General features: G+C 34.7%; 2 protein-coding genes across 3 annotated transcripts; both read right to left on the reverse strand.

Moving 5' to 3' along the window:
- Nucleotides 1-24,982: 24,982 nt before the first annotated feature.
- Nucleotides 24,983-32,140, reverse strand: LOC128558969 (long-chain fatty acid transport protein 2-like). Of its 2 annotated transcripts, none has more exons than XM_053549519.1 (6): nucleotides 30,967-31,147; nucleotides 30,629-30,820; nucleotides 29,861-29,960; nucleotides 28,495-28,696; nucleotides 26,726-26,823; nucleotides 24,983-26,450 (listed from the first exon to the last, which is right to left on the reverse strand). In XM_053549519.1, the coding sequence occupies exons 1-6, from the start codon at nucleotides 31,003-31,005 to the stop codon at nucleotides 26,137-26,139; spliced, it is 945 nt and encodes a 314-aa protein (XP_053405494.1). In that variant the 5' UTR covers nucleotides 31,006-31,147; the 3' UTR covers nucleotides 24,983-26,136. The 2 variants fall into 2 exon arrangements, with proteins under 2 accessions (XP_053405494.1, XP_053405493.1); XM_053549518.1 differs by lacking the exon at nucleotides 30,967-31,147 and adding an exon at nucleotides 31,745-32,140 and having other exon boundaries at nucleotides 24,991-26,450.
- A 6,817-nt stretch (nucleotides 32,141-38,957) lies between these two features.
- On the reverse strand, nucleotides 38,958-57,702 carry LOC128558970 (uncharacterized). The gene is made up of 2 exons (XM_053549520.1): nucleotides 57,098-57,702; nucleotides 38,958-39,137 (listed from the first exon to the last, which is right to left on the reverse strand). The coding sequence occupies exons 1-2, from the start codon at nucleotides 57,689-57,691 to the stop codon at nucleotides 39,099-39,101; spliced, it is 633 nt and encodes a 210-aa protein (XP_053405495.1). The 5' UTR covers nucleotides 57,692-57,702; the 3' UTR covers nucleotides 38,958-39,098.
- Nucleotides 57,703-72,089: the final 14,387 nt, after the last annotated feature.

Below are 72,089 nucleotides of genomic sequence, written 5' to 3' on the forward strand. Positions count from 1 at the left end.
TTCATTTTAAATAATTTGATAGTCACATATTTGCACCTGTCTGTAACTCAAATAACAAAGAAAGCATTAGTATACATTGGTATGTTATACTTGTAAAGTAATAAGAGAAGCAAATACTGTGTTATTATTATAATTCGTAGGGTTGAAGTTTCATTGTATTTGACTTATCTTGGCTCTTTGTTTCAGTAGGTAGGCAAATGGGTGCTGTAAAATACTAGCAACACCATAGACAATCTACCGCATGTTATCCATGCTGCGCGCTCGCCACTACCATTGAGGTAGTTTTTTGTTTTCCAGTTTTTTATAAGTTGCGGGTTTACTAAACTTTACTTCGCTACCAAAGTTACAAGTGTATTCTGACAATCATATAGCATCTTTGTTTTATTCCTCATCACACCAAAAAGATGTCCATGTGCTACACCAAATAGTACCATTCATGAACAATGCGGATTAATTATAAATGAACAAGCAGTTCTAATGTAACCTGTATCCATTCACACTGGCTATTTAGATTGTGTGAGATCTATCAATGATAAGGTATTCTAGCCCATAGTTTCATTACTGATTTCCAGCAGGCAGTTTAGATAAGTTTATGTAAGGTCAGGCAGGGTTCATCTTAGATATGAGGCACATATGTATTTGTTTCTTATGCATGTATATTTATAGATAGGCATTTGCTTTGTTACCAATCAAGTGTAATCAACAGATCATGTATACTATCGTACAATTTCTTGTCCGAAAAAAAATCAAAGCAACCACTGCCTGGAATTCCTTGACACTTCACTCCCAATAGGAAATGCATATATTATCTATGGTGGCTGATTTCTGCCATCTCGTTCTGGCGTGTTGGCGCGTTTGCAGGGCGCCAGATCGCCAGGACGACAATTATACGCGCCAAGACGACAAACAAGGCATTTGTCGTTCTGGCGGGGGCGCCAACACGCTAAATTGGGAAGTTGTCGTCATGGCGTTCTGGCGTCTTGGCGCGTTTGCAGGGCGCCAAGACGCCAACACGCCAGGACGACAAGTGAACGCGCCAAAACGACAAATATGGATTTTGTCGTCTTGGCGCGTATAATTGTCGTCCTGGCGTGTTGGCGTCTTGGCGCCCTGCAAACGCGCCAAGACGCCAGAACGCCATGACGACCACTTCCCAATTTAGCGTGTTGGCGCCCCCGCCAGAACGACAAATGCCTTGTTTGTCGTCTTGGCGCGTATAATTGTCGTCCTGGCGTTCTGGCGCCCTGCAAACGCGCCAACACGCCAGAACGAGATGGCAGAAATCAGCCACCATAGTTATCTGCATGTTTCTTTCATATGAGTTACTGTAACTGCATGCCCCTTGATTACTCAACTTGAGTAAACTATAGCGCCATTATCATCAGTTAATTCCACTTTTGTTCTTTTAATATGTAATAATGCATATTTTGAAGAGCATCCATCGGTTTTACTGATATTTTCTTGTTTCATAAAGTTACATTGTATACAAGTAACATGACATGACATTTTAATAGGCAAAATATAAATTCAGATGCTCTCTGCTTTATCCTAACTGTAAACGAAAGGCATTGAGGTACACAACAGTTAAAACAGAAAATAAATCTACCAAAACCGGCAACCACCAGATGTTTCAAGGCTTTGATAATTTACTTTTAGTTGTTGTTTTTTTTTTTATATATATATATTTTTTATTTTTCAGCTTTTTCTGTGTGTTAATATTCATTTCTTTTAAACACATAATAAATGTCACATGCATTCATCACTTCCTTTCTGAAAATTGAACTGAAGGTTGTTCTTTGTGACAGACTAGGCCTAAAAATAAGAGCAAAGAAGCAATACCGGTGTGTGCATAGCAATTATCTGATCCTGACTATAGTCTATCCAACAGAAGTAACGCTTGGCATTGATATGTCTGTAATGCATATGTCAAAAACAGTAGCTTCTTGGCAGGTCATGTCAGTGACGGTTTCACATTCATGGCAATGACATGAAAGTGATGTTCAAGTCGTTTTCCATGCAGATGGCATATACAAATACGGCTAGACTCGAAAACGAACTATAAAAGGTCCAGCCGAGCTTCAGGTGGATTTTTTATGCAGCGACCTGCTTCTTCTTTAGCCTTACAAACGACACATTTCGAGTGTGCTTTGCCTGAAAGCCCGGCTTTGCACAACATTATATTTAGCGGGGTTGCAGTCCGACTCATCTTGTATTAACTTTTGCAAACACCGCTTCCTTAGGCAAGCCCTACGAAGAACTGTCATTTCAGATACATTATGACCAGTGTATAGAAAAGAAAGTAAAGTGTAAACAAGTCGAAAGATTTCCTGTGGCCAGAAGTTATACAGACCAGAAATAGAAATTGTTATCGATATTTGTGTGACTACAGTCTAAAAAGTAACTTATGGGTGAATAGCGAGCTTGTTTTTTTTTTTTTTCATACCATTACGCTTTAATGTAGAAAATATTACTGCATTCTACATGTTTTACAAGTAGATCTATGAAATATGTATTTCCAAAGATGCTTGAAATACACAGAATCGCAACAGGAGATAATCTATTTTTAATCTAATCTAAATTTATTTTTATAGCTCTTTGGTATTTCTTAATTCTGAAAGTCATTGTTTTTAGCAAAAATAACTATATTTCCCTTTCATGTATAACATAGCTTTTAGCTCAACTGGTCACATTCCTTGACTATTGAAACACTTTACTAGAGCTATCACAAATGTGATTCATGCCTTCACCTGGACGACGTTGACATATAGGCCTAGAGCAAAACAAAAGAACCATAATCCAGGAAATTAATAAGCATTTAAAAAGTCTCTTATGCACAATTAAGTATCGATATTGATCATTGCTGAAAGTTTAAATAAACTATATAAAATAATGAATGTAGAATTCAGATCACAAGCATTTCTCTATATATCATATAGCTTGCCAGCTATATTGCGAAAACGGCGTTCCATAAATGCGAAAAACCAATCACATATCGGAAAAAATCACGTGATATCACCCATTCCCCATGTGCTACACTACTTGTTGCATTCCAATATACCTGCGGCCTTCAGGCCGCAGGTAATAAAGAACAGGTTGTTTGCAAAAAAATATTGCTCTTTCTTTTATTTATTTATAGGATTTTAATCTCAAAATTGTTATTTTGTCTTATATAAACAGATTCTGCCACTTTTTTCAATTAGAATTAATATTTTTGAAACTTCAATAAAGTGATGACATAATGCTTTTACAGAAATTAAACATTTTTTTTTCAAATAAAAATATACCCTTGCCTAGATTAAATTAAAAAAAAACATCTTGAGAAAAACTGATACAAACCAGTATCTGCTGTAATATGTTAACTATCACAATGGTTAATATTTTGTTCGAGACGATTTGGGTATTGTTTAAATACTTTATGAGAATTTTGCATTCAAAATGTAGGTCACAAGTATATGATAGTGTCCAAAGTCCTTTACTGATAACATTATATAAATGTAAAGATTGAGAGTATTAAAACTGTGGAAATCACAGTTTTCTTAAATTTAATGTATTTACTTATGGCATGCATAATTAATGCTATTTCAGACATTTCTGATGATTGAATTTCCTGAAAAAAATATAAGTCAACAAAAATGGCTGAAACTCACAATTGAGCTTTATTCAAATAAATCAATTAGATTCAAACTGGGATAATTTTGAGGACACATGTAAATATATATATATTGAAAAATCTGTAAATTTATAGGTTAGATTCTAAATGTAAATTTACAGTTAATAATTAAGTACACGCTTATATCACTTTTTTAACGTACTGAAGGAATTTCCGGTAAAAGTCCGTGAGAGGTCCTTGTTTCGATTTCAGAAAGATATAAAATCATAATTTAGCAGGTTTATGTGTCAAATATTCAAGATTCTATAAGTTGTTTGTATAGCTATTGATATCAGATGAACATTTGTATTATAAACAGTAAAGGTAATCAGTACTTACCTGAATATACTGCCTTATTTCCTTATTCCAGGGCTCATTTCAGCCATGTTCGTCTTAGCCTTGGGGAAAATACACATTCAGTGTTTCATTGCGCATGTCAATATCATTTAAAATCAACGTAAACTGTGTCAAGTGCGATAAAACAAAGTTTAGATAAATCTAGTTGTTTATCGTAATCGCTGTTTGCGAAGTCGCAAAAAAGTAAGACGAGTGGCCTGTGGCGAATTGTTTGTAAATTGCATTTCTAAATTTACTGAAGTTGTATTTCTCAGAAAGTTCAAACATCCAGACCTTCAAAATCAATTGGTAGCATTCTTATCATGGCTATCGTGATTTCAAATGGCCGCCTCAAATTATGTTTTTTATTTTCGTATCGGTTAAATTTATGGTATGTTGAATACGTTCAAATGGATCATGAAAATAAATTTATTTTGTGTATTTAAAACGTAGTAATTTGTGCTTAAAGAGAGATAAATCTTTTGTAATTTTACAAATTAAAATAGCTATGTTACTTCTTCAAAACACCGACATGTCAAGAACAAAGTAAATTCTATCAAACAGAATACATGTATATCGACCACATAATATACTTTATAAGGTAATATTTACCGTTTAAAGCAAATCTATAGAGACCCTATGATAAAGACAAAGTAAAGGGAGGTAAATATAGAATATGATTTTGCTGCCTGATGGCTGATCACTACCAAATAGAATGTAAGCCTCCGCTGGTCAAGTCACAAGTAGTCCAAATATAAATAGTACTAAATTATAAATCTTTTTTCCTTTCCTAGTGCATTTTCTCGACAGCATGTGCTTACTTTTACCCTACCGCGTTTCAGTATGTATCATTTTGCATTCAACTGAAATCGGCATGTTTCTATCGCATGGTAGGTAAAAATAGCGGCATAAGAATTTAATGTCTCGAAAAGAGAAACTGAAAAAAGCGAAAAGTAGTAAATTCAGCGGGTTGTATTTAACGAATTGTAGTTTTCTTAGATAAAAGTTAACACCCCCTTTTCTTTTTGTTTTTGTAAAGAAGCGATCTAGTTCTATATGGGAATATAAATCTCTGAAAATCTGATATGCTAGAAAATGTCGAAAACCGTTATGAAGTAAGTGGATTTTATATGAAATAAAGAACAGCTGTATTTAGTGGTGTTCAGCCTGATGTCATAGTATTTAAATTGTTCAGTCATCAGTGAAATAATTGCATTTAGAGATAAGTCAGTGCGAAATTTGTTTGGTATTATTTGAAATATTTATCTTTGGGTTTGATAAAAAGGGAGATAATTACAAAATGCGAGGGATATGTACAGTTATTTTAGAATGAATATTCACTTTGCATTTTTCCCCATTGTTTAGCTAAATAAATAAACTGCATTTGTGATATAAGCAATGCTTGATTTACACTAGTTCCTAGACTATGATATATCTTTTTACACTTTTATGACTGAATGTAGTGAACTGAGCCAGTCTATATCCTATGTCCAATATCATATATGAATGATAATTTTAACATCATTCCCCTGTGAAATTCTCTAAAAAATAGACTGGCTTTTGTCCCTATTGAATTGAATTCAACAAAAAGGGAAAATGTAGAAATATATTTATCATTAGTAGTGGCAAGTCTATGCTTGATTCTAAAACTTAAACTTAAATAAGAAAAATAGGAAATAAAGATGTTATCATTATCAAAGAATTGTGCATTTTGTAGTGTTACACAATTATTCAATGGCGGCAATCTCAGAGCATGCCCGGGGCTGGATGGGCAACTGAGGCCTTCTTTTACAATTCAAAGTTTCAAAATTGCCATATTCCCAAATTGCTTTGGTTTGACAAAAGATCAAACAAAACAGAACTTCACTGCAAAATTCTTCAAGACAATATTGTGTTTTACTTGTTTAAAGTTTTGCATAACATCAACATGACGGCTTCTATAGCTTTAATTGTCGAGGAAGACTGAATGTGCCACTCAAGGCATAATTTCAGGCATAGGTGGCAAACTGATAGAACCACTGACCATCGGCAATACGGCTGGATGGCTTACATGACGAAATGAACAAGGCCAGAATCCACAGAAACTACAGACATGTGATTTGATACCAACAATCTTAATAACTTGGTCACGGAGGTACCTTGCCGAGTGTACTAGATGACCAGTTAGATTGTTAAAAATAAAAATCACAGAAAAATCGATTGAAAATGTTTTTACAGTTCTGATATATGTAATATAATATTTAATGAATATATTATTACAAACTTATTTCAAAAATAAGGTTCTATTTATACTGGGAGTAGAACGATATTTCCCCTTCCTTTAATTATTACCAATACCTAACATGTAGGTAATTATTTAAATACAATCGGGCATTCATTCATTATGAAAGCCACATCCTTTCAAAATTAATACAAGAGGACCATGGTGGTCCTGAATCGCTCACCTCTTCCCACATGACCCAGTTTTGAGCATGACGTCGTTTTTTCTATTATTTTTTGACATAGTGACCTAGTTTTAGAGCTCATGTGACCCAGTTTTGAACTTGACCTAGATATTATCAAGATAAAATTTCTAACCAATTTTCATGAAGATCCATTGAAAAATATGGTCTCTAGAGACGTCTAAAGGTTTTTCTATTATTTGACCTATTGACCTAGTTTTCGAAGGTACGTGACCCTGTTTTGAAATATACCTAGATATCATCAAAGTTGAAGGTGAACATTCTCACTAATTTTCATGAAGAACGCATGAAAAATATGGCCTCTAGAGAGGTCACAAGGTTTTTCTATTTTTATACCTACTGGCCTAGTTTTTGACCGCACGTGACCCAGTTTCGAAACTGACCTAGATATCATCAAGGTGAACATTCAGGTCAATTTTCATGAAGTTCGATTGAAAAATATGGCCTCTAGTGAGGTCAAAAGATTTTTCTAATTTTAGACATACTGTCCTAGTTTAACCGCAGTTGACCCAGTTTCAGATTTGACCTAGATATCATTAAGATGAACATTCAGACCAACTTTCATACAGATCCCATGAAAAGTATGGCCTCTAGAGAGGTCACAAGGTTTTTTTTATTATTTGACCTACTGACCTAGTTTTTAAGGCATGTGACCCAGTTTCAAACTTGACCTACATATCATCAAGATGAACATTCTGACCAATTTTCATGAAGATCACTTCAAGGGTATAGCCTCTAGAGAGGTCACAAGGTTTTTCTATTTCAAGACCTACTGAGTCAAACCAAATTTTTCATCGCAGTTGACCCAGTTTCACACTTGACCTATATATCATCAAGATAAACATTCAGACCAACTTTCATACAGATCCCATGAAAAATATGGCCTCTAGAGAGGTCACAACGTTTTTGCATTATTTGATCTACTGACCTACTTTTTGATGGCACGTGACCCACTTTCGAACTTGACCTAGATATCATCAAGATGAACATTCTGACCAATTTTTATGGAGATCCATTCACAAGTATGGCCTCTAGAGAGGTCACAAGGTTTTTCTATTATTTGACCTAATGACCTAGTTTTGAACCGCACGTAACCCAGTTCCAAATTTGACTTAGATATCACCCAGGTGAACATTCTGACCAATTTTCATGAAGATCCATTGAAAAATATGGCCTCTAGGGAGGTCACAAGGATTTTCTATTTTTAGACCTACTGACCTAGTTTTAAATTGCAGTTGACCCAGTTTCGAACTTGACCTAGATATCATCAAGATGAACATTCTGACTAATTTTCACCCAGATCCCATTTAAAATATGGCCTCTACAGAGGTCACAAGGTTTTTCTATTATTTGACCTACTGACCTAGTTTTTAAGGGCACTTGACCCACTTTCGAACTTGGTCTAGATATTATCAAGATGAACATTCTGACCAATTATCATGAAGATCTCATGAAATATATGGCCTCTAGAGAGGGCACAATGTTTTTCTATTTTTAGACCTACTGACCTAGTTTTTAACCGCATGTAACCCAGTTTCCAATTTGACCTAGATATCATCAAGATAAACATTCAGACCAATTTTCATACAGATCCCATGAAAAATATGGCCTTTAGAGAGGTCACAAGGTTTTTCTATTATTTGACCTACTGACCTAGTTTTTGACAGCTCGTGACCCAGTTTCGAACTTGACCTAGATATTATCAAGTTAAACACTCTGACCGATTTTCATGAAGATCTTTTGAAATATATGGCGTCTAGAGAGGTCATAGGTTTTTTCTATTTTTAGACCTACTGACTTAGTTTTTGACCGCACATGACCCAGTTTCGAAGTTGACCTAGATATCATCAAGATAAACATATTGACCAACTTTCATAAAGATCCCATGAAAATGTGACCTCTAGAGAGGTCACTAGGAAAAGTTTACGGACGCACGCACGGACGGACGGACGGACGACGGACGCCGCGCGATCACAAAAGCTCACCTTGTCACTTTGTGACAGGTGAGCTAAAAAAGTTCAACATGAACTGGGTGAAGATACGGTGGTATGTTTAGGACATATGTTATTTTTTTTTAAGATTAAATTATCTCGTGCGCACGACATCTTATCTTGAGCGATCAACATCTTATTTCTGCGCACGACATCTTATCTCGAGCGATCAACATATTATCTCGTGCGCACAACATCTTATCTTGAACAATCAACATCTTATCCCGGGCGATCAACATATTATCTTGAGCGATCAACATCTTATCTCGAGCGATCAACATCTTATTTCGTGCGCACGACATCTTATCTTGAGCGATCAACATCTTATCTCGAGCGATCAACATATTATCTTGAGAGATCAACATATTATCTTGAGCGATCAACATCTTATATCGAGCGATCAACATCTTATCTTGAGCGATCAACATATTTGCTTGAGCGATCAACATATTATCTTTAGCGATCAACATCTTATCTCGAGCGATCAACATCTTATTTCGTGCGCACGACATCTTATCTTGAGCGATCAACATCTTATTTCGTGCGCACGACATCTTATCTTGAGCGATCAACATCTTATCTCGAGCGATCAACATCTTATTTCGTGCGCACGACATCTTATCTCGAGCGATCAACATCTTATTTCGTGCGCACGACATCTTATCTTGAGCGATCAACATCTTATCTCGAGCGATCAACATCTTATTTCATGCGCACGACATCTTATCTCGAGCGATCAACATCTTATTTCGTGCGCACGACATCTTATCTTGAGCGATCAACATCTTATCTCGAGCGATCAACATATTATCTTGAGAGATCAACATATTATCTTGAGCGATCAACATCTTATATCGAGCGATCAACATCTTATCTTGAGCGATCAACATATTTGCTTGAGCGATCAACATATTATCTTTAGCGATCAACATCTTATCTCGAGCGATCAACATCTTACTTCGTGCGCACGACATCTTATCTTGAGCGATCAACATATTATCTCGAGCGATCAACATCTTATCTCGAGCGATCAACATCTTATCTCGAGCTATCAACATATTATCTGGAGCGATCAACATATTATCTTGAGCGATCAACATCTTATCTCGAGCGATCAACATATTATCTTGAGCGATCAACATCTTATCTCGTTCGCACGACATCTTATTTATATATATTAAGGCCCTTTGTGTGTGCATTTAGGTCATCAGTAAAGCATACGGACAAGTTGTTAATTAGGGTCCCGCCTATTCCGCTGTTATTAAAACTTCCCACAAGTACATGTACAAGTTTATCACATCAATTGGGAGAGCAATCCATATAATTGGTCATCCTATCTTCAAAATGAAATGAACATAACCAATGATGCATACTGCATGTTAGAACAGTAACACATTTTAGTTCGACTGATTAATTCGCGCAGAAAATTTGCATGTATGAATTTAGGGAAAACAAGGAAAATCGTTTAATATATGGGTGAAGTATGGAAGCCCTGGAGGGACAATTGATTTCCGTACTTCCCACTTCTGACTTCTAACTTTTGCACTTCTCACTTCCAATTTCTTGACTTCCTACTTCCTACTTCTAACTTCCACACTTCTGACTTCTAACTTTCACACTTCTGACTTCCAACTTCCTGACTTTCGACTTCTGATTTCCAACTTCCACACTTCTTACTTACGACTTCTTGACTTCTTACTTCTTTCTTCTAACTCCCGCACTTCTGACTTCTAACTTCCGCACTTCTAACTTCCAGACTTTCGACTTCTGAATTCCAACTTCCACACTTCTTACTTCCGACTTTTTGACTTCTTACTTCCCTCTCTAACTTCCGCACTTCTGACTTCTAACTTCCTGCCTTTCGAGTTCTGATTTCCAACTTCCACACTTCTTAATTCCGACTTTTTGACTTCTTACTTTCACCTTCTAACTATCGCACTTCTGACATCTAACTTCTACACTTCTGACTTCTAGCTTCCTGACTTCCGACTTCAAACTTCCGCACTTCTGACTGCCAACTTTCCTTTTTTTGGAAGTCAGAAGTGTGGAAGTTGGAAGTCGGAAGTATGAAGTCAGGAAGTTGGAGGTCAGAAGTGCGGAAGTTAGAAGTCAAAAGTGCGAAAGTTAGAAGAAGGAAGTAAGAAGTCAAGATGTCGGAAGTAAGAAGTGTGGAAGTTGGGAATCAGAAGTCGAAAGTCGGGAAGTTGGAAGTCAGAAGTGCGGAAGTTAGAAGTCAGAAGTGTGGAAGTTAGAAGTAGGAAGTAGTCAAGAAGTTGGAAGTGAGAAGTGCAAAAGTTAGAAGTCAGAAGTGGGAGGTACGGAAATCAATTGTCCCTCCAGGACTTCCATAGCGAAGCCTACAGACTATTTTTTGTCAAGGACTTAAACTTATTTCTTTGCATCATCACTGATTTTTTGCTGCCTTTTTTATCAGTTTCCGTATTTAAATGTCTAACCCTGCAAACATGTGAAACGGTTCTAAGTATAATCTAAACAAAAACAAAAACGGTGGCAGCCGTATGTTTTTACTTTTGATCTGAATTCACACAAAGGTCCTTAATAGATATTGATAAGATGACCGAGAAAAGATGTTGATCGCTCGAGATATTATGTTGATCGCTCAAGATAATATGTTGATCGCTCGAAATAAGATGTTGATCGCTCGAGATGATATGTTGATCGCTCAAGATAATATGTTGATCGCTCGAGATAAGATGTTGATCGCTCAAGATAAGATGTCGTGCGCACGAGATAAGATGTTGATCGCTCAAGATAATATGTTGATCACTCGAGATAAGATGTTGATCGCTCGAGATAATATGTTGATCGCTCAAGATAATATGTTGATCGCTCGAGATAAGATGCTGATCGCTCAAGATAAGATGTCGTGCGCACGAAATAAGATGTTGATCGCTCAAAATAATATGTCGTGCGCACGAGATAAGATGTTGATCGCTCGAGTTAATATGTTGATCGCTCAAGATAATATGTTGATCGCTCGAGATAAGATGTTGATCGCTCAAGATAATATGTTGATCGCTCGAGATAAGATGTTGATCGCTCGAGATAAGATGTCGTGCGCACGAAATAAGATGTTGTTCGCTCAAGATGATATGTTGATCGCTCGAGATAATATGTTGATCGCTCAAGATAATATGTTGATCGCTCAAGATAATATGTTGATCGCTCGAGATAAGATGTTGATCGCTCAAGATAAGATGTCGTGCGCACGAGATAAGATGTTGATCGCTCAAGATATTATGTTGATCGCTCAAGATAAGATGTTGATCGCTCAAGATAATATGTTGATCGCTCGAAATAAGATGTTGATCGCTTTAGATAAGATGTCGTTCGCACGAGATAAGATGTTGATCGCTCAAGATATTATGTTGATCGCTCGAAATAAGATGTTGATCGCTCAAGATACGATGTCGTGCGCACGAGATAAGATGTTGATCGCTCAAAATAATTTAATCCCAAAAAAATAATTGCATGTCCTAAACATACCACCGTAGAATTCACACAAAGGTCCTTAATATATATTTATAAGATGACCGAGAAAAGATGTTGATCGCTCGAGATAATATGTTGATCGCTCAAGATAAGATGTCGTGCGCACGAAATAAGATGTTGATCGTTCGAGATAAGATGTTGATCGCTCAAGATAATATGTTGATCGCTCGAGATAAGATGTTGATCGCTCAAGATAATATGTTGATAGCTCAAGATAATATGTTGATCACTCAAGATAATATGTTGATCGCTCAAGATGATATGTTGATCGCTCGAGATAAGATGTCGTGCGCACGAGATAAGATGTTGATCGCTCGAGATAAGATGTTGATCGCTCAAGATAATATGTTGATCGCTCAAGATGATATGTTGATCGCTCGAGATAAGATGCCGTGCGCACGAGATAAGATATTGATCGCTCAAGATAATATGTTGATCGCTCGAGATAAGATGTTGATCGCTCAAGATAAGATGTCGTGCGCACGAGATAAGATATTGATCGTTCGAGATAAGATGTTGATCACTCGATATAATATGTTGATCGCTCAAGATAATATGTTGATCGCTCGAGATAAGATGTTGATCGCTCAAGATAGGATGTCGTGCGCACGAGATAAGATGTTGATCGCTCAAGATAATTTAATCCTAAAAAGATAATTGCATGTCCTAAACATACCACCGTAAATATATGCCAATATTTCACTAAAATATTTTAAGTTTTATAGAGAGGTGGGTATGGGACGTAACCTTGGCTCGCTCGAAAAAATGGTCGGTTAGAGTAGCCTCCCCTTAATTTTGCAAATGCCGTCGAGGTGGTTAGCCTTTGCCACAGGCACCTGGTTGCACTGATGGTAGTTTTAAATAAATGAGCAAGTACCGAACTGTTGGTGCTTTAAACCTCTGAAGTAGCGCTCTCTGAGTATAAAGATATCAACAATATGTCGAAAATTCGCTTTTTAAAGAATCTGAAAAATTGATCTGAGGATAGATATAAATAGAAGGCATTGCACTCCGCCATTATAGGCCATTATCGGCAACGGAACTACGGTCGACTGGTTTTGCAAACGGTAGTAAGCCACTAATTTATCGTGGCGTGGTAACTAGAACTACCTAACCTATTCCATTCGTTAATATTACATATTAACTCTGTATTACTAAGACAGATCAATGGTACTGTAAAACGAACTAGAGTACATGTCGCTTTTTGCCTACAGAGCCAGAACCATAACACAAGACACGTTGACAAAGATTGTACAAGAATTATCATTACAATTTTTCACAGAATTCATGATGGACCTCCAGAAATTCATAATTTTAACATGACATCACCGTACGTTAGGGGTTCTAACTGGCCAATCAGAGAGCTGCATTTTCGAGTACCTGCCAGTTTCCACTTGGGTATAACGAAGTATATTTACAATGAGCATAAAGTGACTAGAAATAAATATCACACTATTTTAGATATCAAATTAAGATTTCTCACTGCACATGCTTCAGATGATGCTACAAACAACAAAACTTTGAAGTTTCGTTCAAATATTATATGGATTTAATATCTTTATTTTAGTTTAAAGTTTGAGATTTTACAAAGGGGTCTACGATAAAGTCCGAATAAAATGTAATAATTACCAACGTGGAAATAAGTATCATTGCGCAATGTTTTGGACATGATAAAATTATGAATGGTAATAACTGATTTGGTCTATTGCTGTACAATTATTTTTTCTTGTCTCTTGACATGGTATTTTTCAAACATCTGATGTTGTTGGAGGAATACATAAGGTGTGCCAGCAGATATAATTTCATTAGACACCTGGGTAGAACCACCAACCTTCAAAGTACCAGGATAAATTCTTCAAGCGAAATATTTCTACACCAAAGCAGGACTTATAATCCACACCGGTGAAGAGCATGTAAATGTAACCCCTCAGTTATGATGATAGTCTGTAAATTTTTACTTACCAGCACTATGTAGTGTTATGGAATAACCTTTTTGACATTTCACTGGTTTATAAGACCACAAACGCTATAATAATCTATTTCATTTTAAAACTTATAATTATCAATCCGTATTTAAACAAATCACCACTTTATCATAGACAAAACTGACTTCAAAAACTTAAAATTCTATAGCCTTCTGAACATTGCCCCCATAATATCTGAAATTTCCATCGATAAAATAGATATTCTCAAATTGCTAGCTAACCTAAAACCAGACAATGCTGCAGGACCAGACCTTTTTTGTCCAGTGGTCCTCCAGGAACTTAATGATGAAATTGTTGATGTTCTATTGGTAATCTTCCAATAATCTATCTCCTCAGGCACTGTTCCCACAAAATGGAGATAAGATTTTGTTTGCCCTCTATTCAAGAAGAGGGACCCGCGTGACTTGGCAAATTATCTGTTATATCATTCACTGTGTAAAACACTAGAACACATCTATGCCTCCAGTGTCTCTGTCCACCTTTCTAAATTCTTTATGACCTCCAACATGGCGTTTCTGAAGGAGATATTGTGAAACTCAACTAACTGAGTTAATAGATGATCTGATTAACAGCATTTCCAGTCGTAAACAAACTGACTTAATTGTACTCGACTTCAGTAAGACTTTTGTTAAGATCATGGTGTCTGTCCACAAGTCTTCAAGTGGTATTATGCATTTCTACTTGATAGAAAGTCAATTTGTAGTTTTTGAGGGCTAAATTCCAAAGAAGTACCAATGACATCTGGGTTTCCACAAGGTTCCATCCTTAGACCTCAGTATTTTCTATTTTATATTAGCGATCTCCCATTTTCAATCAAGTCTCAAATCGGTCACTTTGCCGACGATAATGTAGTATACATGTACCTTATTATGATATCAATTCTGTCGATGGGAACAAAATCCTCCAGGAAAATCTTAAGAAGCTAGAACAATGGGAAAATGAGTGGGACATGGAGTTTAATCCTTCTGAATTAGGCACTACATGTCACAAAAATCAAAGCTGTCATCAAAACCAAGTATTTACTCCATGGCTATATTTTAGAGTTAATTGCCAGTGCAAAATAGTGTGACAGATCTAAACTGTCACTAACATATCTTTAAATGCTAATAAATTCTTAATTTCATAATCTTAAAAGGAAACATCACAACAACCAACGAAAACGTCAACACATAAGCATACAAATACTTGTCCGTCAACAGTTAGAATATGCATATACCATCTTGCACCCAAGTAATACTATAGAATAACCTTGACCTTGTAGAATAACCTGACCACAAAGTTTCAGATGTACTGTGGAATAATCTTGACCACCCTGACCTTGAAGCTTTCAAAGTGGCTGTAGCAACCATAAAGTATATGTACTAGACCAGAGTGCTATGGTTTTTTTTTATCTTTTAATGCCTGTTCTTTTTAATCACACTTACCATGCTAACATTCCGTTAGCCTTTTCATTTTAGCTGATGTTGGACCCATCAGTCTTTTAGAACTCTTTTTCACCTTAACTAGCAAGTCGACGTGTATCCCATGTCTCTATCAGTCGAGAGATGAGTTGACATTATGAGAGAGAGAGTGTGAGTAAGATAGAGAGAGAGAGAGAGAGAGGGAGAGGGAGAGGGAGAGAGAGAGAGAGAGAGATTATCTGCCTGCAGCCCCTTATGAAGTATATACCTACCTTTCATACAGAAATACATTTTCAATTTTTATAAATTAAATATCTGACAAGTACATTGTGAATAAGTTCTTTTTCTATATTTTAATGTAGTGAGCTTGTTTTTGACCTTGTGTAACCAATTTATTTTTATCACATAGTTAAAAAAAAAGACAACAGTCATGCTCAACGCTCAAAAGTCGGAAATAATTTAGTGGTTCAAAACCTTTTGAAAAACCAATCATTACCCGTCATACACTGGTCATACACTTCTGTTGCCTTACTTCAGACCTATCTTATATGTGAACAATACACTAGTACCTAAAATTTTAACTTTATTTATAAAAGGGATTCGCTTACAGTAAATCAACTTTTTGAATACAGGGAGTACTGGTGCACGTATTAAAACCAACAAACAGTATGTACTGGCCAATATAGGAGAAATACTATCAGTGCAACCGAGTGCCTGTGGCCTTTGCTCATAAAAAAGCCTCCCTTTAATCTTGCAAATGGCGTCGAGAGGTTAGGGAAGGTAACCTTGGATAAAAAAAGGTCGCTTAGCCTCCCTTTAATTTTGCAAATGGCATCGAGTGGGTTAGAGGAAGTAACCTTGGATCGAAGAAAAAGGTCGGTTAGCATAGCCTCTCTTAATTTTGCAAATGTTGTCGAGGTGGGTATTGGAGGTAACCTTGACTCGAGAAAAGTCGGTTAGAGTAGCCTCCCCTTAATTTTGCGTCGAGGGGGGAAAGAGAAGTAATTCTGGCGCTAAAAAAGAAAATGGGGTCGAGGTGGTTAGAGGAGGTCACCTTGGTCGAAAAATAGGTCGGTTAGCCTCCTCTTAATTTGGCAAATGGCGTCTAGTGGGTTAGAGTAGCATTCCCTTTATTTTGTAAATGGCGTCGAAGGCGGTAGCCTTGACACGAAACATAGTTCGGTTAGAGTAGCCTCCCCTTTATAATGCAAATGGCGTCGAAGGGGATAGTGGAGGTAATCTTGGCTCGGAAAAAGGTCGGTTAGAGTAGCCTCCCTTTTATTTTGCAATTGGCGTCGATGGGGTATGGAGGTATCTTTGGCTGGAAATGAAAAGGCCGGTTAGAGTAGCCTTCCCTTAATTTTGTAAATGGTGTCGAGGGGGAAGGGGAGGTAACCTTTGCTCGAATAAAGGTCGGTTAGTAGCCTCCTCTTAATTTTTCAAATGGCGTCGATGGGGTAAGGGAGGTAACCTCGGCTCGAAAAAATATGCCGGTTAGAGTGGCCTCTCCTTAATTTTAAGTAAAAGTGTATTCTTAAAATTATATACTAAGTATTTTAAATACAGTAAAGCTAAATTTCCCTTTACTTTGTCTAAGAAGGGGGAATAACTTTGGATGTTGAACTATGAGTTGGTTATGGCAACTTATCTAGTACTTTATGAATGGCGTTAAAGAAGAAAGGGAAGCCGGAAATGTTGACTAAATTGAAGATGGCTATCATAATGGTAATCTCCCCTCAGTTTAGAAATGATACCAAGGAGGGAAGGAAAAGTAACTGCATGACAAAAGACGAATCGAAGTAGCATCAATGCATTTTGCAAATGGCATCAAGATAAAGTAACATCGGATGACAAAATGTAATTGAGTATGGGTAAAACTCCCACGTATTTTGCAAATAGCGTCAATGAAAGGAGTGTGACTACTGATGACAAAGTGTAAGCTGGAAAGGCTACTCTTCTCAGTATTTTGCAAGTTACAAGGAATTATGACCAGCTGAACACCACTGCATTTTGGAAATGGTATTAAGGAAGTAAATTTACTATAGGAAAGATTAATTAGATTTCTGAAACATCCGAACTGAATAATCAAAGGAATTGTACGACCATCTATTTTAAAAGAAATAATCAACAAATCTCTATAGCGTTTTATTCAATTTTCAAGCAGTAATAAATAGCAGAGATAGTCACAAGTGACAGTGTAAAGTATAATTATAATTTTTATATAGTTCTAAAAAATATCTTTAAAATTTAACACATGTACAAAAATTCATTGAAATGAACTATGCGCTCATCTTAACAGCAAAACGTCTTGAGATAAAATGGTATGCTAACAAATATATCTTAAGTTCTGACTGTCAGTAACAAACAACCAGCGAACAGATAAAAATATATACATTATATACATGTAATATATAATACAAAGAATAATTCGTATATGATATTAATTTGTATATATAATTATTAGATCTGTAAGACAGACATGATTGATATGTAAGACAATTATTAGGGAAACAGTTAATTTTTAAATGTGAAAATGTACCTAATATTATCAACCAAAAAACAACAATCAAACAGCAGTTGTCATTTTAAGGGATCATTTATGTCCTAGGTTGGGTCACCTTATTTAAAGCCGTTTTTCTCCTCAAGATATTGACACCTGTTGCCTACTACTGCTGGAAAAAGATATAGAAAGAGGACAGTTTCTCTCCGTTAGAAAAAAAAATGAATTATCGTGTTATAACCTAACGTTATGTTCCAATAATCCTTTAAAACACGGACTAAAAGTCTAAAAGTTTGCCCGCAATTATACTAAATATTTGATCAGCGCATCCTTTTACCCATCATTCTTAAAGACATACCAGTCTAAAGTTTAACATTGTTTTCCCTATAAAAGGCAAAATTGCTTTAAAAGTCATTTCAGTCCAAAGGGTTAATGTTAATGCTCAGAGTTAGGTGTCGGTTAATATATGAGCCGTGCCATGAGAAAACCAACATAGTGGCTTTGCGACCAGCATGGATCCAGACCAGCCTGCGCATCCGCGCAGTCTGGTCAAGATCCATGCTGTTCGCTAACGGTTTCTCTAATTGCAGTAGGCTTTAAAAGTGAACAGCATGGATCCTGACCAGACTGCGCGGATGCGCAGGCTGGTCTGGATCCATGCTGGTCGCAAACCAACTATGTTGGTTTTCCCATGGCACGGCTCATATGTTATGCCAAACAGTGTAAAATTCAGTGTACAAGAAATGAGGCCAAAGTGACTTTTAAAAAAAGCTTTACTTAGACGACCCAGACAAAGGACGGGACAATGTATGTTTGAATAAAAGAGCTATGATTTTATATGCATATTTTATCGTTACTAGGGTATGGAATTTCATGTCAAGCTTTCAGAGTATTATTGGAATATAACGATACATTATAATTTGATAAACCCAATGTTTCAGGTAGTGGGAAATCCAAATACAATTTTCACTTGCAAGTAACATCAAATAAACGAGAAAGAATATGAATTACATATAATCGAATAGTTTTTTTAAACGGAAAAAACATTAAAAAATTTAAAATGTAAAAGAAATCAATCTCGTACATACATATATATACATGTTGTATTACCATAAGAGTAAACGTAACGTTGTGCGTTGCATGTGCCGTTACGCTGGTAAAATGTGTTCTATTTAGTACACTAAGATTTAAATGCATAAAATAAATTCTGTATCAGTGTTCCAAAAATAATTCTCATTCTAACTTCAGATTTTTATCCTAAAATTAAGGAAAAAATTATCAAATACAATTAAGCGAATGTTACACATTTAGGCCGCTTAAACATTAACAACAAGAGCAATCACTGACGACGATTAATAGCTCCAGTCACCGCTTTGATAACGAGAAAGTAAGATGTTGTCATCTTGACTTTTAAACTTCAAGTGTGACAGGCTGACCTTAGACCTTGTGATCTGAGTTGCGCCCGCTCGACTACTCGAAAAATGTTCGAGATACTACTATTACGACTACTACTACTATTAAGTACTATTAGTAGTAGTATAAGTATTATATAAGCAAGCTTGAAAGATGAATAAGGAAAACAGAGTTTGGGAGGTGAATAGGGTGTCGGTTTCGGGGAATGAGGCAATCCAAGAAACAATATGAGATATAAGTTAGTTTAAGAAATGTAAGAAAAAAGATTTTATGGAAGTGGCTAGGGGTATCAATGCCTGTGGGGCGGAGTATGGGTAATGACGGATAATAAGATTCCAGATGAGATACAAATTAGTGTGAAAAAAATAAAAGACAGCGGGGGAGAGGGTGGCAGTAGAAGTGGGGATGAGGGATGAGATGCGATATAAGAGAGAATTTAAAAAAAAATGGAAGTGGGTATGGGTGAGTGTAGAAGTGAGGGAATAGGGGATATTTTAACATCGTATAACATATGACATACAAAATATACAATATAATTAAGTGATAGGAAAATAAAAAAGAAAAAAAATTGTTTGAGGCGAGAGGTAGTGAAATGGGGTGGAGAGGGGGGGGGGTGGGGGGGAGGGTGAGGGGAGAGATAGGTGAAGACGTGGGGTGTGAGGAAACCCAAGAAAAATATGAGATGTGAGTTTGTGTAAGGAATGTATTTTGGGGTATGAGCAGGTTTGAGGTTAGAGGAAGTGTGGGTTGGACTTAAAAGTGTTGGGTATGAAGGATACCGCTACTATGCAACATTATGAACTATAGGTCAAATTGAAAAGTGTGTCGTAAAACTTTAATCAACACTGTTTAAAATCTGACCCCAATCACTTTGACCTTTAGGATGCTTGACCCCCAACTAATAGATGTCTGCCCCTTACCAAGACCAACCTTTATGTGATGTTAATAGGGGCAGTAGATAAGAACACTGCGTGACACTGAGAAGCTTGCAATAAAATTTTAACTTGAACGACGCCAGGACAAGTAAAACAAGAGCTATCGGAGGACAGCAACGCTCGACTATTCAACAGCCTTGTCAATTGAATGAATATGAAAGTCGAAAAAGTTGCATGATCTTTAAAACTATAAAGAAGAGTTATGGAACCTATGCACTGCATGTCAGATCATGACAGTGAACAAGTGTATGAAGTTTCAATCCATTTTCATTAGTGGGTATTGAGATACCAGCTTACATACAAAACCTTAACCAAAAAATTTTAAGTAGAAAAAGGGCATAATTTTGAAAAAAAAAGCAAACTAGAGTTATGGAACCTATGCACCGCACGCCAGATCATGACATTGAAAAAGTGTATGAAGTTTCAATCCATTTCAATTATCGGCTATTTAGATACCAGTTTACATACAAAGCCTTAACCAAAAATGTCCAAGTAGAAAAAAGGCATAATTTTGTAAGAAAAGCAAACTAGAGTTATGGAACCTGTGCAGTTTAAGTCAGGTTATCACGGTGAATAAGTGTGTGAAGTTTCAATCTATTCCCACAAGTGGTTACCAGCTTACATACAAGAACTTAACCAAATTGAGACGCCGACGCGACGCCGACGCATGTATGAGTCCAGTAGCTCTTCCTATTCTTTGAATAGTGGAGCTAAAAGCCCTCCTTATTCTTCGAATAATCAAGCTAAATAGCTTTCAAGCAATTTAGAAAATATGGAGTGGGAATAAAGTTAAGCTATTTGACATTTGACCTCCTAATGTAACCTTGACTTTGGGGCTAATGACCTGTACTGTGTACTCTGCAGGTTAAAATTCATGCCAGCTTAATGAAAATCTTCCCAGCGGAAACAAGGGTGGGACGGACGAACGGACAAGCGGGCATGTGTGACTCCAATATAGCCCCATTTACTTTGTACATGGGGTATATTTATATACATGTCAGATTAAGTCTAATTTGTTTAACTATGCTGGTGTCAGGGCGGCTGTGTTGGTGTCATGCTTATATGCTTGTGCTAGGTCTGCTGTGGCTTCATCATACTTGTTTCTTCCTTCTGCAGATATTTCTCATTTGTTCATTTAAAATCACTCTGAAAATGAGAATAAACAAGCAAATTCGGTGCATTGGTATCCCCGCCGAATAGGTTTGTGGTAAGGAATGGCAAAGAAGGGGGTGTGACACAGGGCAGTGGAGGTGACCGGGTGTGGGTACACAACGTCACATCATTTGAAAATAAATATTCATGGGGAAAAAATGAAAACAATTAATGAAATTTTTCCAATTGATTAGGTTTTTATGTACAAATATGTGGATTTTTAAACAATCAAAGGGCAATAACTCTGAAGTTACTAAAGAGATCACAACGAAATTGTGTGTGCACTACCACATTATATAATGATCTAAATTTAACTTACGTTTCAGAGTTCTAGGTCAAATATGTCACAAGTTATGAAGCAGAACTTCGTGTGTTACTTAGGCAATCTGACTGAAACATGACTAGTCACATTTCCTCATAGTTGTAACCAAGTATATGAAGTTTTATTTAAATATTCCCAACCATTTTTCTAGATATGGCTCCGGATGGACGGACGGACGGACAACGCCAAAACTATATCCCTCCGCCTTCAGCGGGGAATAATAATGAAGACTTGAAATACTGAAAAATGTAAGGTCAAATAAGATTAAACTTTTTCTTTTCAGAATAATCAGTAAAAAATATAGCTCCCTGTCCTCGTAGACGAAAAGGAAAAATATTGGGAACGGAAATATTTGACAAAAGGCAGCATATTAACAACGATAAATAATTAGACAAAAAGTAAGAACAAGAGCTGTCTGTAAGACAGCGCGCTCCGCTATTCGGCGATGTGACAGTAGAATGAATTTAAGTCTCAAAAAGAGTCCTCTACTTTAGAAAGAATATACATATAAAGTTATATCCAGAAAGTGAAGATTGCCAAACATGAAAGGGGCATAATTCTGTCATACAATTAGAGTTATTGGGATTGTAACCACACATGTAGATGATGATTATAAAGAAATATTTTTAATTTCAAGTCATTATCTTTTCAAATACCAAAGATATGTCTATAAATGAAGCTTTCGAAAAAATGAGCATGAAAACATGAAAATAATTCCAAGTATAACAACTTGGTGGCCTTGACATTGGGTATAATAGGCCAAGCAACTGCGAATACTATGTATGCTTGACAATGTTTTATGTGAACTTACAGTAAGAAAAACAAAGGTTGCCGAAAAACTTTAACCTTAAAAGTAACCTAAATATAACACCCTGGCGTCCTTGACCTTGGGTATAATAGGCCCAGCCCCTGCACATACTTTTTTTTGTATGCTAATGAACAATGTTAATGTGAAGTTACAGTAAGATATAAATAATAGTAACAAAGATGACAGAAAAACAAAGGTTGCCGAAAATTTTAACCAAGAAAGCTCACGCCGACACTTACGCCGACGCCAGGGCGAATAGAATAGCACCCCTATTCTCCGAATAGTGGAGCTAAAATGAAATGAAATTAATCATACATTACTTAGAGATTGAAAAAAAATATCCATGGTATTACCTGACATGTGTCGGACTGTCGGCTGTCGGAGGACGGCATGATATTTGTTTTCGGCAATCGATTCCTTTTCTATGTCTTTCAATAATGTCAAACACGGTCTTCTTGCCTTTGAAAACCTGAAACAAATCATACTTTATAGACCTATTGCTACACTAATCAAGCGAAATCCATGAAATTCAATAATTAATTGTCAGACAAGTCAATTTACAGTAATTCTCCAGGCAATTCTTGACTACAAAGTGTTGTTGCGGTCACTGACATCGAATCATTTACACACCCCTACTGTGTGTTCGAGCCCCTCTCTAGGTCGCTGATTTTTTTACTTCAATGTTTTGCTGAAGGTTGGAGGTCAATATTTCAACTTAATTACTCGAGCAATAATCAGAAAATTTAATCGCTAAAACATTGGTTATATAAATTGAAATGCTTACATGTAAGGAATTCTAAGTGACCAATCAGACAGCTGCATTTTCAGGTACTGTCTTTTTCCACAATGAATTAAACGAGGCGTTTTTAAAATGAATATGTACAGTGATTTGCAGTAATTTAGAAATCAGATTCAGTTTTTAATCTGTAATGTCATAGAGGATGCAAAGACTAAAACACTACGGCGATACCTGCGACCTGTGTCGGCGGTGACACACAGCCAAAGGTCACATGTATAATATCAGGATGGTACAGCAACTGGTCAAGTCCTCTATCTTTAGTCTTTCCTATCACAACCCTGTAAGTTTGGGACTGGACCGGCTGAATGTTGTAGACTTATAAGACAAACCCCGCCTCGCTTCGCCTCATCCTTCGAGCCGACTTCTTTCCAAACAAGATTTTCTCCAGAATGTCACCCCGCAAACTGCTTTGTAACCTCGAGACTCATTATATTTTCGAACAAATGACAAAGTACATCCTGCTCTCTGTGTTTCCATTGTTCCTAAGAAACCACGCAGATAGGAACTTTTCTTAAAGTTAAATTAAAATTGTTTAAGCAAGTGTTGTTTTTTTTTTCAAATATTGGCCATCATAATATGAAAGGGCTGTTAACCAAAAGAAACTACCACACGTTCACACGTGCATGCACGTACGCACGGGCTTTGATCATCATATAGACGAGAATGGCTACGTAAAATAGGAGTTTTTTTAGAATGATAATAAATAAGAAGGATCTCATTATATTAACAAAATGCATGCACAAACCTCAATTCGATCTTTTGTCTGTATGAATAACAATAGCGTCTTAGTTTATACTAATTTATATTTCAGCTCGATTGTGATGAAAGCTTGAAGCTTACCTGAACCACTCTAGAGTCCATTTTCTGGAAAATCCAGTACTGGGCTTAGTCGTGGTCTATGTGGAACTCGAACCCTGGACCCCCGGGATAAGCGGCCGACACCTTAACCGCTAGACAACCGCTCCTTTTACCTATAGCTTCTTGACGAGTGCTTTATCCTACCAAAAAGTTTCTAGCACCAGAAGGCTCTGGCTTGATATGGGACCAGGATAAACATATATTCATAACTTTATCATGACATCAAGAGTTCAAACTGACCAGTCAGAAGACTGCATTTTCAAGCACCTACCAGTTTGCACTTGGGTAAAACGAGGTATTTTTACACCGAACATAAAGTGATTTTAGAAGTAAATATCACACTATTTCAGAAGTAAAATTAGATTTTTGACTGCACATTCCCAAGGTGATGCTACAAACTACAAAATTTTAAAGTTTCATTGAAATATTATATGGATTAAATAGTGAGATTTTAGTTTAAAGTTTGAGATATTACACAAAGAGTCTAGTCCGAGTAAATTGTAATCATTACCCAAGTGAAAATTAGTATCATTCCGCAATGTCTCGGACATGTTAAAATTATGATATTCGAACCAGAAGACTTTTGTTTGATGATTTGACCAGGAAAGATGTTCTGTGTGGTCAAAGCTTTCAGTTGCAACTAAAGTAAAAATTGTTTAGAGGTAACTAATTGTTCATGCAAAAGCTGAAGCGAGCGTATGCATAGTTATGATCATGTAAAATCTCTAAATAATAAATTATAAAAAGAAACAAGTTAACAAAGCGGTAACATTTTAAATTAACGGATGTACAGGCAGGCCAATATGTAACATGACCTAACATTATGCAAATTTCACTTGATCCTAGGAGTAGGCATGAATAAATTTACACATAAACATGTATGAAGACTGCAATAAAAACTTAATAGCTGTTTGTTTTCATGGCTGCCGTTTTGACTGTTCTAAAAACAGAATTCCAAATAGCCATGACCTTGGCCTTTACAGGCAAAATTCATATTGTCTCTAACATTGGGACAAGAGTCCCCTGTATGAGTGCTTTACCGCAGGTACGCTAAAGAACCAAGGAAGCTTCTGGAATTGTAGCATCTTCAGTATCATGCAATATCCTCCCACTAACTTTACCAACAGTCGTCTGCAAGAGTCGCTCATATAGGTTACTGGTGACAACTTATAATAAGCATACGTACATACAATCCCGCTCATGCTGCACAACCATTAATAGCTAGGAACAAGTCAATCGTCTTCCAGAGGAGAGTTAGTATAGTTCAGCTCTACATGTGAGCAGTAAAAGACGCGCCACAAAATAACTGTATTCTTTTGTATTTCCATGATGGTGATAATGACTGAATAAATTTGCAGGTTAAGTTGTGAAAATATTTATTCAGGGCGGGCCTTAATTGTCCATCTGTCATCATGCAGTATAGCTGCATCATATCAGTATTACCAGAATGATTTTCACGAAGTTCATGTGGGGGAAAAAAGTAGGTCACCAGGTTGTGGTGGGTCTTTAAGCCCAACACTATGTACAACTGAAGGGTTACAAAATTTAGACAATAGTTTCATTGATTACTGACAGCAAATAAGAAATAAAAACAATGAGATTCGAGAAGTTCTAGTACTTATTTTCAGAAATATACGAGTATTACATAAAAAGTAAATAAAAAAGTCCCAAAAGCGTTTAGTCACACAGTAGAGATTTGATAGAGATAGATCAATTAAAGATGATGAACTTTCTCTAAAGTATCAAATATTTATATAATATGATAAGCTTTTTCATAGGTTTCTGAAGTAACCTTAGCCTGCTGGCGGCAAGTGATTCTGCCTTTGCGACCAGTGCAGACCAAGATCAGCCTGCACATCCGTGTAGTCTGATCATGATCTGCACTGTTAGCCGTTCAGTCAGTATATTTTTGGTAAGCGCCCCTTTTACCGGTTAATGGTTCTGTCCAAATTGAAAGATGGACAAGTTCATTATAGAAATTTAGCCGGGTAAGAGTTAATAATGAATATTTTACTAGAGCCTCGACTTTGTAAGAAACTGACCGTAAGTTTCAACAGTAAGTGGTGAATATGTTTTATTTTGATCGTCGTAGTAAAACAACGGGTCGTCTATATCTTGTGGGTGAAAGCCTTCTTTTCTCAGTTGTGTTTTCTGTTGTTTTAGTGTTGTTGTAACAGCCTGTTCTTTTGGAAACCTTAGAAACAAAGGTCTGGCATAGCTTGGTAAATTTCCCGTTGCGTGCTCGAAGATATCTTTTAGTATCTTTAGCGAGATTGCCATGTTATTGTTTAAATGAATGGCTGCCATACCCGCTCGTCCTTCTGTACCTGAAAAATAACCATACTGCATGTGCATGGGTAGATTTTGACTTCATTTCTTTTCTGAGCAATGTCCCGCCATATATTCCTTTATCTCAATGTGTCTCTTTACACTTAAAGTTATCTTTGTAAACTCTTAACGGGCTATGAAAGTGTGTGTTCACATTGGTTATACTGAAAATGGAACAAAAAGCATTGTAGACTAAAACTTCACAAATGATTTCGCGTTTTACTTGGAATTTCCACTCTATGAACAAAACTCTATAGAAATATTTTACCAATACCTGGAATTTCCACTCCGTAGACATTCGCATCATGAATGACATCGAGTTTTGCCAACACATTTGAAACTTCATATGTTGCAACATTTTCACCCCTCCATCTAAAAAGTTAATTGTAAAATAAATCTAAGCTTAATGGAAAACAAATAATTTCGAATAGCATTGGCAATACAGAAGTCTCCTACTAGTATAAAACTTTGTTAATGTTCGTCCCTAGTGGTTGTTGGCAACAGGGTTAAGACTAAAATGCTTCAAGGCATTTAGGAGCTAAGAAAAAAATACTGAAATTTCAATTATGATCTTGACCTACAAGCATAGATCATGTACACGACTCATTGTCTCATCATGGGAAATATTTGTGTCCAGTATTAAAATAATCCAGCAATGCAGATAAAAATTATGAAGCGGAAACAAATTGTTACTTGACCTTCAATTGTGACCTTGACCTTTAACCGACAACCATGGGTCATGTGCACGACAAATGTCTAATCATGGGGAACATTTCTGTGTAATTAAAAGGTGTGGGGCAGAAATAAATTTTCACTTGACCTTAATCAGTGACCTTGACCTTTAACCGACAAGCATAGATCATATGTTGACATATTGTCTCATCATGGGGAGCATTTGTGTGTACCACCAAGATAATCCATCCATACATATAAAAGTTATGGAGCAGAAACAAATTTTACTTGACCTTCATTTGTGACCTTGACTTTTGACCTACAAGTATAAGTCATGTACGTAAATTATTTACACATTGCAATCTATACACTTACCAAGTTTTAAGAACCTAGCTTGAATACTTCTTGAGTAATTGCTGGATCCAGATTTGCGGACGGACAGAAAGACGGTTGGAAGGCATTCCTATAGTCCCCTCCGGTGTCCCACCGGTAGGGGACTAATAAGCTATCACAACTGTACTTAGCGGATTACCACGGCTTAAGCTACACACTGTCCTGGTTTTAAATAAGTTGTACTTAAAACCACCAGCGTCTCAACAGTTTGTTTTTGAGAAAGTCAGGCGCGAGCGAAGAGCGGAGAAATATATATTTTTCTTGTTTTGGCTCTCGATTAATTAATGAAAAGCTTAAAATAGATAGAATGCACAGCCCTGCCCTTTTAAAAATAATTTACTAGAGATTGGGAAAAAATGGGTAAATTTTGGTTTAGACTGGTGCACAACACAGCAAGTAATAACATTTGCCTATAATGTATTTGAAAATCTAACAGAAAATATGTAATACATCCGATTTAGTACCACTTTTAGTGAATCAATTTGCAAAATGAACAAATTGCACAAAAATGTGCAAGGAAGGTATAGGAAAAAAACAACAGTTACTGCATGCATCTACAAAGCAAACATCTGACATAACTTTTGATTACCAGTGTTGGGGTCTACTGTTGTAGACACCTTTACACTGTTACGTCCATAAAAGTGGCACACCAACAAACTTTGGCTTTATTTTTTTCAATTGGACCAGCGCAAGCAAAAAACTGAAAGAAAATACTTATTTGTTTCTGATACAATTACGAGCGGCAAATCCGATGAACAACTTTTTTAATTTGGTGAGACCTTACCATATAAGGTCCACCGCAAGTGCCCAGTGGTGCTAACTCGAGAACAACAATACTATAAGATTAAGAAAGAAAGCCTTTGAAAGCACGAAACTCTGAATGGCTACGCTAAAGAAGAATTCAGAACGAACTGAACTAAACAGCTTATTGCTGTTCACAAAAGCCTAACAAAAACCACTAGAAAATAGAATATTTACCTGAAAGTATCTCCAATTCTGTCCTTAAAATACAGAAAGTAATCCGAATCCATTGACAACATATCTCCAAAATTGAAGTAACAGTCTCCTTCTTCTAGAACATTTCTAACCAACTTCTTCTCATTCATTTCCCGGCCTCCTTTGTAGAACTGATGGTCCTTGTAGACTTGAGGAATGGCCCCAAGAAGAAGGCCTGGTTCACCTTCCAACAAAAGTTGAACAACATTTACACATACATTTTGGCTACTGTGAAATCTGAAGTATTCCACTATCGGGGTAAGTGTATGTTGATATATCACCCACAATTTTAGATGAAGTAGAAACGTTAAAAGGGAGTGCAGGATATTCTTAGAGTCATGTATCATCATATCAAGTGTCACTTAATACCGACTAATTACCTTACATCCTTTTCAAGTTACCGTTGGACTATTTGTTACAAAAGCAACCAGATTTGTTTGACATAACATAACAATATCTCCTCATGGTCCTTAATTAACCGTAACTAGTGTCATTTTTGTACTCTATATGCGTTTCATGTTATCTCAAGATACAGGTGGCACCGACTGGCAACCGGCAATTGGCATATGTCAATCAGCCTTAAATTATTGACTGCCAAACCGTTTTCAATCTTATGGTTATTGTGACATTGACCTTTCGTCAGCTGGTAAATAAAAACAGTACGGATTGCAAGCAACCAACTGGTCAAAAGCATCCAAGTCATGACGCTTGGCTGCCGAAGCATACACGTCATCATAGATATACGTTCTAAATATCCAGTCATTATGGCCTTTTCATCTCAACAATGATCTTACGAGGGATAAAAGTCGTACACATAAACATCATTTATTTTCAGCAGATATTTCCAGCCATAAGGTCATGTGGTCTTGACCCTTCACTCACTGACCCAAAATTAGCGCGTTTATATCTACAGCTTTTTTAAACATGCCCCTTCATTTAAGAAATTTGAAAACAAAGATCATGTTATATGAGCCGCGCCATGGGACAACCAACATAGCGACTTTGCGACCAGTCTGATCAGGATCCATGCTGTTCGCTTTCAGAACCTATTGGAATTAGAGATACTGTTAGCGAACAGCATGGATCCTTACCAGACTGCGCGGATGCGCAGGCTGGTCTGGATCAATGCTGGTCGCAAAGCCACTATGTTGGTTTTCTCATGGCGCGGCTCATATAATGGTTGTGATTAACCTTTAACAAAAGTCATAGTCATCTACATGAAATGAAAAGTATTCACAAAACAAATTTGTTTGATTACATTTAATTGTACGTAAAATATATTAACTGTATTATATTAATAAAACGTAAAAGAAAAATCAAAATACAAAAGACTGTTTGAATAACCTACCAACTTTGACAGGTATACAATGTCCATTCTTATCTCTAACCACTTCCCCTGTATCGATATCTGCTTTAACGAGCAACTTCTTGTATACGTCCAGCTTGTACTGAAACAAAAAAAAAGCCCAAAGTCGAGACATGTGGCATTCTGAATTCGACATTTTTGTTAATGTCTGAATTTTTTTGATCTTTTTAATAACTTTTAGATATAGAAGGACGTTGTCAAGAAGGTGACTCATACCATATAAAACTACAAAAAAAAATATATATTTGTCATCAACCTAGAATAGTGGTTTGTAAGCTGGGGAAACTGTTACAGTTAAATAAAACTAATTAATTATGCATATACTCTTATGTTGAGATACTAATTAAAAAACACTTAAAAAACAAATATATACTCTGGTTCCACAGAACAGGGAGGAAAGATTTATTTCTGGAAGGTGACCATAGATACAATTATTTCGTTTCAAAAACACCTGCCTTGATCAAACTGTTAATTAATGGTGAATAAGTTACAACAATCTTTAAATTTTGAATTTTTCAGGCAAGCTATCAGTGAAGAACGATTTTTAGAGTTCTGGTATTCTAGTTTGTCCATTGTCATTTTTTTATGAAACATAATTTTCTGTTAAAGCCGAAATATGCCGAAGAATGCCGAAATCGCATACGGAGATTACGTCATCGCACGGAAATTGCCGATTGTCATTAGGGGTTCATTATCTTAATGTGAGACTTGATTAGATTTAAGTAACATTGTAAATATAATATAACCTACCAATAAAGGGGAATATCGGCCACAGGACCCAGTTCTGTTGCTAAGGTTGATAAAGCCAGCTGTTCCCTCAGTTGCCGCAAAGAATTCACAGATTCTAGGAATATTGTACCTCTGTTTGAAGGTCTCCCATATGTCTGCCCTCAGTCCATTTCCAACAGCCACTCTCACTTTATGTTTACCATCCAGGTTACTCTGAAAGTAGTTGTTGGTACAAACGTATTGCTCTTTTTATGCATACTAATACAAATGTATATTTCATACTTGTCGCGTGCATCGGTGCTTTACACTGGGAACGTTAAAGAAACAACTAGGTCGTCTATTCATACAGCTAAAGTTACCTGGACAGGCCTATATCTAAAAATCTCTCTTTTGATCATTGTTCTGTGTTTGTTGTTGTAATAGTGGTCGATTCCCTATATATTGTTGCTGTAATAGTCATTTTCCTATGTTTTTGTTGTAATTGTGGTCGTTGCCTTATGTTCTCCTTGTAATAGTGGCCATTGTCCTATGTTCTTGTTGCAATAGTGGTCGTTGCCCCTTGTAATAGTGGCTATTGTCCTATGTTCTTGTGCAATAGGGGTCGTTGTCCTGTGTTATTGTTGTAATCGTGGTCATTATCCTATGTTCTTGTGGTAATAGTGGGCATTTCCCTATATTCTTGTTTCCTGGATTGCTACAGTGAAGCCACTTTTGATTAAAGTTCATTAAGGCTTTTAATTTTATGTTATAAACAGATAACCAGTTGTTCATTTACATGCTCTGCAAAATGACATGGTTAGAAAATCACAAATTTCAATATTTCGCATGAACTCATACAATTAGAGACATCAAAAAGAAATAATATCAAACCTTTGGCAAATATAAGAGAAATTGAATTTAACAACAAAAATATGCCAGCCACTGTTACACCTCAAAATGGTAGACATAAATGAGCACAGTCCCTGATGTAGGAAAGAAAACTACCAAAATGCGTTCCGTTCCATGATCCTTAACACATGATATGTACCATTGCAACGCATTTTGTCGCTACCAAAAACTCGTCCGAATTAATACGTTGCTACCATTTTGAAGTGCAGCCACCTTACAAACATAGGCGCTACGAGCCGTTAACATTACCTCGGGTACTGTTAGTAGATACCGACAGAGCTCTCCTATATATTGTATCACTGTCACATTGTGTTTTCTAACATCTTCAAAATATTGATGAGCAGAAAATTTCCGTTTCAAAACCATTGTAGCACCTGTAAATCACGTGACTGGGTTACTTGACGATTCAACGACAAATGATTTCCAACATGATATTGTATGTCAAAATTCATGAACGGAGAGCATTACTTCTCTAAGAATCCAACTCCGAAAATGTGTAATAAACTTTAAATGAATTAAAATTTTGCAAGGACTGTGTAAATACTTAGAAATATTGTAAACATCAGGAAACACATGCACTTAAGCATACACTACTTGTATATAAAAGTTGGAACTACATAGTGCTGTCTGTAGAGATACTCAACTAGTCACAAATTCTGATTTACTAATCAAATTACCAATACATCTTTACATTGTATTCACTTGTCCCTCACCACAGTGCGTTTGAAACCTCACTTTGGATTTTATGTGAGGAAGCCATCCAGTCGGGTTTTAAAAAGTCGGTGGTTCTATCCAGGTGCCCAACCCGAGCTTAACATAATGCCTGAAAGTGCGCCTGGGGTCTTCCTTTACCATCAAAAGCTACAAAGTCGCCATATGACAAATGAACCGTGCCATGTGAAAACCAACATAGTGGGTTTGCGACCAGCATGGATCCAGACCATCCGCGCAGTCTGGTCAGGATCAATGCTGTTCGCTTTCAAATCCTATTGCAATTAGAGAAACTGTTAGCGAACAGCACGGATGCTGGTCTAGATCCATGCTGGTCGCAAACCCACTATGTTGGTTTTCTCATGGCGCGGCTCAAATAATTTTGTCAGTGTGATATACATTTAATTCTATCTGATCTTGTTAAGTCCTTGAAAAAAAAAAACAAGTTCAAACCTTGGTAAACCTGATGAATGCATGCTTTACATATATCTTAGATATCAATACGGAAATGAAGCATAGTCAAAATCTGATTTGTCACATGTGAATATTAATAAAGTGCTACAACGAGGGAAAATGAGTGATAAATACAAATGAATGAAATAGACCTTATTCCACTTGTTTCTTTGACAGTTTAGTTTCAGAGCGGACGGAGAGTGTAGTGGTAACACTGACCACGAAACCAAGTGTAGTGAGTTCGAGTCCAAGCTCCTCCAATTATAATTACTAACATTGGAATAAGGGTCTCGTGTGTGTGTGTTTCTTGAATCGGAGCGTCTTCTGTATCTTGCACTGTCCTCCCACTCGACAGTCTTCCGAAAAATTCACACACACACGCACGCACGCACGCACACACACACACACACACACACACACACACAATTTAATTAAGTTATAGTACACATCTTACAAGCGATTGTTCATGCAGTTACTTACTTAAACAGGGTACAATTTAAAATTAGCTATGTTAAGTAAGAGGTATACTGACGTTGGAAATATTTATTAATACAAAAAAGGACATAATTTTCGTGAGCAACATACCTGTGGTTCCTGAAGTAAATATGTAACAACATGGCGTATTGTATACCATTCCTTGTCTCACACTAGGACACACGGGTACCGGAAGCGCAGCGAGCATTAAACTATCCCAGGATTCGTAGCCTATACCACGGTTCCGGCCTTGGACAAACACGGTTACCTCACCAATATCCTGTCTAACTTCCTCTACTGAGTGTACTATCTGATCAGCTATGAAATAAATAAATTTATCAGTAATAGGCTTTATTAATAAATGATTAAAGGGAAAACTTTGATAAATGTATATAGCAACTGTTTTGGTATTTGTTTTTGTTGGGTTTAACGTCACACCGACACAGTTACGGGTCATATGGCGACTTTCCAGCTTTTCATGGTGAGGGAAAACCCCATGTGCCCCTCCGGGCGTTATTTGAGTTATTTCATCATGGATGAATACCTGGGTAGAACCACCGTCCTTTCATAAGCCATCTGGATTAACTGGTTTAAACAATATTCTATTAATCACAATTCATTTACATGTACATTTATCAAAAAGGCATACAGGATTGAGTAGGAAGCTGAAAGCTTATTTGAAACTCTCTCCTTGATGAATTCCTAATATGAAGAATTCTACGCCCTAAGTTAGCCGTGAGCCCACATCGGCGAAAAGAAAGTGATTTGAAGTCAGTGACCTTAACCACTCGGGCACGGAAGCCCACTATAGCACCTGTATTAGAAAGAACCACTTTGGTGAAAACAAGTGGGACAGACTATCTCTGGAGGTTGTTAATATATATGCTTTGTTTATACTATCAGATAAATCGTGTAAAATTCATTCAAAAATTATTTTCATTTTGTTTATAACAGCTGTGTTGCATATTTCTCGCATAGTACCCGTGTTGAAAGTATTAAAACAAACATGCAGATTTCAAACAGATTACTGTAAGATTGAAATAATAAAAGAAATCAACAAAGTCATGATAGAACTTTGAACGTTATAAAAATAGTTATAATTAAAGTAAGGGGAAGATTTACAATTTTTCATTGCCCGCACAGGCAATCGGCGTGTGACTTTGACCCCTTATGAATGATGGACCCCCACCCTGTTCTCTACAACCCAGATCCCCAACATAATAACAAAAAAACACATTTCCAAAAAAAAAAAAAAATGCTATATATAAAAAAAAATAAAGGTATGGTACTTCACTGCCAAACATTAAGCAAAAAATGGTATGGCCTCAGTAACGATCTCACTGCGTACACAATTTTCGGCCGATTTTTGAAAATCTGGTCTTAATCAACGCATAAAGCATAAATCTTAACGGTAAACATGCACTTTGGTCTCAAGGCTGCATCATTTTGATGCAGCGAGACGCTATTCTTTGACAAATATCATCTCGTACACGATGTGACCTAACCCATATATTTCTCGAGTCAATAGACAAGTCAATGGCAGCCACCTATTCCCTTCGTTATTTCCAAGCACAATCGTGGCCAGCCTTTAGAAACATAAATAATTAGTCGCTTACCTATAATTACTTCGTCCCGTTTCCGTCAATAACGATGCATCGAGTCAATTGCCCAACGCGGTATTCTCTCAAAACATCAGCTGCCATGTTTATACGGTGACCCGGAACTGGTTTACTGCGCAACCTTTTTGCGATTGGTCGATTCCGGAGGTGTGTTCTCCACGTGAGCTGGTACCCTACTTCTACGTTATCTACCGTGTACACATCGGTAACCATAAACAGTAAACATTGGCGGACTTTTTAAAAGTAGCGTGTTTTTTTTCCGAACTATACAGTTTTCGACGCAATCAAACAGTTATTTGTACAACATGTCATTACTAACATGGTAAAGTATCTTTTCCCTTTTTCTCCAGCGATGTAATATGCAGTTACGTAACATATAACAATACTTTTGTTGGTCTAATAATGCCAATGATTACATGCATAATTATAAAATTTCAGTTTTGCTATTAAAGACATTTTCACTGTTTTTAGAATTTTATATCAGGTAGGCCTAGTGGTGAACAGGTTATGCTACAACTGCCTGTTTGATTCTCAGTCTGTTGGAACTTTCCTTGAACACCCACTTAGAACAATGAAAGTAACAGTTAATATACGAATAATATCTGCAGATGAATCTAAATTCCGTTTGTACTTTTTGCATGTTTAAATGTTGTGTTCTGCTCCACCAGAGCTACAGGGCTTTAATGGTAGCTTGCATTTCCACTACCGTCCATGAACAGACTCGATCAAACTGCTTCTGCATTTTTTTCATATTTGTTGTGTTGAGCGATTTTAGGAGTTTCCACCTTTGTGTATTTCAAATTATGGAATTGTAGAATAGTTCTCATTTATAAGTATATATGTAGTATATATGTTATGTTGAAAAAGTGACATCATAAAGTTGAAGTAACATTTAAAACAAACTTATTAACAATACTGTTACCTAGTTTGCAATGTTTTTGGGTATGTACATCAGACATTTCATAATTTTTCTAACTTCTAGTACAGATATTTTCAAAATAGTTATGCACACTCTGAACAGTAGAAGCGTGCACCTTTCCGCTGATATTTCTTCCACTTCATGTGGTGTTTTAGTCCAGCACAGTTTCGATGTAGCCATGAATCACAGCTATCACACTGAATCCATTCTATTCCCTGATCATGGCTATCACAGATTTTGCACTTTACATTATCTTCATTATCAGATAATGGGTCAGGCTCTGTAACTATATCTTGAGGAATTACTGAAGTACTAGCAGCAGATGCAACTGCTACTGTTTCAGATGAAGTGGGTAACTCTTGTTGAAATGATGGCTGTTGTTCCTGTTGTTTTTTAGATTGCTTCAGAGCAGTGCTCTTTCCTTTACTGGTCACTGTAGATATACCTTTAGTAGACACTCTGACCTGTTTTCTATGAGCCATCTTTTTCTCAACCTTGAAACTGTCGAGAACATCCTTTCTAAATTGGTTTAGCATTACCATCAAATAGTATTTTATAATACATCTGTAAATTTTTTCAATTTGAGACACTTGTAAGGTCATACTTTTCAGTAAATCATCAACAGACTCTTGTGATTGAAGAAATTCTTCACACGCTTCATTTTGCTGAGAACAAATCCTCACAAACTCTTCATACAGCGGAACAGAAGATAAAATTTCACTCTGACATTCCTGGAACATTTGACTCCCCATCTTATTCAAATTTTCATTTATGAACAAGGTTAAGCATTTTTCAGTTAACTTCAAAAAGAAATTAAACAAGCTGTCTGGGATGTTTGTAAGTCCTCTGTTGAAGTTCTGCCGCCTTGATATATCCAATAGAGAATCTGGCTCTGCTGTGCTGGCTAAAACATTCTGCTCTTCAATTCTAAGATCATTTAAAATTTTCACTGCACATTTTGCTTCTTCATATTCTTCTTTATCGGTCTGCTTATCCGAATATCTATGAGATTTTTTTTTTTTACAAACTTGTGTCGAACTTTTGCTATGCAATATCCCCCAACATACCTCACTCGAACACGAGAAGCTTGGGTTATGGTCCTTTTTGATATTTGCCTAGATGATGGTGTCACTTTTTCGGCTTGTTTACTTAAAATGTATTTTCTGAGCTCCACAGAAATGTTGAAACAAATATGCTGGTGACTGACAGTATAACTTTGTTCATTTTGAAACAATTTTAAGCAGTTCATTCTAAACTCTAAACTGTTTGCATGTTGGTGAATTTTTGAATAAAAGGAACCAAGATCTTTTGAAACAATTTGACCTGTTTCGGTTGAATTGCACTCATCCATTATAGAACTAAGCTTATAGAACTCATTTCTGGCAAAATACTCCAATTTTGATTTATCCATTGATGGTAAAATTTGGTTTGTTTCAAACTGCATTGGATTCTTCGGTATAATGGAATGAGAAGATAAAACAGGCAATACCTACAAAAAACTTTCTAATTCCGATATTTTGTAATGAGTATATTAAAAAAAATATGCTTAAATAATAAATATTTTGATTGTTTTGATCGCTTCCGGGTTTTATAAATCTTTAGAGTAAAATATTTTCACTGGTTGACATTGACAGCAGTCCAATCGTTGGTACTCTTACAGACGTAAAATCACGCCACGCGGCATACAGTACTATCAGTCGGATAGCGCATTTATGCGATCCTCGGCATACACGCCTGTTATCTTTTGACGGATAAATACGACATGCGGTACTCGATAAAAGTTAAAATGAACGCATAAATGCGATCTGCGTCCTTAATGAGTTAATTGGGTTAAAACTTCACACATACATTTGTGGTCAATAGGCGGTGAACCAGATCAAGTTCCATAATTGTGACATACATTTTACCAAAGTAATCCCCCTTTCTAACTTAGAAATTTCAACATTAAGTCCTCGTATCAGGTCTTTTTTCCAGAAACTACTAGGTTTATTTGGTTGAAACTTCACACATATCTTCATGGTTAGTAGGGACTTTTGGCCAATTAGTCAAATTTGCAGCTGCATAGATCTGTACACGTGAGTCTAAAACGATAGCATTTACACCTACAACACCATTCTGATTTACATGCACATTTGGTTTGTTCTTTATAGCTGCCTGCAACTGGTGGAACGCACAAAGCGTGCTGCATACCAAGCTAGTTGCATACGGGAACAAGCACTGTTTTGCCGAATGGAAGTCGAGAATCCTGCTGAATGGGGATGGGAGAAACAAGGTGACCTTTGGCAGATACACTGGACAATTATTCCACCAGTTACAGATAGCTGTAATGGTATGTGTAAATACTATCGTTTTGGACTAACGTGTACAGATCTATGCAGCTGCAAATGTGACAACTAAAATCTTACGACATGCCTTCCAGAGGAAACAAGTACAGTATATCTGCATTCGTTAACCTATGACACAAATCAGGTCTGCTGTTGATCAAAATTGACGTGTCTGCGTTTATTGCTACATACACTTCAATGTTAAAATGTCCGCATCATAAAAATTTCCAATCAAGCAGTGACGGCCATACAGGGACAAAAAGGGACATAATTAACAATATTCCATGTAATGACACGAAAACCTTATGTTGAAATTTCTAATTTTAAATGGGGGATAATTTTGTTAAAATTCACGTCAGAGTTATGGAATATGGCTTGGTACAGTGTCTAATGACCATGCTGGCATTTGTGAAGTTTCAACCAAATAAACCTAGTAGTTTCTGAGAAAAAGACTTAATACGAAGACTTAACGTTTAAATTTGTAAGTTAAAAAGGATGATAATTTTAAAATGTATCTCAGATTAATGGAACTTAGCCTGGTATAGCGCCTATTGACCAAGAAGGCATGTGTGAAGTTTCAACTCAATAAACATAGGTCTAGTAGTTTCTGAGAAAAATACTTCACACATAAACTTAATTTTGACGCCACAGCCGCCGTCGTCATCTCTGTCGCTGCCGGAAAAGCTACGCCTTAGTCCGCCGTCAGTTCCTAATGTCTCAGGCGAGACAAAAACTGCTTCAGCACTCTCAATATATTATTTGACAATAACATTGATAAGAAAAATAACAAAGAACGCCAGTGTTAATAGCAAATTAGGTCTTTTTTACATGAAACGGCGGCCATTTTGAAAAAAGACGCCACATTGGATTTTGAGACCAGTCTTTTGTGTATCAAAAATACGTTTTGCACACTTTTGACCCTTATTCTTTTGTTACTGTCAGGACAAATGTTTTATCAATTGATCACAAATGTTAATTACTTTGTTTACATAGAAAATCAAACCATTATATCACCTGCCAACTACCAAATCCTTCGAGCAATTTTTGCTCAGGTCAGCTAAATAATAAAATATTTATGTCAAGCTTTAAATGTCTAAAGAGTTTCATATTTTACCTTTCTTCTTTTCTCCTAACGCCTCAGCCTGTAATACATCAACAGATTGTTCTGTTAAAATCATTTACGTACAGGATCATTTCCAAAAATGGCGACATGCGAAAACAAGAGGGAGATAACGACTTAATATTGTAACGCCTCGAACAATGGGGACTTACCATTTTCCTGTTTTATAAAATTTTCATCGATCTTGGCTATGATTTGATCTGTTTAAGTGGCATTTCCGTGCAAGCTGACAGTAATGAAACACAAAAGTGTACACATATGTGTTAATCTACATAGTATGACAGACCAAACTCATTATACACCTCCATGTTCGTTTTAATTTTATCCGAACTTTGTTTACTTTTACCGAGAGACATATGTTTCGTTGGTTCGCATATAACCCTAATTTTGTGACATTTTATGTGAATCACTATAGTCTTTGCACAAGTACTCTTTAGTATTTAAATGTTTGTTTAAGTGAAGTGTCATCCTTTTTAGCAGCCTGAGTTTTGTATAAAGCATAATAATTTTCAAAATAGCTCATAGAAATGTCACATTTCCTGACAGGATATGCATCCTTATTCGAATTGCATTGTTGGACAATTAACCGTTACTTAGCAACATAAATTATCGTTGTCATCTTCAAAAGATGTTTAAACCGCTTGTACAAGCTAGAATTAATCCAATGGTGCATATATTGATGTTTTTTATTCATCTATACATTTCACAAAAATCGCCATTTTTATGATAAGGCGGTATTCAGCACAGAGTTTAACATTTTTGGTCACTGTGATCGTTTGGTCACTGTGACCCGTCGGTCACTAACCATTTGGTCGATTTACCCAAAATAACCAATTTTGGCTGTTTTGATAACTCTTTGGATCACTTTCTCTGGAAAACTATAAACTATAACGATTTTAGCCATCAGCAATCAACTCAGCTCAAGCTGTCAGACCTAAAGCCACGTTTGGCTTGTTTAAATGCATTTTGATTAAAATGAACACTATGCTGAACATAGATGTGAGAAAGTTGCTTGGCAATCTTAATTTATATTAATTAAAAGCCATAGGTCTATAAAAGCCCTTTTGATACAATATTTATTAATATTTTTACAAGTTTTATTTGCACAGATGTATTTACATATTCATTGTTTATTTAAAGTAAAGTCAATAAATGGATTTGTCTTAAGTACTGAGATTATAAATTGACAAGTCCTTTAGAGGGAATTTCTGTTGCTGGACATGTCTTTATATCAGCGTCAATATTTACAACTTATGGAACTTCGGATCAGTCATAAATAGATTAAAAGGAGATGTGTATTTGAATCTTGCATTTTTGTACCTTTTAAGAGTGCGCAGTATTGTTTTGTAAAACATTTTAAAGTTCATTGTAACTCGCTTCGCTACCTGTAAACTATGGAAAGCCGGAACGGTCTTAATCTTATTTCATAAGTTTGTACTTATACTGACAAAATTTAACCATAAATAGATGAATACATTTATTATCAAGAAGACTTTGTTATTACATTTGTTATCAGTGAGATGCGTTTGTTTAATGTGTTGACTTCAGATGTATTTTCTGGAGTATGATATATTTACATTAATAATCTTCATTACCTGTTATCCTGAGTCTTATAGTCTCTCTGGTTTAGTTAATTTTACAGTGCATTGAATCAACCTGGCTATACCCTATTTGCCTTTTCGACTACTTGAGTAAAGTTTACCCAGAGTTCTTCAGTACGCCTAGCCTACTGATCTCCACAACACCCCTGAGACGTAACAATATTATAACAATATTTATGAGATAGAATAAATCAAATACTTGTAAACAAATTAATCCCCTTGCAGGTAATTTATTTTGACTGATATTAGCTTTCATTTCTTTAGGTACAGTAGTAGTACTGCATGTTTGATAAACAGGAAATAATAGCATAACGTCATTTGTCCGGAAAACGAAATATAAAGCCTGGATTAGGGGTATTGAAATAAACATCATTTCATTTATTAATGGCAACAAGTGAGTAAATTTATTACAATGGCACTTTTTTATCTTTCTAAAATTAAGATACATTTGTTTGATAGTAAAACATCTGCAATGTTAAATAATTCAAACTGATGTCTTAGAATTAGCTTGAAATATGAGTTTCAAATTAATCAAGGTCAAATCTACAAATCTACATTGTAGAAAAAATCTGTTGGCGAAAACATGTTACGAAACTTATGATTTTCCCATAGACTCCCATTATGAAAAACTTACGAGAGGTCCAACTTTTTCAAATCAGTCTAACAAAAAAAAAAAAAAAAAAAAAAAAAAAAGAAAAAGAAAGAAAGCACACGACCATATCGTTTTTATTTGCTCGATTTTATAAGTATGCATCCCAGGCAGAAGATCAGACTATTTTGTATGACAAATGGAAAGACAAATTGGACAGATACAGAAGGTATACAAGTATTACATATTCGTACATAATTATCTGATATTGACTCTTCAAAAGATTATTTCAAAGATTTCTCTATGACCGTTGCACGGCGTTTCTGGAATACAAATAAAGTAACTCTAGAGATCGTTTCTGTCAAATGATATTAATCCCTGTTTGTTGGGTTACATTGGCGTAATAATAATAATAATTATGATAATAATTTTACTTATATAATCTTCATCAAAAGAAACTAACATAACATAAAAAAGAAATATTTCCAATGTGACTTTCAGATAACATTATCGTCAAAAACGACGAAAATATATACAAACATTAACAATAACACTAATCATTTAAAAAAGGTGCATCGGAGTATTAAAAAGCTTTTTATTTATTCATTCGACAGACACTTGCGTATATGAAAAAGAGGAGAGAGACATCAGTATATGTGAAAGTGGAAAGAACTTATTTCAAAAATTGTAAAATAAACAAAATCCGATATTGTTTGAACTAGTTTTGACTGTATGCAATGTTCTAGATTATATAACTATAAAACATTAACGCTGAAGTAAGAAAACGATACAGATCATTTGTACCAGGTCTGATACAGTGTAGGTCAAAAGCCGAAAGATTGTGCACTTTGTAGAAGAGGTTTTGTTTGTATGATTCATGCATTCTAATGTAGAACTCATCGCTGCATGAAGTATTTAACAAAATATAGGCCGTTTTTTATGAAACTTTACCAGTGGAGTTAATCATTGTACTTTTCATATCTTTCTTATAGTTTGTTTAATTCTTAAAATATTTTGTACAAATATTTTTCCATATGGTTGTTTGGTATTTGTTGCTAAATTACTGGAGCGTTTCGAACTTATTGATTTAAGCAATTCTGCCTGTAAAAACATGTACATTTTTGTACACATTGGCCTATTTTGCAATATTGCATGTAAAGATCAAGGTTTAGGCCTTGAAAATTAGAACTGAGACAAAAGTGGCTAAAAAGTCAATGTAAACATAGGTAGATTTTTTTTTCTGAAAATCTTTTGGTTGATAATTTCATTGTAATATTCTCATACAATGTTCTGAAGTTTATGGCAAAAAACAATGGACCGAGACAAATTGTATTCATTACTAATGTGGCATCTAACGCCAAAACGTTTGAGTTTTACGTCCACAAATCGAAAGGACAGTTTGTCTTCAACACAATATTGTGAAAAACTGAAAACGTAAAGTTCCCTTTTTTATTTGACATTTTATTTACAAATTGATACTTGTGCTAAAAATCAGACTTTTAATGAGCCTGTAGTTTTTTAAAGATGTCATTTTTGCGTATATTTGTCGATTTCTTGTCAAAATTTTATATCAGCAGAAACATTTATTGCTCTATCAAATAATAAATGTCCGTTGTAATATGGTGCGATACCACTTATAAACACGCTATTCCATATATGAATTAGATCAAGTATCATATTGTGAAGTTTCGCTTATTTTAAATCTTGATTAGATATTTTAGAAGACCTATTCCGGCGCATTTTGGGCAATTTGGTGTCCTAAGTTGCGACGTTCGTGACGTCATTACTGATAGCGTACTGTTGCCAAGACGACGGAAAAAAAATAGGAACCATAGTGCTATAGCTGGACCAAGTTTCATCAAAATCGGAAAGGATGTTATATTTGACGAATAAGGTATCGACCCACCTTAATCCTTACTTTTCACCAGGAACATAATTACAGAATTGGCCTTTCTTTCGAGTACTAACATCAGTACCTTGAAAAGTAAAAGAATTAAGAAAAGTAAGATAATAACCGTTCTATCAAACATTTGCAAAACTGCTGACTATCTACTTATGTTCAATAACTTATTGTAAACAAAGTTTAATGATATTGATACTTTGAGATTTCTTACAGGTATTACGGTAAATATTCCTCTGGAGAGCCGATTACTTCGTGACGTTATTTGCCATGTGTCGCGTTTGATAAAGAATATTACTGGCTTGCTTTTCCAATTTATTTCTAAAATTTTCCTTTAAAAATGTTATAATTGTTTCCATCTAGCTGGAAACCTATCTTTAAGGACTTCAGATTGATAAGTAACTTTGAGCTACAGGATGACGTTCTCTCTTCACTGCAAAGAAATCACTACATCTCCAAAAGCTGCACCAAATGTATGAAAGCTTTTAGGTTACTTGAGTTCTCTGTTAAATACGAATTAAAATGTATCCTTCTATCGTTATCGGTTTCGTTTAATCGCGTTAGCGCACGTACCAAAACAACACACAAAACTTTCAAAATTTGTTATGGTGTGTTGGCGTGTGTGTAAGGACGACGCATAGAAACACGTTGCATAAACCGCGTGCAAGCAAATGCAACATCATGAAACATTCTAAATTAGCAGACCAAAGACATCTTTACCACCTGACGACTTGCTTATATATACAAGAATAAAAACAACACGCAAAATATTTGAAGACTAATTTCAGATGTTATCACCGACGAAATAAGATTTGTTTAAACGGGCTGAATACAAAAAGCGTAGTTTACAATAAAGAAGTAAAATTAGTTGACATATTCACGGCATTGTTTTTCGCATGTATTAATTGTATTGGGTTTTTGTAAGCGGCGAAAGGAGTGTGAAGAACATGTCAATGTGAATAAATGCAAGGGCCAATTTAGCTCAATATATGCATGTATGGAGACAAAATGTTGAGTCATACTTTGAGGCAGACAGAAAAAAATATATCTCATTTTCAAATGAGGCATATACAATTGGCGTTAAAACAATTTAAAATCAAAGTGAAGTAATACCACGAGAACTGAACAAAGAATACCGCATTCTTTATTATTCCTCCTCTTTTGAAATGGAATATCTTAATTCAATAAGTCACACTTGACTGAGCTACTGATGTCGAAAGCTGTTGTAATTACAAGCTGGCCAATTAAACTCCGTGACCTTAGAAATAACCTCTGACGTTAAACTATTCTTTCTCAATTGAGGGCACTCCATGGATTACACAATACTAAACCCGAGGATGATTAATTGATTCTTTTATTTCCTCCTGAACATAACATATGTACACTCACCAGATAGACATATATCAGCAAATTTAAATGTAAACAACCAAATATTATCGTTACCTTCAAATGCATGGTTAATATATGAAAACAAACCCCATTGCGACCCTCTAATTATGTGTAACAAATTCACACCTCAAGGTCAATGTCTTATTGCCGTATTTACTCTACTGAAAGAGGTAACAGATTTAATTTGTTGTTGGATTTAACAATTTATGTTAAATAACTAGCGTAAATACTTACCTGATATTTTTTGGTAGTATAAAACAGACATTGCAACCAAAATATTTACAAGATGGTCATTTTATATTTATATAGATGTGCCCTAGAAGGAACTTTTGGTATGCCTTAACTTGTATAAAATAATTAGTGTTTAAATATTTTTGAAATGGAATAAGAATGTCAAAATGCAATTCTTAGATGAAATTAACCTTTTATACTGTTGACAAAAAGAAACACTGACATTGTGTTCTTCTACAAAGTTTATAGAATATTGAAATAGTTGATATAGAAATTGTTTGATATAAAAGATAAAAGTATCTAATATGTCATTTTTCTCATTTGGTGACATGACTTTTCAGGTGGAAACAACAAAATGAGATTACGACGGTTGTACGCAACCGTAAAATCATATTTCAAACGTTAACAATGGGTTTACATTGTACTCATGTAGATCGACAGAGAAAGGTTTTGACATCTTCCTTTATAACAAAACATTTTAGACTTTGTGTTTGTGGATACTATAAGGTTATTTTTGTCTTTGACTCTTGATTAACTTGAATCTGAAACATCACATGTACGATATCGTTTTATTTAATGGTTGAATCTTATTAAGATAATATTTTGCAAGCGATAAGCTTACACTGAGGCAACATCTCAAAGCTTTTGTAATGATGACAAGCTTATGGCTAATAATAATGTTTATATAATGATTTGCCTTTGATTACACCCGTCCTTGAAGGTTAAAACCAGTTCTTGGCCTGAAGAAAACTCTTCGATATTTCTGTCAAATGAAATGATACTGACGCAGATTTAAACAAATCTGAAATATTGATGCGGAAGGAATAAATCTGATACATGTGTTAGGACATTGCCAGTAATAAAGACGAACAGATAGACGGACTTAAATATTGAACAAGAGCTCGTAGAACACGAAATGCCCCTCTTGCATTCAGCAACTGCACAATGATCAGAAAATATTCGGTCACTGTGCACTGGACGTTTGACATACTGATCTCAAATCAATAATTATTGGTCACTTAACAGTCAAAAGTGACCTCCGTATCAAATATTATCTTTGACCAAAGCATTTTCTAGTTATTTGGCAAAAAATGTTCTACTCTTCTGGGTCTAGGTGATCTTGACCTTAAACCTAGTGGCCTAAAAAACAATAGGAATCATCTGTTGCACATGATCAACTTCTCTATCAATTTTCGAGATTCTAGGCTTAAGCGTTCACAAGTTATCATTAAGCGTTCACAAGTTATCAACCGGATACGGTTCAACTGTTCCGGGTCAATGTGACCTTGACCTTTCGCCTACTGATCTCAAAATCAAAAGGGGTCATTTGCTAGATTGATCAACCGCCCTATCAAGTTTCATGGTACTAGGCCTTAGCGTTCTTAAGTTATCGTCCGTAAACTGTTTAACTGCTCTGGCTCACTGTGACCTTAACCTTTGCTTTACTGATCTCAAAATCAACAGGAATCGTCTGCTGCTTAAGATCAACCTTCCTATAATATAACCTTTTATTAGTTATCATCTAAAACAACGTAGACATATTCTTGGTCAATGTGACCTTGACCTTGACCTACTGACTTCATAATCATTAGGGGTCACCTGCTGTTCATGATCAACCTCCCTATGAAGATTCGTGATGCTAGGTCAAAGCATTTGTAAGTAATCGTCCAGAAACTGTTTAACTGTCCCTGATCACTGTGACCTTGACCTGTTCTCAAAATCAATTATGTTATTTGCTGTTCATGATCAATTTTTAAATTAAGATTCCTTATCCTAGGCCCAAACGTTCTCAAGTTTTTGTCCGGAAACCGTTTAACTGTTCCGGATCACCGTGAACTTTACCTTTTACCTACTTATTCAAAACACAGTAGTGGTCATTTGCTGGTTATTACAACCTTCCCGTTAACTTTAATAATCCTAGGCCCAAGTGTTCTTGATTTTTTCGTCCGGAAACTAATTAGACAACATAATGACCGTCCGACTGACCGAATGACCAACATCAATCTCATATATGCACTCTTTTCATTTCTGAGCACCAAAAGATAATAAGTAAGGGTAGATTTCTCGGACGCAGAGAGCACCAAAAACACAGCCCCAGAGCCACGCATTTACATAGTAAGCCCACAACAAAAAGAAGCTATAATGGAAAACTATTTCAGACGGGTTGCTTGAAACATCCAACAAGTACATATCAATATAAGTTAAATATTGATAAAAGGGAAAGAAATGGCAAGTGGCGAAACGAGGCCGGGGTTTGGGGAGGAACCCCAAGGACGAACACACAAGGGAACGCCATGCTCCTCAAAAGCAGCCGCACCACAACGCAAACCACAACAGAGCAGACACCTATGCACCAAAGACAAACACACAACGACGACCAACCGAACAACACAGAAAATTGAACAAGCAACACACAAGAAAACAGCAGGGCACCGTTATAGATTTACAAGCTTACAAACGCATCCACACAATAGGGAAAAACAATCAAGTACAGTCCTGGAATTCGGCTGCCAAAACAAAGAGGAGCACTAAAAGTAAAGGGAGAGGGGATGCAAAAAGTAGCGTAAATGCAAGGGAAAGGAGAAGGCTAAAAGGGGAGTGGGGCGGAGGAAAAACGCCCACAACAAACAAGGAAACATACGCAACACACAATACAAGACAGACAAAACAACCTGTTGAAAATAGGGGCACCGCTTTGGAACGGTCAGTAACCTAAATAAATGTAATTGGGGGTTTAAACGCGTTAAGGGCATACAAAGACTGATCAATATTTTCTTTCGAGATCAATTTGGGACATTTGTATTACATAAATAAGTTGGTTTTGTATACCAGTTCCTTTTTAGAAATGATTTCAAGGGAAATAACTCAAATCCTTATAATTTAACATAAAACAAGTGAGTAGAAGTGGTTTCTACATCTAAAATGTTTCGTCATAGATAACAGTAATGTATCAGATAAAGATCCAAACTCTTCTGAAAAGTACACAAATCGAGCCCATTTTCATTCTTATAAAGTAAAACAAGATTTTGCGGGTGATTGAGCGTAGATTAAGCTGGTGTACTTTTCAGTATAAAGTGTAGCCATTTTTAACACCAAACTTTTTAAAACACTTCGTTTAGACTTTTCAAATTAAAAGAATTGTTAAAAAGTAAACTTTCAGAAAAAAAATTTTGGCATACAAGAAATGTTCCTATGCAAAAATGTGACATTTAAAGGAAGTATTTTACGAAATTGTGATTGCACCTACTTTTTACGATGGAAAATACATTTTGGATAATCATTTTGACGATAAACTAAAAGTTATTAAGATAATAGAATTGGTTTTTATATGGGAGAGTATTTACTCTTAAATGATAAAATAACAATATCTTAATTTTAATGCATGCAATATACCAATTAAAACTTGTATTTTTCATATCAATTTGACTTGTCTACATTCATAAAACAGGTGTAAAGACTTTTTCTGTTATATTGGTACACACAGTATAGACCTTTAAACAGACATTAAAGTTAGGCAGTGCTCAACGAAAATGACATTGTTTAGACATATAAGCTGACACTGTTTGCTTAACAGTTCAACAAACGCTAAATTCAAGTAGCATCATACATTTTTCTTTCCCATTCAGTTTCGCATTGAAGTTTAATGTTATCAATCTTTTGGCTCATTGAAACCAGGCCTATTCATCCTTGAATTTTGACATTATCATTATTCGGACCTGGTATATTATCTCGGATGAAAGCAATTTACTAAATACATTGGCGATACACACATAAATAATGAATTCTAGAGTAGCAGAAAGTTGTCACTTTACCAGTACCTAGACTTTTATCTTAATTCTTAATGAAAACTCAATTTAACCAAAACAAATACACTTAATACTTTCTTTGCCTAGCTTCTGGGGAAACGAATTCATCAAGAAGAAAAATAGCATTATCAACATCATATTCAACATTAAATTAGCTAGATGTATCACTTTTTCTTTTCTTCAGTTTCAGTCACTCCTTGATCTTTTCTTCAATCCTGTTTGTAATACACTTTGAGATATACATATTTTTTATATTTCGGAAAATTAACCAATATTATATGATAGTTAACGTTAAAAGGAATGACCGTTTATTAATGTAGGCAGATCTTGTGGCCCGACCCTATTATTATACTTTCATATATCGTTAATGTCTATCTGTGCGTGTTGTAATTATGTCATTATATAAATGCATGTATTGTATTGTATACAATAAAATTATTATGTAAAAAACTAGTGTAGTAATTTCATTTTGGAGTTTGAATGTATTGCACCGATCTTAAGGACCTGGGAATTGTATTTTATTATAACTGATTCTATTTGTTTTCTTTTGAGTTTAATATATATAGGTATCGCACAGTAATAAGGCGCTTTGAAATGTAAACAAACAAAACAAAAGCATAAATTTAAGTCAATACACAACGTTTACGCTGACAACAGTAAATCCTCGTTGACCAAGCGGTAATGGTACCCGTCTTATACTTTTTCGTTGGGAGTTCGATTCCCGCACCCGTAAAATAGTATTTTGAAAAGTGTATTTAATTTCTTTATTTTTCCAATACGATTCAATAAAAAACAACACAAGTGTGTTAATCTAGTACTAACTTGCTCTGACACTAACTTATATATTTCACTGTTAACACGTAATCATATTTAAATACTCTCCATCTTTAATATGATCTAATGTTTTTGCGGCTTTCGAGAATAAATTAGAAACCAGACAAAAACACAAACTTACACAAAGTGTATAAATTAAATGCAAAAATATAAAAAGTGACGGATGCAAGGTTCGAACCATCAAAACGTCATAAAATGAAAATTCATCACTCACTACTGCGCAAGCAACTGTTGATCTTACTCATATCCGTTTAAGATTTGTAAGTACTTATTTATTTACATGTTACATGTGAAATAAACGCATAATACTGTGCGGTACTATAGTCATCGTAAATTACAAGTTTAAAATCGTATATCGTTAACTGTTTGAAAGCAACTTTTTAAAAAGATATGAAATAGAGTTTAATGAGTTGGTTTTTCAAATAGTGTTCATCAGCATTACCGCTCTTTGAATCAGGTGAAAAGCGTTGCATGAATTTGCACTATGAATTAATAGCGTTGTTATATTTCGTTATATTTAATTTTATCAATATATGAGCATTTGCATAAACGGTATCATATTAAGTATCAAATGACTCAATACGATGCTAGGCTTTTGCATTCTACTCGAACTTAATCATTTTGTATATCACTTACGTACAGGGTGTAAATAAAATATTTCGGTTCCACCTGCTAGTTTTTTTCCCGCTGTACGTAGTTTTTGCAATAACAGGACATTTTTTTTTTCAAAAATTTAATAACATGTTAGGTTATACATTTGCTTTGTTTATTTTTTTCTGTATGTCTCTAGTTTCGACATCAACATTTATCAGTCAGAAGTAACTGCATCGGGAGTAGCACTTCACTTTATATGGTAAAATAAACTGGCTTCTAGCCTTGAAAACATAATTTTCTTTTGCGAATGAAATTTATCAGAGCCTCTGGAAGCATGGAACTCATTCAAGTAATTTTAAGAGAAGAATCTGTTTGACTGACTCTGTCCGTGAGAATAAATGGAAGAACGACATCCCTCCTGCCCTCTAACACCAGTTAAAACGGAATTCTGCTATAGCAAAAATAAACGTACAACAATACAAAGTCCAAGTAATATATGTTGATTACGTCAGATTTCATCAACATGAAATATTATAATACTAATGACAAATGTCCAATGTTTTAGCACGTAATTTGTCAATGCGACATCGTTGCACTTCGTGTTGTTCTTTTTTCGTGTGTGTGTGTGTGTGTGTGTGTGTGTGTTAGTTTTGTTTTCATACAATAGTTGTTGTTTATTTTCAATTTCCAAATAACTTGACTCTCATTTCTTTGTTTGTTCATTTAAGATCCGTAAGATTTGTCCTAAATTTTCAAAACTTCAAACAATAGCAGGAAATACATTTTTGACACATTAGGATTTCTTGCATGACATGCCATCAGTTCCGTTTAAAGGATGTAAAGCAGGTGCCAGTGGCTCGAATGACATACTTCATCAATTAAAGTATTCTTAGACTAATAAAAAGAAATGGAAAGCTGTGTTTTGAAAATGTACTTTAGAAGCATGTTCATCCAATTTCCTATTTTTTGGACCAAAACCGAGCTTTTATGAAACAATTTGATTCAGTCCCACTCACAGCGTTAGATGCTTTTATTTAGTGTAAATATGATTCCACATTTCCATTATCCGTATGATCAAGTCTTTTACGTACAATGTACCTGGCTGCAAATTTTAGTGTTATTTGAATAGTATTGAAACATACATTGACAGACTGTTGGTTGAATGTACTTTACAGTGGTGTCAAAATTTTAAAAATTAACCGTCAGCAACTATTACGCAATTTATTATAACTTTTCAAATCCATATCACTGTTTTATTTTGGTAGTTATTATGAGCTCTTATAAAGGTTTATTATATGCTCCATTATTGTGTTGTTAAATAATGCATGTAAACTATGCTAATTAGCGATCCATAAGCTCATTGGCACGTACTAACAATCCGCATGTGGTGAAGTTTATTGACAGTGTCTTTTTTCTTATAGGGGTGTTGTTCGGATCTTTTGGAAGTATAGAAAACAACCAAGCAGAATAACAACAGACTCGGTTTAACTGAGTCTGTTCATGAGAGGTAATAGATTAAGCGGAAATCCATAACACATCTATTGAATCAATTCAATGATCCCAAAGGAACAGAAAATATAACAACATAAAGTCATTTTTCCATCAAAATTAACTTAAAACATTATACAAAACTTCAGCTACATAAAAATAGATTCAAATTACTAAATGTCAGTCACATACATGTAAAGAGGAATTTCAAGTCCATAAATGCAGCAATAAAACTGCATGTTTTCAATCAAAGTTACTTTCATTCAGCTTTTGATGTATTTAAATTTCTCAAATAAAGTGACAGTTATATTCTTTGTATTTACAATGACATACCTAATTTCTAATAATAATAAACTGTCTTTCAGAATAACATCTAATACTGTCCTCAAAAAGTTATCAAGTGCATAATTAAAGGGAGGTAAATATTACACCGAATTCCAACACTTCCTGTTGTATTGTTAACTGATGGTCTTTAAATCCCTTTCTTAAGTTAATATAGATAAGATAAGATAAGATAAGATAAGATAAGATAAGATAAGATAAGAATTATTTAACGTCGGCAAGATAGCAAACAAGTTCTACATTAGCTCATGTGAACCGACCATAGAGAAACATATAGTATATTTTAAAATAAACGTTTAAAAGCTGCAATAAAGTGTGGATAATTAATTGTATAATAACAAAATGTAGTTTGTTAAGAATAGGAATATGCATGCCAAATAGCAATAAACACATTTAAACGTATTAAAACATACTTAAAAACCTTGACAGGTATCTATGTAAGATGTTGTATAATGAGGAAGAATAAAAAAGAAACCTTTAAATAAGCCTATCAAATAAAATATTACTGCTAAGGTAATTGGTCGTATTTGTTAACCCGAAAGACACATTGGTACAAGTTTGCAACAGATCGGCAGATATCATAGTTTTCAATACAAGCAAACAAGAAAAAAAAGTAAAAGAAAAACAGATTCAAACACACACGTAAGCAGATGTAAACACACACGTAAGCAGATGTAACAAAGCGAAACAAGAAGAAAAGCTATTGACTGCAAGTGAAAATGATGAAATTTTACACAGTCATAAAGGTCAAAAATACAAAAACAAGCACATAGCACAAGTGTACAAAGAATCACAAATAACTGAGTTGTAAGCAAAACATGTTGATACAATAAATCAGGTTGTTCTCATGTATATGTACTGTAGAACCCGATTGTAAATGAAACATTTTTCTGTCAGTCTGTCTGTCTGTCTGTATGTCTGTCTGTATGTATGTACATCTGTCTGTAACACTTCCTACTGACATTTTACATAAAAAACGAATCAGACATCAGCCAAAATAATTTTGGAGATAACAGAATATATTTAAAAATCCATTTCATTGCCTGTGAAATCTATCATAAGGGTGATCCTCCATGTTAAGATTTGTATATACATGCAACATCCCTCATATGCTAACTAGAAAACACAACAATATTGCTTGGAAGTATAAAATAAAAAAAAAAATCTGATTGTTTTTTATTTCAAATATACTAGCTTCTTCCGTTAAATGCAAATGATTTAATAAAATAAGACAATGCTATTTTATAATATTATGTGTTAATCAAAATATATACACAATATTAAACCGTTGTGGAAAAGATATTCGGGATTGGCATATTTGTACACTATTGTTAATCTGGTAAGTCTGAAAGGACATATTAAATGAAAAGAATGAGAACTATTAACTTTAAAAGAAAACATACAGAAATAATTTCTACTTTTTATTTTACTTTTTCAGCGAACAGCAGACTGTGAAACTAGAAATCCGTGCTCTTTTCCATGAAATATGTCATGCTTTCAAGTCTCAGTCGTATCCATTATTTACAAACTATTTCTCTTCTAATTAAGATCAAACTAAATCATTTAGTAGGTAAATTGTAAGAAAGGAAACTGACATGCTTTTCCTACATATTGTTGACAAAACAGAGTTTCTGTTTCAATAGTAGCATTTTCTTCTTTTTTTTTGTAAATGTGGCAGCATTTTATTTACATAACTAGTCAATAGATTTCTTACATTTATATACAATAGAATTTTTTGTATTTATTATGCTTACATGTAATGCAATGACTGTTAACAGAAAAATGTCTAGGTAAATTTCCCTTGCCCTTGCAAAATCATTTCTTTGATACAAAGAAAATTTCTAGTTTAAACACTAAGAAGGCACATACTTTGCCATTGTAGCTTGTGATATGTGTGGTGATTAAAAAAGGTTAAAACTTTCAGTGTCTAGATTATTTGTAAAATAAGTGAGATAAACACTTTTAAACTAGTCTCCAGTGCCTTACTAATTTCTAGCTGTAGAAATTCAAATCCTTAATGAGGTTAATAAGAAAAGTTATATTATACAATATTATATTATATATATATATATACCTTCAGATATTATTAAAGTGGTAACTGTAATGATTAAAAATGTATATATTCTTATTTAATACAGTTAATACAGTAACATTTTTATATATATAATGAGGTTAATAAGAAAAGTTATATTATACAATATTATATATATATATATATACCTTCAGATATTATTAAAGTGGTAACTGTAATGATTAAAAATGTATATATTCTTATTTAATACAGTTAATACAGTAACATTTTTATAATTTCTTAGGGTCATTAAGGTCTGCCGTTTTGTACTGATTGCCTAATATCTTAAGCATCCACCACTTAATACAGGTTTGATTGCCATAGGAAACGCGCTGATCTACGGATCGCAAGGACGTGAGTTAAAGCCCTGGGCGTATGATCTCCGTGACAATTTGATAAAAGACATTGTGTCTGAAATCATTTGTCATCCGCCTCTGATTCATGTGAATAAGTTGGCAGTTACTTGCAAAGTACGGGTTTGTAATGGTACAGAAACCAGGGACACTGGCTAGTTTACCTGTCGGTCGTAACATAACAAAAAGTCTGTTGAAAAAACGGCGTTAAACCCAGAACAAACAAACAAAATCAATAGCGCAATTGTTGAGCGTGTCTGCTTCAAGTGCAAGAGGTCTGAATTTGTCCCCTAGCTGCGTCATACCAAAGATGTGATAAGCACTTCTCGCTTGGCACTCAATATTTAAATGGAACATAAGCTCAAGCCCATCCCTTTTTGGTCAAATAAGAGCTTTGAAGCTTATTTTGTTTGATAGTCATATGTCACTACCAATAATTAGTATAATGTCCAAAATATTCCATCTTAAAGAGAATTCCTATAGATTTTTTTCCTTTCATAGATTTTTTTCAAATTCACATATATGATAGGAAAATTTGTGCTGAAAACAATGAACAAATAAAATAATGGGTCACCAGGCTTGTTTTTGTGAAAAATTGTTTTGAACACACCCACTGTTGTTAAAACTGCCAGCGAGTTTTTTTTAACAATTTCATAATTTTCTGCTTTTTTATAAATACCAACCAAAATATACATCAAGACAGCACAATAAAGTTTATTCTTATTACAGATTTTATTATATACTTATTTGATATCATAATCATATTTGTAATACTATATCCTTACAATAATGGGTACAAATGAAAAAAAATTGTTTCCTTTTCACTTTTGTGAACTTTTTTCAATGAAAAAAAACCCATAATGAAGAATATTTTTTTAAATTTTGAAAAAAACTGTTTCATAGAATTTTTTTCTGTTTTTCTTGTTTATGAATAATTGTATTGTGAGCATAAAACTGGCTAAAATGTATGGGTCACCAGGCTAAATTTTATGTTAAGACCGCTTGAATACAACACCTGTTTGGACGAAAAATGGCGCGAACCTGACCAAATTGATTACATGTATAACTGCTAGATGTTAAAAAGAAGTTTTAAAAATTCTTAATACTTTCTATAATTGAATACTAAATAATCTGAAAGGTGATATTGTCTTATCAGTATTAAGTCACAACCACAAAAATGGCAAGATACCTGTCAGGCAGGATACTTGTCAATACAACATAAACCAGTATCAACAACATTTGATAACTGATAAAACTTATCAAAAATGTTATTTCATTCAAAATTTCTCATATTTAAGATTGTCTGTCAAATGTTTCAACAAATGTTGACTTCACTTCAGTTTTCCACAGAAAGTGTCGGCTGCGCAGAAAGATGCGCATAAAAAACTATAGGAATTCCCTTTAAGTAAGCATTTTAGTATTATAGATTATTCAATCCTCATGGTATACTGTAGGTTGTAGTATGTTAGTATTATCCAATTATTGTTCATATTATATATTTGTTTTGGCAATTTAAACAGATTTGTTTTTCTATACATCTGTATTTTTAAATAACAATCCTAAGTAAGTGTTTATAATATTGATCATACAAAACTAATTATTAGCAGTATAGAATCTTTAATACTTCTTTATTTTGGAATTTAATTTTAATAAGTAACAGTTATACAGCATAATTATATAAGAACCAAGCAAGTTTCATAACTTTATCAGTATAAACCGTTTCAACACGAGAAAGAAAGGTTGAACAGTACATACTTGTGTTTGTTTTAGACAGAGTAAGGAATATCTTAAATTATTGCAAGAGATTGGGTTTTTGTCAGTTACTATTGTCAGGGCAGCATTTTTTAAAAATCCAATATATGTCAGTAAATAAAGAAGGGCATGCACTTGAATGATAAATATTGCTGTAGTTCATTGTTTGGTGTTGTGCATTTGTCTATAGTTTTTTTCCTTTGTCATACATTTGTTGTTGTAGGCAAATTAACAATGTGTTGTTGAATTTTTCAGGAGTTCAAAGTAACTGTTGCAAATAATATCAAATGAAGTAGAGGTCAACATCTAAACTATTACAACGTCAAGTTCCTCAGGTAAATTAAAGCTTGTGTTCGTTCTATTATTAAATTGTATGGTTGAAAAGAATTAATGTACTAATTTTTTACAACAACAGATGATGTTTAACAAAACAAAAATACTTTAGATAAAACACAAGCTTTACTGTTAAAAAATCAGAACAACCGAACAGTTTAACAGACATTATTAACGAATAGGGGCAATTATATTTAATATCAAAACATTTTTATTGAATTAATGTAATAATATGTATTAAGTAAAAGTTTAGGTTATTTCTATATAGTAAGCATAATACATTACCCAAGGCTTATAGCAATTACAATTACAAATTACAAAGTAGGAAAAGGCATGCGTTTCACAAGAACAAAATGAAATCTTTATCATTTATATTCTTAATAAATTGGCGAAATAGATAAATCTTACGTAATTTCTTATTATTATTCTGAATTTTTATAGCAAAAAAGATTGACTGAATATATTTCAGGATGGGTCTGAACGTAAATGGTCTCTCTGTCATCTTTTAGTTTAGCTCTATCATACCTGATTTATCTAAATAAATTGCTTGGGGAGGAAAGGTAAGTCAGTAGGTTGTGATATGTCTTTCATTATAATAATAATATTGTAATTATAACGTTACACGCCGGACAAAAATACCTGACTGACACACAAAGCGGTACCTATATGTTCTACTAACATAATCAAATTGAGGCCTACCTGCGTTATTAAACTACTCAGTTTAGCAAACTTCTCTAGCATTTTCTGCACATCTGCATCGGATACGGTACCAGTTTTGCAATTTTCCATTCTTTTATCGAGTTCCTCCATTGACTGGTCCTTTGGTAAAATCCTCTTCAGAATAATGCTAATCATTTCCCAATAATAATCGAACTCCTTCTTTGTAATTGTTGCTGCCGGTCTATGACCTATCAGCTCATTTCGGATTCTTCTCAACCGTTGGAGATCAGCTGTGAACGGCAGAAGTTTACTTGATACCTGCTGTAACTTCTTTGGCAATAATTCTAACATAAGTTTTATCAATATTGCGATGTCAAGCTTTGTTCCGACAAGCGGACGTTTCGAAATACGGTTATATTCAGCAGCAGATATTGTTTTAGACGTCTTTAATTTTTCAACTTCATTAAACATTGAGTCAAGAAAGAGACTGACATCCCCCTGTGGAATCAAACTCTTGAACAATTTTAATAAAGTATCTGTTCCAAGGTTCATGAGCATAACAATTATTCGTTGATAGTACCGAGTCTCCTCCCCCTTTTCCGGTTGTTTCTTTTGTTTCGGTTTGCTCGCCATTTTGTTCTTCACAGTACTGAAAATTAATTGAAAACATGTATTACTGAAAATTAAGAAACATCTTCTTTATGGACTTAACACCATGACAATATTGTCTGTGTCATATTTTTTCAACAAACTCAAGACTTGTTAAACTTTAGTAAAATAAATACACTGCTACAATATTCTCAAGCAGTCTGTCCATATAAATTAAAACGTAAGTCGTAGTGTGTGACATTCACTGTTTAATAATATAGTAAAAACCGGATAGTGTTAATTACAAAGGAAAACAACGCATAGTCACTGATTTAAGCCAAGTGCAAATATATTCTACTTCATAACTATGGATGATGAGTTTCAAACTAAAAAGTCCATATAAATGCATTTAATATTAATCAGTATTCAATCAATATAAAGGCTAGTGGTAGAGCGCCCGGTTCGAGTGCGGGAGTCGATTGTTCACTCGGGGCCTCGAGATAAATGGTACTATCGCCTTCCACGCATGGCGCTCAGTATTAAGAGGATATTTCTAGGATCAGTCAGCCCAGTGTCATTATAATGTGACTGGATGGGATATCAAAATAGAGAAAAGTGGAAACTGCGAAGAGAGCCAGCACTATAAAGTTAGGCATTTAGGCAATGTCGTTTATATAAAGTATTGATTAAAAGACGATAAACACACGCACGCACACTCGCACATACGAACGCACACATATACACGCTTTCGTTACACATTTATTTCTTGTTACTATATTTTGCATGATATATATATCAACTAGACCCAGTTCAAATAGATGGAATTATCTTTAAGGTATTTTCTATTTTAATCATTTACATTCATCTGATACATAGTATTTAGGACAAGGACCAATGGTTGACTATTAGCGAATAAGCCATTTAAAAAGTGTTGTGTTACATGATATCAGAGTTTAAATGTATAACTTCCTATGGGCATGGAATTTATATAAGGTATCAGGTAATGATATAATGTACATGTATTTACTACATCTAGCTAAACATGAAGTACAGTGTTGCCAAAATAGATCTGTCTTAACCCAAACGTATCTCCGACATTTAATCAGATAGAACGCCATATTTCAATTACTTCGATGAAGTGGACCAATGTCCTTGAAAAAATATGTTCTCATTACGTATTTACATACGAAATATCTTTTCTTAAACATACAACCCCCACCCCCTCCCAACTAAAATACACGATACATTATAAAAGCAATACGGGCCTTTTGTTTGATATTTGTTTGGACAAAGTCATTTTAAAAATCAAGTGTTCTGTCTTTATTGTCGTTGTGGTTGTTGTTGTTTGTGGAATCCTATATTGAATTATGAAATTAATAGACGATGTATGTTGATACATTGTTTCATAAAGCCAGAGTTATGAATGCCAATAATTTCAAATGAATACTTTCTCCATTACAAAGGGTATAGTACGTACTGTAAGCCATACAATATATTCTTACACTTTATTCTAAACAATTTTACTAACTTTGAATACTCACATATAAGTTTTACTCCATTGTAAGGTATCAGTCCTTTGGAACGTTTTGATATTTGGAGATATCTCGAATCATTTATTCTAATATACGAATTTTTACATGAGATTTGCATGCATTGGTAGGTAGTTCAGGTGACTCTAGATCTAATTCCGCCTTAGACCCCACTACTTACAGACGATAATTTTGAATACAGGGAATGTTTTACACGACCCGTTATTTCTTATCAGGTCATAAGGAATACATGGCTATACAAACACTAGAGAGAGATGTTAGTCTTGGAACTGTTTGTATGTTTGAGTTAAGACTATTCATCACATATTTGCCTACGTATGTTAACGTAGATATAAAATGATATTCCATAATATTAAAGTTAAGTTGTTATTGTATATTAAGGAAAGTAAGTCTTTATTGTAGCATCTCTATAATATTTCGATGCTGCATATTGAAATCAGGAAATTTTTGAAGTCGTAGAGAAATGTATAGATTTCTTAATACCTTTAATACAGATTGTTCACAGGAAACAAAGCTTGAAAGTATAAAGATTCATATTTGACATGATAAATCCAAATAGATAAAAATGCCGGGAGATATAAGTTCCACCACCTCACCTAAGACAGAAATTGTTACGCACAATATCATTTCATGGACATTGTAGTATGATGTAGAACAACTAGTTTCGGTTCGAATTGATTCATTCAATAATAATATACTATTATAGAGTGAATGTGTACAAAAACATTAAATAGAAAGTCCAGAGAAATAAACCTTGTGATTATATAATAGTTATGATGTGGATCAATTGTTTATCAACAATTGTTTAGCTTTAAATCAATTTAAGAATGGTAGGAATACAGTGAACGTTCATCAAAAATTTAATCGAAACTTTATATAACAATACGGTCACTAACCCTTAAGCGCTCGACTGTGTCAAAGGCTTCAAGTGTGTTTATAAAGCATGATGTTACAAGCACAAAGCTAGGTTTATAAAAACAATAACTCTCTAGCAATTATGGATTAGGAGAAGAAGATATTTAAAGTTTCTATCATATTAGCCTATATTATGTAATTGTCACACACATGGTCATGTCAATTTTTGAACCGAGGGCAGAAATTTGATAAGGTAGCCAAATATCCAAGAAATATTTATGTGAAATTGTTCCCGTATATATATATATATATATATATATATATATATATATATATATATATATATATATATTCGTAGAAGATCAAAACAGGAACCATTTGTGTGCAAAATAATATTCAAAATCGGGCCGTCAGTTTCATACAAGAAAAGATTTCAAATTTCAACTATATTAATATTGGGAAAAGTGACTATTATCCTGGTGGCCATGTTTTTGACGGATCATAATTATTTGAACAATCTTTCTAGAAAGACAGGAAGATTTTTAAATTCTGACGTTTATAACACGCTTGGTAGAGGGTCACACAAGGACCATTTGTGTAAATTTATTTCAAAAATCGGGCTGGCAGTTTCACGTAATATTTTATACATAAAAGGAAAAGTGACCATTCCACCTGGCGGCTATGCTTTTTATGAACCAAAGTAACTTGATTAAACTTGTTAGAAGGTCACATAAGGAGCAGCTGTGTGATATTATTTCAAAATTGAGCAGGCGCTTTAGGAGGAGATGCCGGTTTAGGAGATAGGGTGAAAATACATCGAAGCTTTTAACAGAAATTGGAACAAAAATGGGGTCCGACTTATCAAGTACTGATGCCAGACTTATGGATATACAAGGACATCAGACTTTCTGAAACTTTTCAAATGATGTCTGATCCCTCGTTTCAGTTACACGGTTATTTCAATAATATCTTTTAGATTATTTATAAAAACATACGGTACATCATTCATGAAACTCAAACTACAGGACAATAAAACGAACCTTAGGTTTCCGAGTTTCAAATTTATTTTTTCGTGCTAAATGACAAATGTGAGAAAACTATTATTAAAAATAAGTTTCAACACGGAAAGAAATTCAATGTATGTTCCAAACAAAATGTATGGCAGCCACACTTTAAGCAATGGCATTATGACCCTTTACTTGTAATAGCATTGACAATGTTCGTTTCTATGAAATTCATCATTTTATGAATGTTTATTTTAGAACATTCAGAAAAAGAAAATTATCACCATTAACGTTAAACACCTCCTCTAGTCCTACCTTTAAATTGTCATTGAAAAAGCATGAAAATCTTGACTATGAACAGTGACACCTGTCAGAATAGAATCAATTTTATATAAAATTCTATATAAAGTAACTGTGGTTTTGCGTGCTAAAGTGCGGCGCGTGGCCGTTAATTGTTACGTATTGTAATCATGAGTTGCATACACACAATAGAATTTGAATAGCCGCGGAACAGGGCTTTAACATTATAAAGCTACTAATTTCTCTAGGTATTTTTGCTACTGCATGTAAACGTCTATACCGACACTTCTGATTTATGAACTGATATAATTGAACGATTTAACTGATAGAGCTAATTACCTTGTTTAGCGGCATTATAGATATGTTTACGGATGGCTAAATTTATTCAGTGCACGGTATTTGATACTTAATTGTGTATGACCTTGTTTTCAAATGACAACAATAAAGTCTAGCAGAAATAGAGGCCAAAACGATGAATGCCAATATTTTCAACTGAACTTTTATCAAACCTATATTCCTCTAACGTGTAAACACTTTCTCTGTTACAGGGTTTTTGAAATTATTAGGCGGATGCAAAGGCCCTCGTTTACACTTAATTAGAGCCAGTGTAGGGCATAATAGGCGCTGGTTGCTTTCAGCAGAATGTGTAAATGCAAAAGTTAAAGTGCTCGTGTAAATATTAGGAGTTCACGCATACCGAAACAAATTGTTGTTTACGATTTATTTTCGTTGATTTTATGAAGTTGTTGGACAGAACGTAGTACACTGATGCAAGGTATATCTTTTGTTAATGGACTAAGTACCTTTTATTGCTCAGTAGAAGTTGCTGTAGTCCCCTGATAATCAGTGACTTATTATAACATTTTAAGGGTTCGCGTGCAGTTTGTTGTAGTTGTCCGTTATGTTTTACATCAAGTGATCAAATTTCATAACTTTTGGGCAATATATTGATATATGTCATACACCAACTTTAACAGTAATACATGACATTCAGTCAAGATAAATATGTCTTGGAGTTTAGTTAGAGCTTTTAACTAGCGGAGTGCAGATACACTTTTTGTCATCAAAATATTGATGACTTATTTTGAGGAAGCACTTATTTAAAATAATCCTTACTAGAGTAGGTCAACATATTAACCTTTTAAAAGCTAGTTTTAAAATCAGAATAAACTTTTGTAATGTTCGTCGACAATTAAAAGTTTGATTGCAAATAAAGCTTTAATTGACTGCAGTTTCAGTACTTTATGCATGCCTAAAACTTGAGGAAAAATACAATTAACCGGCATCTGGAAATTGTAAATACGATTACTCCCCATACAATTTTCTCGTTTATTTGATTTAGTTGTAAACATTAACGGATTTAACACGTGCTTATCAAAATAATAATGCATAATTTTGATTAAGTATTCACTGACATTTTGTCTAATAACACTTATGTCAAACTATGCGCAACAGGAAAGTGATTCAATATCCGTTCAATAAGACAAATGAGATAGGACACCTGTCTTTGTAAAAAAATGTTGTTATTGCATCTAAATATACGACAAATTTTCTTTCAATTACATCGCCAAGTATAATTCACAATACTTTATGAAGGCAATATCAGCCTTTCGTATGATATTCGTCACGACAATAACACTTTCCATATTAAGTGTTTTGACTTTTGTTCCGCAATACATTTTAATAATTAGCTGGGTGTGCTTTGTGGTATGATATATTAAATTCTGAAATTAATAGACAACTGTCTACTGTTATTCATAACATGTAAATGGATACATACTTTCGTGCGACCTTTAACATTTGAATACAGCTTAGCAGAAACCCGAACCAAAATTGCGGATCGTTTCAATAATTCCTTTTGTTTTCAAATTATTAATTCTTTACATAAAGACTATTTTTGTGTAGCAAAATAAATGCTATATAAGAGGACATAGAACATAACTATGTCATGAAATGTATTCTTACGTTTTATCTTTAACTATCGTCTTAACTTAAATTATTCATGTATACGCCTCATTTCTTTCTTTAGGCATCTATTTAATGATATTTGGAGATATACAGAATAATTTATTTTTATAACTTAAAATAAAAACGAGATGTCCAGGCATTGGTTGGTGCTACATGTAATTCTAGCTCTAATGCATAATCCGTGCCCTTATGTGTCCATCACACATTATTCACAGGCGACTAATTTTGAATACGTAAAGTGCTGTAGTTGACCCGTCATCTCTAATTATGTAACTACAAAGGCTAGAAAAAGATGTTAGCTACAGGACCGTTTGTATGTTTAAGATCAGTCTCCTGGACACATATTTTCTACATAACCCCGGTATATTAAAAAAACAGGTTTATTGTATATTTATTTTTATCTAGGAAGGTCAGTCTGTAACAAGAGCTTTCAAAATGAGACAGCGCTATTGGCACTTTCGATGCTACATTGTGAAGATAGGGCAAATCTCAGACATTGACCCCCCCCCCCCCCCACCTCCAAATAAAAAAAACAAAAAAACAAAAACACCACCACCCGATACACATTTTTGATTTTTCAGAAGAACCAATGTATTTAATATCTTTAGTTTCTGAATAGGCAGAATCGCTTTAAATAAGTTCTAAACAATTGGAAATTATGAGTGTCCTAAACATGTTTTAATCCTAGAAAACATATCATATACTAATGGACCTTGTCATATGAGGGTGGACGGATAGCTCAGTGGTTTGCACACTGGCCTTCCAATCCTGAGGTCGGGGGTTCGATCCCCGGCAACTACTCGGGAATTTTCAGAAACGTTTTTCAGTGTTTCCCACCCAACTAGAGGTGAACTTCAGGAACCCAGGCAATCCTTGCGTGTATCAGTGCTATACACTGGGCACGTTAAAGAACCAGGCTGTCTATTTGCAACGAGCTAGGCTAAGTTAGTCGGACAAGCCTGTATCTAATTTCTGATCTCTCTTTCATGGGGGCTTTGTCTCACTCTGTCCCTCTGATCAGATTGCTCTGTGTCTGTACTAGTAGAGGATGAATTATGCTCCCTGTGTGGCTGCATCTGAACTATGTAAAGCGCCTTTGAACGTGAAATTGATCATGAAAAGGGCGCTATATAAATCTGGTGTAATAATAATAATAATATGATGCGGAAAAAGTAGTTTAAGTGTGAATCAGATTTATCCAGTAATAGCAGAGATATAGTCATTACATAGTGCACAAAAACATTAACCAGGAATTTTTAGTACAAAAGAGGCATTAGTTAAAGAATATTTTGACACAGTTATGGACCTTATCTTTTATAATGGTGGTGATGAAGTGAAACAATTGTTCAGATTAACCCTTACCCTGGTCAGTTTCTATAACGAACTTGTCCATCGTTCAGTTTGTACAATGCCATTAACTGTTAAAAGGGGTGCTTACCTAAAAGGTATTGACTGAATGCTACACAGTGCAGATCATGATCAGACTTCAGGGATGTGCAAACTGAACATGATCTGCAATCTCTTGAAAATTCATTAAAAGCGTAATCCGAAATTTAAGTAAAATCGGATTGAGGCAGATTTATGGACCTTGCGTCATATGATCATCACATGGTGCTTATAATATGGGGCAGCTATTTTAAGTCTGGACTAAATTGACGAATTATTAACGGCTAGAGTCATTCTCGCATACTTGAAGCCTAGAAGCCGTGCTGCACTGGGTATTCGTCTCGGAATAATGACTGATTTATGATAGTGAAAAAGAGATAGGTTGGAAGTACATCAAAACGTCAACTTGGAATTCTATTAAAAATTGTAACATAATTCATGTATTGCTACTGAAAGAGGGTCTTGTGTCATTTAATGTAAATGTTAATGCTGTGATTAAAAATAGAATTACGTAATGATAATGACAGACAGAAAAGCATTAAATCTCTAGGCGTAAATTCTTAGTAAACAGAAGCATACTTCAAGAAATAGTGTTGTCAGAGTGATAGACCTTGTGTGATATGATGTGGACGATAAAGCAGAAAACGACTATAAGAAATAGAGCAAAAATTATTCAAAGTGCTTCAATATTGTCAGCTAAAATACATATACTAACTTAATAGCGACATAATATATCAAGAGTTAATTAAAGCAAAATTTGTTGACCTCTGTTTATGTAAGATACACAACTCTCAAAAATGCAGTGACTTTCTGAATCTGTCTTTCACAACTGTTCTGTTCTTCGTTATTAGTCACAGCGTATTTCGATAACACGTTTTAGATCCTTGGTCAAGAAACTTACTACATATCATTCATAGAGCTCGCGTGTCAATTTTCCTATTTTTAAATAAAAAGACTGTATTTGTTGATTCATGTAATCGTTCAGATTATTTTAGCAAACATAGCAATGACATATTTCTTTAAAATCTACACAAATAGATATGTTCATCATTAAGATTTTTACTAATTGAAATACATGTTTGTCTTGAAATTAAAGCTGTTTTCTTGATTAAAAAGCAAATACAGTAACTACTACCACACTACCTCAACTACCTCACTAGAACACTTTTGCTTGCGCTGCATCTGCTGCTGCTACTTCTGCTACAACCACTATTACTACTACTGTAATCTTTAGAATGCTGGGTATGTATGATTCTTAGTCTCGAAGAAAAATTAAATTTTGAAAATCAAACATTTGCAAAATATATGTATTTAGAAAGAATTTAATGAATTATAAAAGCCAGCGAAAAAAAATGAAAATCTCACTACAAACAACAATTTGAATTTAAAGAAACAGTTCACAGTGATATCGTCATTCTTTCCTTTATACTGGCAATACCAAATATGGTATTTATGGAAAAATCTATTAGATACATTTCAAAACGGAGTTTTAAGGTAAAGTTTTCATTTTTACGCTCAAGCCAAGGTTCATATTATATAACGGCCATCTGAAACTGAAACTGTTTTAAATTATTTGATTAAACGCCTATTTTTACGTAAAACATATTCAAATGCGTTTTACAAATACGACAAAAATTGAGACATTTTAAATGACATATGACATAAAAAATGAGCATACATATCATTGTGAATAAACTATATAGTAAGCATTAAACAAAAGATCAGGCATCAGATAAGATTAATAAAATATTAGAACATTAAGATACAGTAAGATAGCTGTTTTGTTAGTTAAGTAAGAACAAGTGGGTTATTGCGACATGTCTAGAAGCTATGATTGTTACTCACTAATTTACCATGTACGGTAATACCCATAATATTATATGGAAAGAATAATGATGTCAAATGAATACCTTTCCATTAGATAGAATCAAAACTTTTTCTACAATGTAGAATTTGATTAAACTCTGATTTTTCAAAACTTCACACTATACTAGGAAAATTCAGCAAATAGAAAAGATAGGGTCGTGTGCTTGATTTTTTGCTTGACTGATTCGAAACATTTGGACCTCATACAATTTATTTTTATAATTGGAGTCTATGGGAAAATCAGAACTTTCATAACATTTCCGGGAATAGAATTTTTTCTACACTGTAGATTTCAATGAAACTTCTCACAGTTGTAAATAAACATATGGCCTATAAGGTGGTGAAATAAAATGTGTAGGTCCATGTGCTTATTGTTGAGATATTTGACCACGGTTAAAGTAAACCGCATATTTTTCACTTATTTTAAGACATTATTTTGAATAATTTAATTTGTCAGATGTTTTAATATCATGTTTTAACTTTAGAAAGATAGTAACAATGCCATAGTAATAAATTTACTCACTGGTTGGCATTAATTCAGAAAATGATTTTCAATTCTGTTCGCCGAAACCAGGCTTTACTCTACCTTTTCCGGATAAATGACGTTACGCCATCAATTTAGGTTTACCAAACGTGCAAAACTACCTTAAAATGGATGTATTAATCATTGTTTGTAGTCCGATTTTGATATTTTTACGTCAATATAAATGTTTGACCTATGTTTTCTGATGAGAAAGGTTGTCAAATGTTGCATATTCCCCGCTAAAATTGAGATTTTGTGCGATAATACAATTGGACAGCAAATAATATTACTTTCGGTACATAGAATAATGATAAAAGTATTAATGGATTTCACTGACATGGAATTTATTATATATGTTACGAATTTTCTGAAAATATTTACAGCAGAAATTCGATTGATTGACATACAAAACTGAATAATAGTAACATCTGTAGCTGTGCGTTGCTACTGCATACAATATAAATACTGACAACCTTTTTAACTCTTCTTTTTTACTGTGAACGATTGATCGACCGATATATCTAATTACATTGATTTTGACAACGAATGGTAAATATGTTAACAGATGGTTTAACATATCCACTGCAAGCCATTTGATACTTGAATATGCGACCTTGGTTTTAAATGACAATAACAAAGCCCAGCAGAAATAGAAGCCAAACTTATTTATGGCAATGTTTTTAATTGAACTTTTTTTTTCTAATCTTTATTCCTCTAATACATACACTTTCTTTGTGATGGCGTTTCTTAACTTATTATTTAATCATATAATGCTTAAACATGTTATTAATACATGTATTATCAAATCATAATGTTTTCACTGATGGGAACTTTTGATTTTTGGTTTTTAATCAGCTAAATTTTAAAAATCAAAACATGAATAGAAATTGCCTGCTTAAATAATTTTATGTCAGTAAAATGCTATTATGCAAAAGCTAACATGTATTTTAAAATAAAACTCTGATGTCGAGGATTATGATATTTGAAATTCTATATAATAACTGAGTTTGATTATAGTTCGAAAACATTGAATTATCAAATTTAAACATTCCAACTTAACAACTGTCGGTCCTAAAGAACAATACCAAAATCGCAATCCAATACCTACAATGAAAATATATATCATATCTTCTTACGGAATTTGGATACCAAACAATATGTTCAATGCTTCCTGTAAGTCATTTTACGACTCCGCGGAAAACCTTTTTATGCCCCCGAAGGGAGGCATATAGCCAGGTCTGTAGCTCAAAGGTCAAGGTCACACTTAGACGTTAAAAGTCATTTTTTCAGGAGAGTACATTGATGGGCGTGTCCGGTCCATATCCTTGTCATCCATGGATGGATTTTCAAGTAACTACGCATGAATTTGTGGCACAGTAAGACGACATGTCGCGCTCAAGACCCAGGTCTGTAGCTCAAAGATCAAGGTCACACTTAGACGTTAAATGTCATATTTCATGATAGTGCATTGATGGGCGTGTCCGGTCCATATCTTTGTCATTCATGCATGGATTTTAAAATTATTGGGCATGAATGTGTACCACAGTAAGACGACGTGTCGCGCGCAAGACCCAGGTCCGTAGGTCAAAGGTCCTAAACTCTAACATCGGCCATAACTATTCATTCAAAGATCAAGGTCACACTTAGACGTTAAATGTCATATTTCATGATAGTGCATTGATGGGCGTGTCCGGTCCATATCTTTGTCATTCATGCATGGATTTTAAAATAACTACGCATGAATGTGTGGCACAGTAAGACGACGTGTAGAGCGCAAGACCCAGGTCCGTAGGTCAAAGGTCCTAAACTCTAACATCGGCCATAACTATTCATTCAAAGTGTCATCGGGGGCATGTGTCATCCTATGGAGACAGCTCTTGTTATGTTATGTACTAAAACTTAAATTAAAATGGCTGAAGGGTCCATATTTTCTTAGTTGTCTTTATTTAATGAGGCTGTGTAATCTTCTCCTAATACCCAGTGCTCATTGCCGCCATGTTTAGCCTTAAGAATAATTGCCACAAATAAGATTTTACAACGCATGCGTCAGTATTTATTTTGTCATTGCATAAAAGACAATTAGGCACGGATCAAAGCTGTCATTATTGATTTTAATTGAAATTGAATAAATTTAAAACGTAAGCACAATAAACGAGGCGGCGCTAACATTTTTATAAATGTATTGCAGTGGTAATATAGTACATCAAATACAGTTTGAGATAAGTATAGCCCTGAAACGGACAAATAATTGTTTAAAGCAAAATTGATCGAAACCACATATCTTAATAAAGACAGAGAGGTCGATTGGAAAGTGATCACACATATGGTGATACAGAACAATATAACATTTTATCTTATTTTAGCAACATTTCTCTCTTTCATACTCCTCCGCTCCCGAAACGACGATGCAGTCAGTAAATGTGACAAAATAGACTTTAGATGACTTGAACTAAATAAAAGGTTGTAAAGGTTTCGTTGGGGCATATACACTAAAATTTGCCCAAAATCATTTGCCCCAAAACGAAAATGTCTTATTCAAGACTTTTGAATTATGGTCACACATAACTATTTTTTTATATTCTTTTATTGTGCTTTTGATTAACACATCCCATCCAAACTAAGGAAGACACCTGCGGATCTCTGCTGGTTATCACCAAAACCTCAGACTTATACGCAGACGGGACAAAATATATTCAAACTCGAAAAAGGTAAACAATCAACCCTTTCCAAAAGATAATAGGTAAGGGTAGATTTCTCGGAAGCACAGAGCACCAAAAACACAGCCCCAGAGCCACGCATTTACATAGTAAAAGATATAATACAGAAATGTAGGATCCAAAAGGAAATAACAACCTCATATTGGTCTTATCTGGAATCGAACATTTTCCTGGAGACTCGCTACCGTGTAGAACAAAAAGTTCATTAAATGTAACGAAACAGAGAGTTGTGGTATAGCTTGAGGTATGAGGGCCTAACTCACACCGACTCGGTCACAAAGACAAATATCCCCAATAAACAGTCTGTATCTGTCTTTTCAAAGGGTATGAACAAGTAACTAATGGGCTTAATTCGAATAAAGCCTCTGGTCCTGATGAAATATCACCAAGATTGCTAAAAGAGCTTCACCAAGGGATAGTCCTAATCATTAACAATGATATTACGACTATCTTCTGAAAAAGGTTAAGTCACAAAAGACTGGAAGAGAGCAACAGTTGTATCAGTTTACTAGAAAGGTCCAAAATCCAAGTAACAATAGGCCCATATCCCTTACATGTATTGCCTCTTAGTTCATGAAAAAATATTCTTGTCTCAAATATCATGTCACAATTTGACAAAAATGATCTCCTTCGCCAGTACCAACATGGCTTCAGGTCAAAGCGTAGCTGTGAAACATATCTTATGAGTTTCACACAAGACTTATATGACAATCTTGAGAATAGACAACAGACTGACGTCGTCATCGTGGACGTCAGTAAAGCCTTTGGAAAGGTTGACCATGTAGTGATTTATAAGCTCGATACCCTGGGAGTCCATCCTTTAGCATCCCGTTGGATCAAGTCATTTCTCAAAGGCCTTTCTCAAAGGGTACTTTTGGATAGGGTAATTGTTAGGGTTAGCGTTAGGGTTACCCTATCATCTACAATTATACACCCAGTAATATTTCACTAAAGCTTACAGAAGCTGCTAAACGCCTAGGCGTTACACTAAATAAAGATCTCATTTGGTCAAAACACATTGATAACATCACACAAAAAGCAAATAACTCACTTAGATTCATCAAACGAAATGTCAAAAAAAAACAAACAAAAAAAAACAGAAAAGTAAAGGAAATAGGTCACAACACATATGTCCGCCCACAGCTTGAATACTGCTCTTCAATATGGTACCCTTGGCAAAAATCCTTCACATACAAAACTGAACGAGTTCAACGATCTGCAGCTCGATACGAATGTAACAACTATGGTCAAACAAGCAGTGTCACCTAAATTCTGAAAAATTACAGATGACAAACCCTTGAGCAACAACGCATTAAAAATTCCATTATGATAGTTTTTGAAATAAAGTACAGTCTCATTGCAGTTAACCATAACCACCTCATACATAAAAGGAACCAGAACTACTTGATTCCACAATCTCATACGCAATATCATTCTTCTTTTTTCCATGAACAATTTCTTCCTGAAATGGTCTACCCCTACACATAAAGTTAAGCCAGAGTTTGATTATATTCATTCTGAGAGGCTGGCAACTGTAATCTTATTATCTATACCTATGATTTTTACCTTAGTAACTGTAGTTCTTTTTAACTTTGCACCTAATGAGCTTTCTTATCTTTTAACAGTCTGTCCCAGACAAGCGCCTCCCAGTTATAATTAGAATTGATTGTCGGGCAGTACACAGTAGATGTAGATGTAGATGTATTACATATCAGCATAAGCAAAAATACTACCAATAAAAGACGCTGTGTTTGCAAGCCAGAGCTTTATCCATACATCCACATTGAATGTCATACTAGTCACAATATGACCTATTTCGTAATTCTACCGAAATATAAATCCAACAAAGTAAATAGATAAATAGAGGACAAATGTAAACGAAAGGCATCGAGGTACACAACAGTTAAACAGAAAATAAATCTACCAAAATCCGCAACCACCAGACGTTTCAAGGCTTTGATAATTTACTTTTAGATGTTTTATTTATTTTTAAATATTTTTCATTTCTTTATGTTTCATCTTTTTCCTGTGCGTTAATATTCATTTCTTTTAAACACATACTAAATGTCACATGCATTCATTATTCCTTTCCGAAAATTGAACTGAATGTTGTTCTTTGTGTCAGACTAGGCTTAAATACAAGAGCAAAGAGGCAATACCTGTATGTGCATAGCAATTAATCTGATCCTGACTATAGTCTATCCAACAGAAGTAACGCTTGGCATTGATATGCCTGTGATGCATATGTCAAAAACAGTAGCTTCTTGGCAGGTC

Source organism: Mercenaria mercenaria, chromosome 8, assembly GCF_021730395.1.
Source record: "Mercenaria mercenaria strain notata chromosome 8, MADL_Memer_1, whole genome shotgun sequence".
Lineage (NCBI taxonomy): Eukaryota > Metazoa > Mollusca > Bivalvia > Venerida > Veneridae > Mercenaria > Mercenaria mercenaria.

What these genes read in the sequence shown, in the direction of transcription:
- LOC128558969 (XM_053549518.1), bottom strand. Translation starts at nt 31,861, where the DNA reads ATGGTTTTGAAACGGAAATTTTCTGCTCATCAATATTTTGAAGATGTT. An exon ending in GCCGATATTCCCCTTTATTG is followed by an intron (nt 29,961 to 30,628) that starts GTAGGTTATATT and finishes TTTTTGTTTCAG; the next exon opens with TACAAGCTGGACGTATACAA. An exon ending in AGAATTGGAGATACTTTCAG is followed by an intron (nt 26,824 to 28,494) that starts GTAAATATTCTA and finishes TTAACTTTTTAG; the next exon opens with ATGGAGGGGTGAAAATGTTG.
- LOC128558970 (XM_053549520.1), bottom strand. Translation starts at nt 57,691, where the DNA reads ATGGCGAGCAAACCGAAACAAAAGAAACAACCGGAAAAGGGGGAGGAG. An exon ending in TGAGTAGTTTAATAACGCAG is followed by an intron (nt 39,138 to 57,097) that starts GTAGGCCTCAAT and finishes GATGTATTACAG; the next exon opens with GCTGAGGCGTTAGGAGAAAA.